The sequence below is a fragment of the Dipteris shenzhenensis genome, chromosome 19, assembly GCF_047967505.1.
Source record: "Dipteris shenzhenensis isolate YYH24624 ecotype China chromosome 19, Dip_SZ_1.0, whole genome shotgun sequence".
Lineage (NCBI taxonomy): Eukaryota > Viridiplantae > Streptophyta > Polypodiopsida > Gleicheniales > Dipteridaceae > Dipteris > Dipteris shenzhenensis.
The window spans coordinates 54,555,950-54,628,038 of record NC_141614.1 but is presented as its reverse complement, the minus strand read 5'-3'; the positions used below and the strand labels follow the sequence as shown (position 1 = coordinate 54,628,038).

Genomic DNA, 72,089 nt, shown 5'->3' with positions numbered 1-72,089 from the left:
GCCATTGCATAATCGAACTCAACAAGAAAATCTGCAAATATCTCTCTTCTACCAGAACTCCAAAATCCCAACCGATGAGTGAGAAATGGGAGTCAACACTTATCCACTGCCATGTGGCATAAATCTAACGTTTCAAAACCTTAGAATGAAAAATGCATAACAGAGAGACGAAATCGAATACACAGAGATCTATAACTCTGAAAATCCTCCACCGAATCACGTAAGAACTAACAGGTAGGGGTTTTTGGGCGTCCGGAATGCAATGGGACAGACGGTTTTGGAAACCATGGTCTCAATCACTGGGTCCAACACACGGACTGAAAAACGTTTTTGGAAATAGAGCTGTTTGTAAACTCTACCGAAGTGCAAATGATGAGCAAGATAGAAGTTTTAGGACCTCCTGAGTCCACCGGAACTAACAGATCTATAAATGGTTGCTCCAAACTTGAGTTCCAATACCTGAGCAAAAAAACGTAGAAACTAATACAGTGAGTCAGAAATCCAATGAAATGATCCCAGATTCAAGAATAAAGGTGTTTCCAAGCTCCTGAAGTGAAGTGCACACCAAAAGCAAGCAATAGTTGCCTCTACAAGTCAATACAGAGTCTCTGTCATCGAACGGAATAGGGAAAAGCTCAAAAAACGACTTTTTCTTTGAAAAACACTTAATAGGCTCTCAAAACCACTTCGCAAAACCAAAGTGACTTTTCCAAAGGTTCCTCCAAGGTCTCTACACACTCGGATGCAAGTAAAGTCACCCACAAAGCTTCCCACAGAGCTTCTCCTTCCTCCCACAGAGCTGTTGAGCTTCAAGCATTCACGCACACTCAGCTAGATCACCCGGGCTTTGATACCAGTTGAGAGTGCTCTCAACAGAAGCAAGAACGGAAGAGAAAGAGAGAGAAACAGAGAGCCACACAAGTTTTGGTGGGTGAAGAACACCCTAATCTTTTTTTTCATTCATTTATATATGTGTTTGAGTATTGTACATAACCGGGGTAAAGGCACAGTGACCTTTAACCCCCACATATCAGCACAAAGTATCTAGACCCAACTATAAGCTTATATTTTTCAAATTCTTGCTTATAAAAAACCTGTATATGGAATTTAAGTAGACTTAAACCCACTGAAATCTTGAAGAAAATAGCATGGACTAGTATATGTAACTCTATATTAGGGAAAGTTACGCTCAGTGATAGACACTTCCACAGGTGTGTTTCTAAAAGATTCTCTCAATGACCTATACTTCCATCACTACCCCTCTCATTTTTCATTGTGGCTCTAACTTTTTCTTGCTACTACATAAAAGTACTAGGGTAATAGTTTCTTTAGCTATTCATGTTATTTTACTAAAGAAACAAGGACTAAAGAAAATATAGCAGAGTTCCCATTGCCACCAATTTCATTTTCCATATTGAATATGCAAATTTTAAAAAGGAGAGGAGATCTTGCTAGGATCATTTTTTTTCAACTTTTGACATGAAATGGATTCCTTTGCTTGATGTTGTGTCCACATGGTGGCAAAGATCCCAAAACTGAGTTACACATTTTGCATGGCTAACATTCCATTTGGCTATAAACTAAAGGGATCCAAGCTTGTACAAAAATAAGCAATTAACACACATGCTCAAAAAATTTAAACAGGTGACGACAGCCCCAATTCAAAGGCTTCTAATATTCCTTTTGGAAAAACAATCATCTACAATCACAAAGGTCCTCATGCAAGAAACATATGCATTTAAAGTTATGTGTGTTGGTAAGCATCCCTACATTTTTTTATAATATTCTTTCATTTATGGATTGGCTATACATGTGTTGCAAGTATCCTTAATATTATGAATGGATTTTGTAGGCACAAAGCAAAAAAACAAAGCTCACACAAGTGCCAGGGGAAAGGATTGTTATCCTGGAGGTAGAGGAGGTGGCGAGGGTAACTGTCTCCTCATCTGAACCGTCTTGGATGAGCACTTGGTTCATTCCTTCACCCACCTTAGTGACCTTCTTGGATCTGGTTTGTGGGGGTTGGAGAGCCTTACGGTTTTGCGGCATAGATGTTTTGTCCTTCCTTGCCTGCTTCTTCGTTTCCTTGACTATGGCCCTGGCTTGCATCCTCGTGATGACCTTCAAGGGCACTGCCGCTACTTGTCCCTATTCAATACTCAACAAATTGATGTTGGACTCTTGGGCGGGGTGGCCAGAGTTGCTAGTCTCCTTAGGGGGAAATCCTTGAATAAATTCTCCACTCCACATCCAACACACAAGGCATGGGGCCTGTTGTGGGTGGAACCATCGGGGTAAGATCCCTATATGGGCAGTCCTTTAGAAAGTGTGGCCCTTGGCATTTAAAGCATGACACGAGGGGTCTGTTGAGCCCTTATACAGGCATTCACTTTCCTTGTGTGTACCTTGGCAAGTATAGCATTGGATCAAAGGCCTTCACACCACAGAGTTCATGTCTCTTGCCCTAACAGCCATGGGCACTGTTTGGATGGCGTGCCTCCAAGAAGATCACTCTTTGATAGAGTCGGCTGGTAATCTGAGCATCAATCCGTTCATTGGGATTAAAGCTGAGTGGAGGCAAATGGGAATCAAGGTAACATGGGACCTCCAGAATTAATGCTAATGTTTTACAGAATATGGCACTTTGGCGAAGGAAGCGATCAATGTTGCCGCGCATTGTTTGTTCATACTGCTGAAGTGCTCGGATCATGGTGCCTTGGATATTCCATTCTACACCAGAGTAGGGTTCGATCATTGGCCAATTAATGACTCGATCTTCAGCCAAAGTGTGTATGTTGGCTTCCCATTTTTTACGCCGTGGAACTGCATAGAACTTGGGATGGGTTCTGAGACATGGAGGTGCCCGTAAGTACTCCTTTAAGAAGATTACATCAAAGAGCTTGGGACGGCGCCAATCAGGTTGTGGATCCAATTTGCTAATCCAACCTTCACTTATTTGGTGCTGATGAAGATTGGTAGGAAAGTTACCCAGGGTCCATCCACCGCGAGTTTTCATATCAGGATATTTGCTCCAAAATTCCTTGATGGGGTTACGGGGTAGTGGTATCTCATCAAAATCATACCCATCATTGGAACTTGGCATGGGTGTACGAATTGGATTATCCGGTTCCTGATATTCAAAATCAAATACTGCATCATTTTCTGCTGATGGAAGCACCAGAAGTGTAAGAGGTGATGACGGGGTCGGGAGAGAATCAGGGGACATGGGGGAGAAATATGGCTGAGTGATGGTGGCGGAAGGGGGAGCAGAGGGGAGGGGGGAAGAAATGGGCAAATGGTTTGAGCATCTTGGTAATCCTCAAGGGTAGGATTAGCAAGGGAGGGGAAAAAGCTAGGTGTGAGCGGCTCGTAAGTTTGTGACTGTTGGGTAAGTTGAAAATGGTGAGAGGCATGAGCAAAGAGACGATGGAGGGAATAGATGTTAGGATGGAGCTCGGGGAAGGTTAAGAGGGTGGTAGCAGCAACGGGAAGTGAGGTTATGATGTTGGCAGAAAGAGTGGTTAGATATGGGAAGTTGGATGTGAGATAGGCCTTGTCATCTTCCGACACTTCTTTTTGCTGGTGCGATGGGATGATCAGCTGCATGGGTTGGATGTCGGTTATGTCGTGCCGTGCAAATAGTAGGGATGGCCTTTGTAGCAATGGCAACAAACCTGCAATAACCCTGAGGGGAGGACTACCCATGAGGCAGACATATGCAATGAAAGCATCCAGCCTAAGTGTTATAAACCCGGCATGTGTAGACAGGCAGAAGATATTCTTCTCATCTTCAGACAAGTCTTGGCAAATTATGCGCAGGGTTTTAATCCCGATGGATCGTTTCCAATTGATTGTTGGATGAGCAGATATGATCCTGAGTTGGAGTTGCTTCCATTGGATAAGCATGCATGCGTTGAGGTGATCTTCCACTTGTAGAGCAGCCACAAGCTCTTCGTACACAACGGTTGTGCATTGTAGTGGGGCGTCATTGGTGTTGTCTTCCAATGCCTCATTGTTGTGCACTAGCAATTGGAGTTCAAGCTTGGAGATGGCTATTTTTTGGGAGTGCATCTCATTCATCTTTTCTTTGTACTGATGGTAGATGGTTGTGTATGCCTCCTTAAGCTTTTTCATTTGCAAGGTGACCTTTGCCTATTGAGGAATGTCTTCAATGGTATTGGACCATTGGTCCAAGAACTGGGCTTGTGAAGTGCTGGCCTCTTGAACAGTAGCAAGTTGGTCTTTTAAGAGTCGGCATTCCCTTGTAAGCTCATCAATGCTAAAGGCACGTACTGCCAAAGATTGTTGCATGTCTTCAAGCTTGTCCTTGCAATCCTGGAGCTCTTCTTCTTTGTGAATGAGAGTGAGTCGAGCTTGTGCCACTACCTCTGTTTGTTGCGCATGTGCAGATGTCAGGGAGTTATAGGAGGTCTGTAGGATTGCCATTGCTTCTACTGCCGCAGTCAGCTGTGTTTGACTTTGGTGGAGGTTGGAGGTCACATCCCTTATGGCCTTCTCTTGAGCTTGGAGAGCCTGGTTCATGCGCACTTCTTCTACCTCCTTCTCATCTATCTGTGCTCGAAGTGCCTTGACCTCTATGGCGATTGCCTGGAATTGGTCTTCGATTTCTAATGCCGTCTGCCTTTCCAATTCTCTTGCATATGCTTCCTTAGCCAAGCTAGTGAAGAGTTCTGACATTTGGATCATTTGGCTAGCTTGATGTTGGAGAATGACAGACGGTGATGAGGTCTGGCGATATTGCTGATACAAGTGGTGCCCATGTAGCCATCCCGATGATTCTATAGTACTTGGGGGAGGTTGTTCCAATGGCATTTCAGTCCCTTGTGTACAATAGTCATACTGCTGATCTGGCACTAGCTCTCCTTGGGGCTCATCGACTGGCATGGCGTCGATGGGCGGTTCGAGTGCTGATGTGGTCTCAAGCTCTGGTGCTGTTCCTCAGGTTCGGGTGCCAACCTTGTCTCGAGCTCGGGTTGGTGCTGTTGGTGGAGACTTAGGGGTTGCAGTTGTGCACCGAGCTATAGCATTTCCTGGGGCAATTCCGCAATCCTGCTTTCCAGAATAGGTACTTCTGTTAAGGCATCTGTACTTATTAATGTGATAGCTAGAGCAGTTGATGACGGCTCCCATACTGGTGAGAAGGGTATGTCCAACTCCTCAATTGGCTTTGGAGACTGGGGCAGAGTCATTTCTCTTTCTTGTAGTTCTTTTTTGATGATTATAGCCAATAAGTGCGGAATTTTACATTTCTGACCTGAAGAACCATCGAGTTTTTTGGTAAAGAAAATGACGAAGTGTTGGACCCAGTCTTGTTTGAGCTTCCTACTCAGCAAAACAAATGTGCGGAGTGGAAGGGAGCATTCCTTGCCGTTCTTTATTCCCAGGATTGTGGATAGAAATTGTGCTGCTTCCTTGAGGCGAGGGTCAAGGATTGTGCGAAGCAATATGCCATCTCTATGGATCAGGGTACCCTTGGTGAGGAGAGACTGTACTTCGATAAACTTTGCATCAGCAGACCGTTTAGGGTATTGGCCACCTTGTTCTGGTAGTGAGAAAGCCCTTTGTGAATGACCGTACTGTCGAGGATAATGTTCAGTGGGCTCTGCTGTACAGTGATTGTACCGTACTTGCCATCCGTTGCATTGCTGGAGTAGTAAGAGTGGAGAAAGTCCTTGATGTAGGTGGTCATGATAGGACTGTCCTCCAAGGATTTGAGGCTCTCATGCAAATTTCCTAGACCCCGTTGCTCTAAGTAAGATGTTGCTTCCTGGGAAAGAGCATAAGTCGATGTGGGTGGCCAGACAAGTTCCAATGATTGGGCCTTGTTAACGGTTGTGTAGGCCGGCTGTGACTGGGGTGGCATTTGTTCTGCTTGGACATGCACTGAATCTTCTTCGGAGTTATCGCTTTGGACCACGAATGCCTGTGGTCTCCGTGGGTGAGAGGATGTAGATGGCTGCGAACTCTGGAGGGGGTCCCGTGGTTGAGGCGGTGGGCTCTTTCTGCGCATTTAGTGGCGGCATCTTTTCTGAACCTGCATCCATGTACATGTAGTGTACCATTGATCATTAAGTTGATTGGCATGCCTGTATGACCCTTCTGTGTGTGCGTGGGAGAGAGATCCTTTTTTTTTTTTTTAAATACATCCTTTAAGAGTGTGGGCTTCATTCCATTATGGGGTATTTATACAAGTTGGAGAGCTTCTCTCTCTGCATGTAACACAAAGTCGTATCACAAAGTTGTAACACAAAGTTGTATCACAAAGTTGTAACACAAAGTTGTAACACATTCTCTCTCTACATGTAGAAGTTGTAACACAAAGTTGTTACACAAAGTTGTAACATAAACTTGTAACACAAACTTGGAACACAAAGTTTTTACACAAAGTCGTAACACCTTCTCTTTCTTCATAAGTTCATGTTGGCACAGAGTCAACATATGTTGGCTCTTTCCTACTGCTTTCGTAGGAAGAGCTGGGTATTCTATGTTGCAGGGTTCCGAGGCTTTTTGTCACCTACAGATATGTTGGGATTGTCGTTGTAGTATATGTGTAGCTTAGGACCTCGAGTCGAGTTCCGGTGAGAGACGTAGGCTTAAGTGTGGTAAGCAAACAAAGTGCAAGCATGTGTAAAAGGCACGTAAACCATCGTTGTTGGGGTAATGAAGGCTTTCGCCTTCATTGGGGGTTATAGGGTTTAGGAAGAGATTTAGGGTTCAGAAGGAGGTTCCAGGGTTTAGAAAGAGTTCTAGGGTTTAGGAGGAGTTCCAGGGTTCAGAAGGAGGTTCCAAGGTTTAGAAGGGGTCCAGGGTTAGAAGGAGGATCCAAGGTTCAGAGTAGAGTACATGGTGGAGAACTCATCTCCCTCGTAGATCATGGAGTTTAAGGGTTTAGGAAAGCATAGGAGTGGGAGAGGAAGAAGGTGTAAGAGCATGGGTGAAAGAAGAGAGAGGAGGAAGGAGGAGGAGGGAAGAGGAGGAGGGAGGGGGAGGAGGGAGGAGGAGGAGGAGGAGGGAGGAGTAGGAGGAGGAGGAGGAGGGAGGAGGAGAAGGAGGAAGGAGAAGGAGGGAGGAGGAGAGGGAGAGGATGGGTTGCAGGGTTGGAGGAGAGGGGAGAAGGGTTGCAAGGTTAGGACATGCTTTTGGACGTGCAGTGCAAGGAAGCATGGACACTTGAGACAAATGCTTGGAATACCAATGTAGACTCAACACAATGCCCCAAGAGTGTGGGCTTCATTCCATTATGGGGTATTTATACAAGTTGGAGAGCTTCTCTCTCTGCATGTAACACAAAGTCGTATCACAAAGTTGTAACACAAAGTTGTATCACAAAGTTGTAACACAAAGTTGTAACACATTCTCTCTCTACATGTAGAAGTTGTAACACAAAGTTGTTACACAAAGTTGTAACATAAACTTGTGACACAAACTTGTAACACAAAGTTGTTACACAAAGTCATAACACCTTCTCTTTCTTCATAAGTTCATGTTGGCACAGAGTCAACATATGGGGGAGGTGGAGATGAAGGGGGAGGGGGAGGGGGAGAGGGGGAGGTGGAGATGAAGGGGGAGGGGGAGGGGGGGAGGTGGAGATGAAGGGGGAGGGGGAGGGGGAGATGAAGGGGGAGGGGGAGAGAGGGAGATGGTGGTGGAGGGGGAGGGGGAGGGGGGAGATGGTGGTGGAGGGGGAGGGGGAGGGGGGAGGGGGAGGGGGGAGGTGGTGGTGGAAGGGGAGGGGGAGAGGGGGAGGTGGTGGTGGGGGGGGAGGGGGAGAGGGGGAGGTGGAGATGAAGGGGGAGAGGGAGGGGGAGATGAAGGGGGAGGGGGAGAGGGGGAGATGGTGGTGGAGGGGGAGGGGGAGAGGGGGAGGTGGAGATGAAGGGGGAGGGGGAGGGGGAGATGAAGGGGGAGGGGGAGAGGGGGAGATGGTGGTGGAGGGGGAGGGGGAGAGGGGGAGGTGGAGATGAAGGGGGAGGGGGAAGGGGGAGGTGGTGGTGGAGGGGGAAGGGGAAGGGGGAGGTGGTGGTGGAGATGGAGGGGAGGGGGGAGGTGGTGGTGGAGATGGAGGGGGAGGGGGAAGGTGGTGGTGGAGATGGAGGGGGGGGGGAGGTGTAAAAAAGAGCAAAAAACCTAAAAGACGGAAATCGAAAAGCAGGGAGAAGTGGTCACCTGAACGCTCTCCAAGTCTTTCTCGATGTAACGGGATTGTTGCGGAACAATGGACGGTGGGTGGAAGGCTAGGTCATCGCTGCGAGAAGGGCTCGATGTCACTTACATGGCGAGGATAGGAGTAAGGGGGTGGTCGATGGAGAGGGAGGAATGTCTTGCGTGGGGCTCGAAATGAAGAAGAGAATGGAGGCAAAAAGTGAAAGATGAAGAATGAGGGGGGTGGAGTAGGTTTTTATAGGATTGGATTTTAGGTTTAGGGTTTAGGTTTAGGGTTTAACCCTAAACTCTTCCCGAGCCATAACTCTTTATGGAGAGCTCGGTCTGCTTTTCTGTAAAAAGGTAAAATGATCGAAATTGAAAGCTCTACGCATCCATGTCCACTACCTAGCCTGATTGTATATCATGTGGCTTCTATTTAAGAAATTAAGAAAATTTCTTAAGGTAGTAGCTTAAAGTGGATGTTTGGGGTTGATATGTTTGGCTAGAATTGGAAAAAAAATTTACTCTCCTTGCCCTTGAGTGTTATGTTAGTGAAAGTTTGAAGTAGTGACTTGTTTTACACATACCTACGTATGTTTACTCACTACTTGAGATGCTAGTCTCCCCGGCAACGGCGCCAAATGTTGACTCTTTCCTACTGCTTTCGTAGGAACAGCTGGGTATTCTATGTTGCAGGGTTCCGAGGCTTTTGTCACCTACAGATATGTTGGGATTGTCGTTGTAGTACATGTGTAGCTTAGGACCTCAAGTCGTGTTCTGGTGAGAGACGTAGGCTTAAGTGTGGTAAGCGAACAAAGTGCAAGCATGTGTAAAAGGCACGTAAACCATCGTTGTTGGGGTAATGAAGGCTTTCGCCTTCATTGGGGGTTGTAGGGTTTAGGAGGAGTTTAAGGGTTCAGAAGGAGGTTCTAGGGTTTAGAAAGAGTTCAAGGGTTCAGAAAGAGGATCCAGGGTTTAGAAAGAGTTCAGGGTTAGAAAGAGTTCCAGGGTTTAGAAGGAGGTTCCAAGGTTTAGAAGGAGTCCAGGGTTAGAAGGAGAATCCAAGGTTCAGAGTAGAGTACATGGTGGAGAACTCGTCTCCCTCGTAGATCATGGAGTTTAAGGGTTTAGGAAAGCATAGGAGTGGGAGAGGAAGAAGGTGTAAGAGCATGGGTGAAAGAAGAGAGAGGAGGAAGGAGGAGGAGGGAAGAGGAGGAGGGAGGGGGAGGAGAGAGGAGGAGGAGGAGGAGGGAGGAGGAGGAGGAGGAGGAGGAGGAGGAAGGAGAAGGAGGGAGGAGGAGAGGGAGAGGGTGGGTTGCAGGGTTGGAGAAGAGGGGAGAAGGGTTGCAAGGTTAGGACATGCTTTTGGACGTGCAGTGCAAGGAAGCATGGACACTTGAGACAAATGCTTGGAATACCAAAGTAGACTCAACACAATGCCCCAAAGAGTGTGGGCTTCATTCCATTATGGGGTATTTATACAAGTTGGAGAGCTTCTCTCTCTGCATGTAACACAAAGTCGTATCACAAAGTTGTAACACAAAGTTGTATCACAAAGTTGTAACACAAAGTTGTAACACATTCTCTCTCTACATGTAGAAGTTGTAACACAAAGTTGTTACACAAAGTTGTAACATAAACTTGTAACACAAACTTGTAACACAAAGTTGTTACACAAAGTCGTAACACCTTCTCTTTCTTCATAAGTTCATGTTGGCACAGAGTCAACAGTTGTAGAGGTGGCGTCAAGCCTACCCCTGGTGGCGAGATCCACTAGGTTGCTGCTTCCAATGTTTAAGCTATGAAGCATGGAGGTTTCTTGCATTGGTGGACGATAAGGTGGAGCTTATGGGACCACATAGCCGGCAAGAATGTCAGGGGCACCTAAAAGGTGAGAAGTTCATAAGACTTTCCCCCTTGGAAGTCTCATGTGTTTCCTCGTCCAGGGTTTCGCACTGAGAAGTCCCTCATCCATGGGCCTCTGTCATCCATGTGTTCCAACTCATGGTGCCCTGTGAAGATTGTGGGTCCTGAGTCCACAAAGGCGGCCTTAGTCCCTACCTGTGGCTTAGGGGCCAGTTGTTGCTAGCCTTCCCTTTCTATGGACATTTTGGCAAAAGGGTTCTCCATATCTACTGAATCCATTCGACCCAACCGTCCAAATATGTTGGATATTGAGTACCTCTTAACTTAGAGGCTATGAAAGGAGTAAGAGAATTAGGTGGAGCTAAGCTAGTGTAGGGGGCTTTAGAAGACCTCAAGACTGCGGGGTCTTGCATTTCCTTGTTCAAGCTCTCTATCTAGTCGAAACTAGATGGGTCCTCATGTCGAGGCCCTAACACTGAGTGAGAGCTAGGAATAGAGCTCCCAGTTGGATCCGATTCCAAACTAGGATTAAAAGTGGACCGAGCGTAGTTCAAAACATTATCCTCGAGCTCGGGTTTCTTGGAAAAAATTCTTCCTGATCTCAATTGCATGTATAATATCTCCGAGGAGGTACGTTCTGCCTCAAATTTAATTTTGGAATTTTTTTGACGGTGGGTATGGGAAGTAGCAAGCTAAGGGTGTCCACTTTTTGTTCACTCCCCAATCCTTAGGAGGTGGAAAAACAAGCTTTTTAGCACACAAAAATGCAAATCTCACCTACTTCCCTATGGATCTAGTCTTTGAAGTCTTCAAACACAACATCGCACATGCTATTATGCACACAATTGTATAGTCTGATCGAAAATTCGATGAACACACAAAAAATTTCTTTGTGTCACACGGCATGGTTCCAAGGTGGTCACACCTTTGTCACGAACAAAGAGTGTCATATTAAATTCTAAATTTCTCACTCCTTTTAGATTAAATGTTATTGAAACTTTGTAGGTGGTCTCTTTACATTATGTAGAGCTTAACTTGATTTATTGGTAATTTTTTGAATGATTTATCTAATTATAAATAATTATTTATAATAAATAAAGTCATAAAATACATGCATTTTAGTAGCACACCACATTTTTTTAGTATTTTGAATAATTAAGCAAATCCAATTCGGTGGAAGGTTAGTAGGCACATAAGGGTGTGTGGTTGAATCATCGAATCCCAAATCCAACAGTTAGATTTAGGAAGATTGAAGTTTAATTTTTACTTTTACTCCTTATAGGATCAACAAAGAATATTAAAAATAAATCTAGTAATTCTCAAACATGACCAAACATTTCAAAAATGTCAATATTTTTAGTCCTCCGCATGATGAATAAGAGGAAAAAAATTTGGTTAAATTTGAGTAAGGGAAACGTACGATATGGCCTCCAAGAGTGAAATCTCCCTTTTGTGGGGGAAAAAGGGCCACCCAAGCCTAATACCAAGACAGGGCAGGCTTGCTATTAGGCTTGGTGAGGTAGGCTAGGAGCATCACTGACCCTAGTGGCAAGCCTTTGGAGTGTGCATGCTGCCGATGCGGAAGGCTGAGTCATCTATTTTTGCCTTGCAACCATGCCACGTTGTTAGACCGCATGGTGCCATGTCATCAAGGAGATGTGACATCAATCCTTGCCATGTCACCTTACATTGCCACACGTGCTGTCACATCAGCCACATGTGCCACCTCATCATTCCACATCATAGGAACTCTTGGAGCCATGTCATCACACCTTGCCACCTTGACATACCTCATCAACCTTACCACGTCACCAATCCCTCCACCTCAACTTGCCATGTCAATCTACCACCTCATGAATGCCAACTCACTGTGCCACATCACATTTCCACGTCATGGAAGAGACTCATATATTCCACACCATATGGCCACATCATGACCATGCATGGTGCCACATCAGCCACATGTATACACATCACGATGTGCGTGAGGCATAGAATACATCGATCGAGGTTTATGACCGCGATGTGTGAGGCATAGAATACCTCGATCGAGGTTTATGACATGCGTGAGGCATAGAATACCTCGATCGAGGTATATGACCGTGGGGCATAGAGTACCTCAATCGAGGTTTATGACCTGTGTGAGGCATTGAATACCTCGATCGAGGTATATGTCCTAGGCATAGCATACCTCAATTGAGGTTTATGACCACGATCGAGGTATTTGGAGGTACAAAACTAGAATAAAATCAAACAATGCAAATATTCGAAATTAACGTTGGATTCCAGCCAATTAGTTTCAATCTTAGCACCTTCTCCACTAATAATAATCAAGAGCAATCTAAGAGCAATCTAGTGGATGAGTTGAGGCTCTCTATAAGACACCACATTTTGGTTCATTTCACCCATTCTTAGCCATTCTTGCCTCCCCATCACTTTGTCACACCTTCCATCCTACTTTCATTGAGAATGGGTTCTCAAAGCCGTAGAGCTAGTAGACGTGAAAGATGTAGGAAACCCCCCCAAATCTCATTGATGAGGAGCGCAAGCGGAAGGCTCATGAGTGCAAGAGAGCCTCTAGAGCTAGAGCTCGCACTGCCACCACCGATCCACCTCCACCTCTACATCCCACCTCCACCTCCACCCACACCCCCAACCCCACCTCCATTGTCCCCCCCTCCACATCCTCATCCGCTCCCCTACCTCCAGCCTCCGCCCTTCCCCTAGCCACCTACATTTTGGCCTCCACCTCTATCTCTTCCCCCTCCACCCTCCCCCCTCCCCCTCCCCCCCTTCCCCTTGGCACCTCCCTTCCCCCCTCCACCCTACCATCTCCCATTGATCCCCTTGCCCCACCTTGCAGCAGTAGTGTTGCTTCATGACGTGACTTGCCAAAGTCCACTATCCGTCGTCGTACTAGCAAGATTGTGCAGTCTTTTTTTAGTGACCTCATGCCAGCTTCGCAGTCTGCTCTTCTCATGTCCCTGATTGATCACCCTGACTTGGTAGAGTGTAGGAGGCTTGCTGGTCTTGGTGCATGTAGAGATAGGGTTGTATGTAGCGAGGTCCTTAGCGGTGTTCGACGTTCCTATGCTTCTATTAAGCATAGGAACTCCAGTGATGCCTTGGCATCATGTCGTGCTATTGTGGCTGCCATTAGTAGACCTCATATGATAGGCCATGTGCGTACCGCTTCACGTCTTCTTCAGATTGCACGGCGCACATTGCGAGAAGGCATGATTAGGAGGCAGAGTCTAGAGGATAGTGAGATTGATGCTCTTTGGGCTTTGAGTGGTCGTGCACCTCGCAGTGATCGATTGTTGGATGATTCCACTAGATCCTTCATACAATAGTTTTGGGAGGAGCATTGCAGAGCATCCTCAGTGTTCAAGACGGCATTGCAGAGAAGAGGGTGTCACGCAGTGTGTACATTGAGCATGGTGCATGTTTTTTGGAGTGTACCTTGACTGAGTTGTACACTCAGTTTGTAAAGGCGCATCTGGAGTTCAAGATTGGGCAGAGGTCATTTGAGCGATGCAGGCCATGGTTTGTGCGATGCTCTCAGGAGCGTGACACATGCTGTTGTCGCTACCATGTGGATTTTGGATTGATGTATGACATATTCTATTCCCTTGATGGTCATAGGGGAGTGGTTCCTACTAGCCCTCGCGACTTCATTCATTCCATATTGTGTACACAAGATGGCGATGCTTTATTCCACTCCCTTGATTGTGTGGAAGGCAAGTGTACTTTATGTGGTGACTGTGCTAGAGTGCCACGAGTTGCACTAGATACTTGTGATGTGCAGATGGTTCGTTGGCAGCAGTATGAGTACAGTACCTTGACATTAGATGGTGGTGCATAGTCGAGGAGGTTGCAACTTGTGGGGAAGGAGACACCACGTGTTGTATTCATTGACAGTTTTCGAGGGAAGTTGTACTGCTACATACGCCACTCGCACACTGCGAAGTGGGAGGATCGTCAGTTCCGTGCATGTTTGAGGACATTTCCTATAGGAGTGGTTGTCTCAGTGGTGGACTTTGTGGAGAATTATACCTTTGCACCACAGCATGAGATCCAATCGGAGTATTATTTCTCCGAACAGGTGACGTGTGATTGAGTTATTGGTTTTTTTATGGCCTCATTATATTGAATTATTTCAATAGTCATATTTTTTTTCAATGCCATATTGCAGGTTGCTATATTTGTGCACATTAGCTATCATCATGCACAGGCTCATGTGGATGGCATTGATAGCACCATGGACTCACGCGTCATTGTGTGGGAGTATCACTTCTACATTAGAGATGATCGATTGCATGATGCCCATTTTGTGCAGCATTGCTTCACTTTGCATGATAGTTTCTTGAGGGATCATGGTGTCACATGGCAACGGCACTGGATCTGGTCAAGCGGTTGTGATGGTCAGTTCAAATCTGCTAGACAGTTTTATTGGTTCTGTAGATGGCACCGTGAGACAGGCATTCCGATCAAATGGAGCTACTTTGAGACAGGGCACGGTAAGGGAGAGCACGATGGTGCAGGTGCTTGCGTGAAGCGTGCTTTGCATCGATAATAGTTGCATCACAGTGCCGATCGCTTCAAGGATGCACATGATGTGGTGCGGTGGTGCAGCCAGCCACTAGTGCTATCTCCTCATTTTAGGCGCATGACGATAGGGTGGTGAGCCGGTATTTTTGGTGCATGGACATTGGGAGTCTTGATCAGTCTAGGCCTTTTGATTGTCGTTCAGTGTCTAGCACTCTTGATTTCCATTCCATCAGGAGCATAGGTGAGTCTCACCCCATGATCTTTTCTCGACGGTTTGCATGTTTTTGCTCTGCATGCATTGATGATGATTGGGGAGGGTGCTCCATGACACCATGGGCCGATCCATGGGCACAGCAAGTGCTTTCTCCCTTCCAGCCTTGGGAGGAGGTACATGATGATCAGGATGTGGGATTGAGTTCCTCTAGAGATTATGACCAGCTTACAGATATGTTGGTATTGGTGATATCTTCGCGGTTATTGCTTCGGAGGGCAATGAGGAGGGTGTGGATTATTACTTGTTGCGATGCTCTATGGTGAAGAGTGTGCTGAATGAGGACACAGTGGATGGGCATGGGATGCACTTCAATGATCATAGCATGATCGTAGGTGGCCACTAATTTCAGCAGATACAAAGGCGTGGTCGCTATATTGAGTTCCAGGAGTACATGGCGGATCAGGAGGCATACATGTATTCTCATCTTGTTGTTACGATCAAGATTACTTTGGGTCATGTTTGCACTCGCAAGGCGACGTCCACTCCACGATGGCGCCTTGCAGTGGCAGATCACGAGAGCATACTTGCAACTATTGGCATGAGAGCCGATCCTGAGGAGTAGCACATTACATATCATATTTTTTGGGATCATCAGTTGATCAGATTGATTTTTATTGGGTATCACTAGTTGATTACATATTTTTGTATTCGATATGTATAGGCTCACTGTGTGACCGTACCTTTGTAATTTTCATGGACTCATATTTTGTATTTCACTATGATGGTTGTATACACGTTCATACACATCATTGTATTAGATTCTATTTTATACATGATGTCCGTTGTCTTCTCAATGGGAGTTGTTGTTTTTGTAAAACAAAAAAATTGTTTATTAGTAGTAATGTTGTAATTGTGTTTTGTGCTTTAGGACATTTTTAAAACGTGACTAAGAAAATTCGCGCACGTACTAATGAAATACGGATGTGGACTTATCTATTGGTCCCTACTAGCATGACTACGTATGAAAATGACACATGTACTAACCAAATATGCATGTGGACTTATCTGTTGGGGATGAAACTTCGCACGGCTCTTAGGCTACCCTAGAAATACATCCATGCAAGATTTGGTCTCCAACTGATTTGGTATGTGCCACATGGAAGGTATAATGCGTACATTTTTGCCAGCACTCCCTACTAGTGACTACGTATGAAAAATGGCACACGTACTAACCAAATACGCATATGGACTTATCTGTTGGGGATTCAACTTTGCACGGCTCTTAGGCTACCCTAGACGTACATCCACGCAAGATTTGGTCTCCAACTGATTTGGTATGCGCCATGTGGAAGGTATAATGCATACATTTTTACAATCCCTACTAGCATGACTACGTATGAAAAATAGCGCATGTAAGATTTGGTCTCCAATATGCGCCAAGTGGAAGGTATGATGCGTACATTTTTACAATCCCTACTAGCACGACTACGTATGAAAAATGGTGCACGTACTAACCAAATACGCATGTGGACTTATCTGTTGGGGATGAAACTTTGCACGGCTCTTAGGCTACCCTAGACATACATCCATGCAAGATTTGCTCTCCAACTGATTTGGTATGCGCCACATGGAAGGTATAATGCATACATTTTTACAATCCCTACTAGCATGACTACGTATGAAAAATGGCGCACGTACTAACCAAATAGGCATGTCGACTTATCTGTTGGGGATTAAACTTTGCACGGCTCTTAGGCTACCCTAGACATACATCCATGCAAGATTTGGTCTCCAACTGATTTGGTATGTGCCATGTGGAAGGTATAATGCGTACATTTTTACAATCCCTACTAGCATGACTATGCATGAAAAATGGCGCACGTACTAACCAAATATGCATGTGGACTTATCTGTTGGGGATGAAACTTTGCACGGCTCTTAGGCTACCTAGACATACATCCACGCAAGATTTGATCTCCAACTGATTTGGTGTGTGCCACGTGGAAGGTATAATGCGTACATTTTTACAATCCCTACTAGCATGACTACGTATGAAAAATGGTGCATGTACTAACCAAATAGGCATGTCGACTTATCTGTTGGGGATTAAACTTTGCATGGCTCTTAGGCTCCCTAGACGTATATCCATGCAAGATTTGGTCTCCAACTGATTTGGTATGCGCCACGTGGAAGGTATAATGCGTACATTTTTACAATCCCTACTAGCACGACTACGTATGAAAAATGGCGCATGTACTAACGAAATATGCATGTGGACTCATCTGTTGGGGATTAAACTTTGCACAGCTCTTAGGCTACCCTAGAAGTATATCCACACAAGTTTTGGTCTCCAATTGATTTGGTATGCGCCACGTGGAAAGTATAATGTGTACATTTTTACAATCCCTACTAGCACGACTACGTATGAAAAATGGCGCACGTACTAACCAAATAGGCATGTGGACTTATCTGTTGGGGATGAAACTTCACACGGCTCTTAGGCTACCCTAGAAATACATCCATGCAAGATTTGGTCTCCAACTGATTTGGTATGCGCCACATGGAAGGTATAATGCGTACATTTTTACAATCCCTACTAGCACGACTACGTATGAAAAATGGCGCACGTACTAACCAAATATGTATGTGGACTTATCTGTTGGGGATTAAAATTTGCACGGCTCTTAGGCTACCCTAGACGTACATCCATGCAAGATTTGGTCTCCAACTGATTTGGTATGCGCCACGTGGAAGGTATAATGCGTACATTTTTACAATCCCTACTAGCATGACTATGTATGAAAAATGGTGCACGTACTAACAAAATACGCATGTGGACTTATCTGTTGGGGATTAAACTTTGCATGGCTCTTAGGCTACCCTAAACGTACATCCACGCAAGATTTGGTCTCCAACTGATTTGATATACGCCATGTGGAAGGTATAATGCGTACATTTTTAGCACGACTAAACCCTAAACCCTAAACCCTAAAAAACCCTAAGCCGTAAACCCTAAACTCTGTTGGGGATGAAACTTCGCATGGATCTTAGGCTACCCTAGACGTACATCCATGCAAGATTTGGTCTCCAATTGATTTGGTATGTGCCACATGGAAGGTATAATGCGTACATTTTTGCCAGCACTCCCTACTAGTGACTACGTATGAAAAATGGCGCACGTACTAACCAAATACGCATGTGTACTTATCTATTGGGGATTAAACTTTGCATGGCTCTTAGGCTACCTTAGACGTACATCCATGCAAGATTTGGTCTCCAACTGATTTGGTATGCACCACGTGGAAGGTATAATGCATACATCCATGCAAGATCTGGTCTCCAACTGATTTCGTATGTGCCACGTGGAAGGTATAATCCCTACTAGTGACTACGTATGAAAAATGGCAAGCATTGATATATATGAAATTCAATATGATATTCAAAATGATAAAGTTCATAGCACGAGAGAGCTCTAGAAAGAGAGAGATAGAGAGAGAGAGAGAGAGAAAGAGAGAGAGAGAGAGAGAGAGAGAGAGAGACCTTATACTTGAACACCTTTTCAATGCTTAATGTTTACAATTACGACACACAGCATTATTTTTAAAATACCTTATGTATTAGATGTGTGAATTGAGATATCTGAAATTCAAAATCATACTCCTAATTTTAAATATGCACGTGGGGATGAAACTTCGTACAGCTCTTAGGTTTAGTGTAATAATTGCAAGCATTAATATATACGAAATTCAATATGATATTCAAAATGATAAAGTTCATAGCACGAGAGAGAGAGAGGGAGAGAGAGAGAGAGACCTTATACTTGAACAATTTTTCAATGCTTAATGTTTACAATTACTTCACATGGCATTATTTTTAAAATACCTTATGTATTAGATGTGTGAATTGAGATATTTGAAATTCAAAATCATACTCCTAATTTTAAATGTTTATGTTAGATTTGAACAAACTATAAACTGAGATAAACAAAGTAAGAACATCATGAAAGTACAAAAATGCTCATACATCATAAAAGTAAGAACAATATCATGAAAGTACCAAAATGAATGTGTACATCATCATCATCATCGTGCAGAAGTGCATCCCTAAACAAGATATGTGTGAAGCCTAAACAATCATCCTGAATCAGAATCTGATAACTCCACATATGATCCTCTAGTCATCCTCTGACGTGGCTCTTGTATGACCCGCTGCCCAACCATCCGCTATGTACCCTCAGCCAAAGTTGGATCAGATGGGCTAGCCTCATCTCCTGCATGAGATGGGCCAGCCTCATCCTGATGAAGAGGAGGCCATGCTACACGAGCCACCGCTGCCATCTCTCCCTCCCTCACCTCCTTTATGTATGTGCATCTCAGCTCCCAAAGTCATGCATCTGCGAATACTCGTGCCTCAAATCCAGCGTGAGTAATCGTCTCTACATGTAGAAGACGCTGGTCTCGGCCCCGCCCAAGCTACTGCTCCACCCACTGCTGCAATGATATATGAAGCTCTGCCTCTCACTCAATACGGCGTGCCTCCTCTGCTCGTGCCTCGTCACCTGGCATGAAATCACCATATGAGAAGTGTCGTGGAACACACGCTGCAACCATTGACGTATTAACACCTCCTGCTACAGCAAAGCTCTCTGTGCCTCCTACCTGTAGTGCTCTGTCAAGATCACACGGGCAAATGGATCAATGGCCTGATGATGACCAGGATACAGATCATCCATGCCTAATTCTCTGTATGTGGCCACATCAATGTCAACAAAGCATACAGGGCACACTGATCGTGCCACCATGTGGCAGGTCATGCAATGGAGATGTGCGATGTGGCCGCACCCTAGTCCAAACCACCCTACGGTGTCAAACTCCTCGTGGCAAAGGACGCACGTGGCGGAAGCCTGGCTATGACTGGTGCATCTATGGGTGTCCTAGTCAGCACATCTATAGGAGGAGCGGGGTACAGGGCCACGTTGGGGTCAATCCTATGGCCAGATGGATCACGACTAATATGTCTCAACTGCAAAATATAGTGCTCCACTCGATGGTATGCTATGCATGTCCGAATCCTTTGCTCCTCCAAATCTGCCTCCAATAGTCATACACGAGACTCCATTTCCTGTCGCAATAGATGTGCCTGCAATGCAAACATGTCGCGTACATGGTGAGAATTAACCAAAAAACTTCAGTTCAAAACACGCAACAAAAAAATAAACTAAAATAATCAGAATAACTAACCTCGTCCCTAGACTCATGGCCAACAATGCCTCCAACTCTGCAATCCATGCGTCTCGAGTCTCCAACTCGTGTTGAGGCTATGTAGATGTGGGAGGTGGTGTAGATGTGGGAGGCTCCATAGATATGGGAGGTGGAATCGAAGGTGATCTCGATAGGGCAGAGACCATGTCGTGCAAGGATGATGCCACTGAATGAACATCCCTCCTAATCTGTCCTCCAACAGGTCATAATGCCGGTGCAGGGATAGTGTGCAGCTCTGGTGCCTCGCGTTGACGCCGAACACCTACAGTCTGACGCTCCCGATGCCCCATCCTACCATGTTCCGCTCCTGATCTTGAACGGGTACTAAGGTAGTCTACCCGATGACCAAGCACAAACTCGGCGTATAGCTGCATGGCAAATGACCTGGCTATCTGACGGTTGTGAGGCAATCAACCACCATTTGCAGCGAGATACCTCGAATAAATGTGTGCTGCTATGATGGGGTACCTACAACGTAAAATATGAAAGGGCAGCCCTGATCGTGGTCGCATGGCCTCAGTGTGACCATCCCAAAACATATCCTCTAAGGCCTGCCTGTGAGGTGACTCACGCTCAAACAACTCTCGATGAACGGCTCTCCAATCCAAGCCATGACCAGTGATCTCTGCCTCAGCCTGTGCCTGAAAGGTATCCACAATGTCCTCAACTGTGTCCAATCGACCCAAAGCATCAATGACTGAATCTAGACTCGCAACCAAGTGAGGGGGTGCCCTAGCATCTTGCAGTGCCCTCATCTCAGCTCTCAAAATCGCTATCTGCATACGAACAGTGGTGCCAGAACCTGTGCGCTAGCTAGCGCATGCACAAAAAAAACACATAGAAATTAATATTCTATTTGGATAAGGAGAATAATATTCTATTCAATATGACTTATAATCTATTTACGTAATGAAAACTATTTGTACGTACTCCTTGATGAGGTAGGATGTCGTTGGGATCATCCTATGTACCTACTGGTAGATGGGCCAAATGTGTGGCTATGCCTACAACAGATGTATGTTGCAAATTCAATTCGTATTTACAATTATTTACAAGTTGTTTACTTTAGAAAGTCGGTTTCTTCAAGCTCATTCTCCTTGTCTATACTACCCACCCTTGCTATAATTAATAGCAAATAGCTTTTGTTCTAGATGCTCCCTCCATTTTTCAAGGCTCTAGACTACCATGGGCTCTACTAGCATGTCAAAGTATGTAGTAGAGTTGTATTTTTGGAAGAGAGATGTAAAGATACTGAGTGATAGAAAGAAAATGTTATGTACAATACACTAAAATGGACTACAAGGAATAGATGCTAACTTGAAAGATATAACCCAAGGCAAGACCTGCATCCTAGAATATTCCACATGAAGGTGGACAAATGCACCTCTCAATAATTGCAAGTGGAAGTCAAATTGCACCTCTAAACATATGCCAAACTAAAGTAGAATAGCATCTTGAAATGTATAGAATATATAGGAAATGACAATATTTATAGGATAGAGATAGGTTATGGTCATTGAGATAACCCTGGTTATACTACTTGACTTGGAGCATCTGTTGAATGATCGGTTGGCATGACTGGCTCCTAGCTAGTTGGGAATAGCTAGCCCTAAACAACTTTTTGACTAGGCCTTAACTAGATCATCTTGCTCTAGCTTGTTAACTCAGCCTACTTACTCTACCTAAATTATGAAACAACTCTTAACCAACTATATAATCTATAGTATTCCACATAAAGATAGATAAACGCACACCGCAATAATTTCTTTTTTTTAATAGATGATTTCTAAAAACAAAATTCAAACGTTATATTTAATTCAAAACTTCACTAATTTAAAAAATAACATGCAAACTACTTTAATATCTTTTTTTTTTAATAGATGATTTTAAAAAACAAAATATATATATTTTGACATTTAAATAAAAACTTCACTAACTTAAATAACATAAAAGCTACCTTAAACTCTTATTTTCTTTTTTTTTTAAAGATGATTTTTAAAACTAAAATTTAAACGTTTTTTTATTTAAATAAAAATAGCACTAATTTAAAAAATAACATAAAAACTACTTTACTCTTGCTTTTTTTAAATAGATGATTTTAAAGAGCAAAATATATACATTTTCACATTTTAAATAAAAAATTATGTAATTAAAAAAAATAATTTAAAAAAACTTTAAAATGCATTTGAAATTTTGAAATATTTTATAATTAAATTAGATATTCCTATAAACTAAAATCATATAAAAGCTACTTTAAACTCTTATTTTCTTTTTTTTTATAGATGATTTCTAAAAACAAAATTTAAACGTTATATTTAATTCAAAACTTCACTAATTTAAAAAATAACATGCAAACTACTTTAATCTCTTTTTTTTTTAATAGATGATTTTAAAAAACAAAATATATACTTTTTGACATTTAAATAAAAACTTCACTAACTTAAATAACATAAAAGCTACCTTAAACTCTTATTTTCTTTTTTTTTTAAAGATGATTTTTAGAACTAAAATTTAAACGTTTTTTTATTTAAATAAAAATAGCACTAATTTGAAAAATAACATAAAAACTACTTTAATCTCTCTTTTTTTAAATAGATGATTTTAAAAAACAAAATATATACATTTTCACATTTTAAATAAAAAATAACGTAATTAAAAAAACTTTAAAAAAACTTTAAAATCCATTTGAAATTTTGAAATATTTTATAATTAAATTACATATTCCTATAAACTAAAATAATATAAAAGCTACTTTAAACTCTTATTTTCTTTTTTTTAATAGATGATTTCTAAAAACAAAATTTAAACGTTATATTTAATTCAAAACTTCAGTAATTTAAAAATTAACATAAAAACTACTTTAATCTCTCTTTTTTTAATAGATGATTTTAAAAAACAAAATATATACTTTTTGACATTTAAATAAAAACTTCACTAACTTAAATAACATAAAAGCTACCTTAAACTCTTATTTTCTTTTTTTTAAAGATGATTTTTAAAAATAAAATTTAAACGTTTTTTATTTAAATAAAAATAGCACTAATTTAAAAAATAACTTTAATCTCTTTTTTTTTAATAGATGATTTTAAAAAACAAAATATATACATTTTCACATTTTAAATAAAAAATTACGTAATTAAAAAAAAATAAAAAACTTTAAAATGCATTTGAAATTTTGAAATATGTTATAATTAAATTAGATATTCCTATAAACTAAAATAATATAAAAGCTACTTTAAACTCTTATTTTCTTTTTTTTAATAGATGATTTCTAAAAACAAAATTTAAACGTGATATTTAATTCAAAACCTCAGTAATTTAAAAATTAACATAAAAACTACTTTAATCTCTCTTTTTTTAAATAGATTATTTTAAAAAATAAAATATATACTTTTTGACATTTAAATAAAAACTTTACTAACTTAAATAACATAAAAGCTACCTAAACTCTTATTTTCTTTTTTTTTTAAAAGATGATTTTTAAAAATAAAATTGAAACGTTTTTTAATTTAAATAAAAATAGCACTAATTTTAAAAAAAACTTTAATCTCTTTTTTTTTTAATAGATGATTTTTAAAAACAAAATATATACATTTTCACATTTTAAATAAAAAATTACGTAATTCAAAAAATAATTTTAAAAAACTTTAAAATGCATTATGCATTTGAAATTTAGAAATATTTTATAATTAAATTAGATATTCCTATAAACTAAAATTTAAATAAATTTTTGCAAAAAAAAAAAGCTACATTAAAAAACCCTACCTGGAATCTCCCGCTCCGTCCATCTCTGTTGTTGTCCGTCGGTCGTTCTCCGTCGCTGCCGCAATTCCGTCGAGCTCCCGCAAATCCGTCAATTTCGATGAGGAGGAGCTCGATCGAGGTATGAAGAATGAGGGGGGTCCCTCTCTTTATATACAAAAATTTGGGGTTTCACTACCTCGATCGAGGTATTTCACATGCCACATACATATCGATCCATCATACCTCGATCGAGGTATAGACATGCCACGATACCTCGATCGAGGTATTTTACATGCCACATATACATCACTCCATCATACCTCGATACCTCAATTGAGGTATTCGACATGCCCCATACACATCGGTCCATCTACCTCGATCGAGGTATGGACCTGCCACCTCGATTGACATATGTCAGCTGCCAGCCGGATGCCACATACCTTGATCGTGGTATCGGACATGCGGCCAAGTCATCGGTCCAACAAACCAGGATCGAGGTTCCTGGACTTGCCACGGTACCTCGATCAAGGTATGTCATCTGCCCTGTCGGATGGCACATACCTCGATCGAGGTATTTGACACGATCGAAGTCATCTATCCACAATACCTCCATCGAGGTATGTGAACTTGCTACAATACCTCGATCGAGGTATAGATGGCTTGCCACAATACCTCGATCGAGGTATAGGTGGCATGCCACGAGACCTCGATCGAGGTATAGGCTCGGTTCGGTGAAAAAAGTCTAGGACCTCGATCGAGGTATTGGCTTGGCTCGGTTGTCCTTGTGTGTGAGTTTCATTGGAGACAATACCTCGATCGAGGTATTGCACACCGAAGCAAAACCTTTGTATTTTCACTCGAACGGGTGTCACACTCACCCGAAAGTGGTCCAGAAGTGGACACCCTTAGCTTGCTACCTCCCGTATGTTCCCAGAGCTATCCCCACAGTCCTAGGGTTAGTTGTGAGGCGATGAGCATAGGGATAGAAGTATGACAAAATGGGTGTAGGGATAGACTGTCAACACATGTCGAAGGGTTGGGGTGAGGATGGAATGCCCACGGTCATGGGGTTAGTGTTAAAGCAACAGGTGGCAAGATGATCAAGTCGGCGTGATGTGAGTATGGTAATGGCCCTAGGGTTGATAGTAAATCGACCGACATAGGGATAGAATTAAAGCGACGATCGGCAGGTTAGCTATATCAAAGGGATGTGGAGTATGGCAATGGTTGTAGGGTTGACAATAAGCTGACGAGTCATGGGTAACGCCTGTCAAACTACTGGGATAGCAGATTCTGACACATATTAATTAAGGCGGCGGGTTAAATGGAGGACAGTTGTCAAGTCGTGGAGATAGGAGCTAAGCCGATGGGTCAACACATGTTTGACCGTAGGGATAGCACTAAGGCAACGAGTCATGGGGATAACACTAAGGCGACGACCCATGGGGATAGGAGATGTCTGAGAACACAAACTTTGCCAACCTTTGTTTGGTGATTTGTGGTGATTTTGAGTTTTTATTCTAGGTTTGCGTATTTGCAGGTGCTATACACTACCTAAACTAAGCAAAAAAAAGTCAAAAACAATAACTTGGTGCACAAATGACAGATTTCTACATGTGGGACCATCAACACTGAAAAACCACTTTGAATTTGAGCTTGCATCTTAATTTTTGGGTGTTCTTGTTGGAGTTTGCTATCACACACCCCTTAGCAATCCTGTAAACTATCTTCATATTAATACAAAACACTTAAAAACATTAAAAACAAGATTTACATGATCAAGAAAGCTTTCCAATAGAAAATGATAGTTTTCATCTCTTTTTCGTCCAAACACACACTTCTTCACTCATTCCACTCCTACAACTCCACTATCAAAGCTCCAAGCTAAGCTTGAAACAATGAGCAATGGGTAAATGACAAGAGAAGGCACTTGCAATGCAAAAGCATACCTTGAACTCCCCAGCAATGGCGCCAAAGATGTGTAGTCTCTACGGTGACTCACGTGTCGTGGGGATCTTGAAGTAATGTCGATGGAGCCTCCACTCCAAGCTACTCCAGCAATGCAAGGCAGGAGCCGTCCGCAAGTGTCACTCAGCTCCCAGATCGTTGCGATGTGTTCCCATAAGAGAAAAGGAAGGGGGGAAAGGGGAGAAGAGAGGGAGAAGGGGAGATGGGAGAAAGAGGGAGAGGGAGAGGGAGAGGGAAGAATGAAGGGGGATGGAGTGGCAAACACAGACACTACAAAGGAAACAAGAGAACACTCAAAAACACTCTTCGAAGAGAAGAGGAGCTTGTATTCCAAACTTGTGCATACAACAATGAAGACCAAAGTCAACCATTTGGCCTTTTATACAAGTCACCTTTTGAAGGGAGGGCCAACACTTTTCCTTATAGTGACTCTCTCTCATATCTCTTTTGTTACAACCAGTTGGGCCCATATGGTGCCAAGGCATTCTCTCAACCTCTTCTTGTCTTCAAATGGCTCTTATGTTATCCATCTACAGGATCCAAATGGCTCTTGTGTTATCCTTGCCAATTTGGATGATCCCAATGCCTAGCTCTGTCTTAAGCCATTTGAGGCTCAAAACCCGTAGAACTAGGTCGATGTTGAGCCATTTGCGGCTCAAACCCCATCGGCCCGACTTGGTGCCATGGAGCACGGTGACGGATCTGGCCATATGGGTTTTGAGCCGCAAATAGCTCAACGTGGCTGTTAACAATGTAAAATATTTATTGCGATCCAAAAACAAATAATCATAATCTAGCATGTGTTTTGAGATGATAATTATGTGTCATTAAGTATGAAAGCCCCACTATATGTATGTAGTCCACTTTGAAAAGTTGCATTACATAAATTTGTGCCCTTTTGTACTAATTAATTGGTTTTGAAAATAGACCTATGAGAAAATAAACTACTTTAAAAATTTGCCAATAATCCTTAGATTTTTAATGGAATATTTTTTTGAGAAGCCACACAATATTCTCACATCATTTGCAATAGTGTTCAAACTAAATTCTGGCTGTGGAACTTTATGAAATAGTAGTCTCTGCATGTGGAAATGGGTGTGAAGTAAATGGCAAGTCGAACTTGTGCTGGGTAGAGTTTGGGTTGTGGTAGGTACTATTTTATGGGTAGCAATGATTAAATAGGAAATGAGCTCTTGTTGGCTAATTGATTTTGTATGGGGCTGGGGGAGGGTAAGTACTATGGGTGACACCATAGAATAGCAAATGGCCTCTTGTGGCTTGATTGAATGTGTATGGGGTGTAGGTTGTGGCATTGACCCGTGAGCGATAGTGCTAAGGCATCATGGAGCAAACATATGGCTACTCGACCGTGTATTAAAAGCATAATATACTAAAGTGGCAAATAAGTTGAAGCAAACCCAGATCAGGAGGCTTGTTTAGTGACACAAAGAAGCAATAAAACTTTGGCTTCCAAGGTTCTTATGTTAGTCTAAGAATTGGACATTGGAGGGAGGTAATTTTAAATAAAAAATAAATTTTTAGATACTATATTTGTAGCTTGTGTGGGGTTTGAACCCATGTCGTCTCCAGAGGTAGAACTTCATGATTAACCACTAGTCCAAACTTTGCTTTATGAAATTATTAAGTGATATGTTCGAACTTTATGGAAAGAATTCTCATAACTTTTATAGAAATGATGCTCAAAAAGGAGAAAGTATGTGTTTTTTCACCTTGTGTCCACTTGTGCAAAAGTTAACATGTTTTTTGAGATCCATATCCAAAAGAGTGGATATTTTTTCAAAAAATCACAAATTTTAATACATAAATAAATCTATGTGCTATCCAACATCATTCATTATCTTACGATAATCTTATTCTTTTATAGTGCTCTAGTATTAGTGCTCCTCATCATTGAAAAAGCGTTAGTGTCCTCTCATTTCCTCCATCTTTCTAAGTGTGTGGAGTCCCACACGGTAGGCTATAAGAATGGACTCCAAAGAAAAGATTGCTAATCCCGAACTGTTAATTCAATTTAAAATACAACAAGCCGGCTGACTCCGGCTCCAGCATCCGACCATCTTCATGTCTAAAAAGCTAAAATGAATTTGCCTTTGCAGGCTTCTCCTATGAACATATGTACAGATTTACTTTCTACACCTGCCTGCAGCTGTCTCAGCGCTCAACAGAAGTGGCAGCTCTTAAAGAAGTTGCATCGTCGTGACACGCAGACTCCGATTGTTTCCTCACATGGCCGTCCACACTTTCGGCGTTCTGTGAGAAGATAAACGGCTCAACTGCAAATCCAGCGTCGTGGGCGGCGTCAGGTTTACCCTGAGCTCTTCTTCTGCTGGAGGAATGAAGCCTCCGATATCCGTGCGGCCTGCGAGATTGGCAGATGGTCTTGTAAATGCAGGGAATGAGGCCCGAGTAGCGATCCATACGCGCGGTAAGACGGCTCTGAGTTCAGCGCAAGAGAGGCGAGAGAGAGAGGTAGATGTTCTGCAGGCTGTATTGGGCAATCACAAGCAGCAAACGAGAAGCTCCCTGGATGACTTCGAGAGTGTATTGTGTTCGGGACAGCGATGAGAAGAGTAGGATATAGAGAGCGAGAGAGGATTTGGTGGGTGACTGAAAACTCCTCGCTACCTTCTATAGGAGACGCGACGTAATAAAGTAGGAAACCAAGAAACCTTACAAAGCTGGTATAATCATACGACGGACGGCCTAGCCTACCCACAAGCGGTTGGCTTGCCCTCTAAGGCCAAGCGCAAGGCATGATCAAGAGTAGTGACCTATGACTAAGAAAAAGTGACACCACGGCTATACGGATGGGGTCGCGCAATAAGGAAAGACAATTTTGGACATCATGGTTAGTGCCCCATGTCATAGTGAGTCCTCACTTGTGATTAACAAAAAGTGTAACCCAAGGCTTTCTATATAGATGGGGTCAAAAAGGGCCCCATAACAAGGAAAAACAATTCCGCACATTATGGCTCGTTCCCACTTCATTACCCTACATCACACATTAGGGGCTCCACGTTATGGCTCAAGCACATCATAGAATCATCCTCTCACCTATTACCTTAAACCTTAATAATATATATATATATATATATATATTTAATGGGAAAATCCCAATTCCCATAAGAAACATGGGATTCCAATAATGCTTTATAATATTTTGACAAAACCCCCTCATGTGACATATCATTGGAAAGATCTCAAATAGTAGAATCTAAATCTGCAATCTCTGACAAATTTAGAGTTTGTATGTTTGATATCTGGCAAGAATAAGATTAACATTTCATTCCCAAAATGCATTCTTCCCACTTTATCTAATAATATACAATTATGTCTCCATGTCTGTGTGTTGTTTATAATTGATTATCCTAATAGTGGCATCCTCCTAGCTGCATGCCCCCTTCACAACTCCTTCATCAGAGTCTTAACATCATTTTCTCCATGCCTAGATCATTGCATTCAAATACCATCGAGCAATTAATCTTTATTGTATATAAATATCGCCTGTATAATACATTATCATCATCACGATATGGTCAATGCTCAATTAAGTAGTTATCAATGCCATTTGTGGGCTTGCTAAAGCCCATTTTTAATTTGCAAACAATAAGTTGGAACAAGAGTGTTGAATGTCCTAAAAGCTCCATTAACTATTGGTTCACATCATTTTTTATATTTGTGGGCTCAATTAAGTTATAATGAATTGTCATTTGTGAGGTTGCTAAAGCCCGTGTTAATTTTCAAAGAATAAGTTGGAACAAGACTGTTACGTTGTTCTAAAAGCTCCATTAGAAATTGGTTCACATCATTCTCTATGTTTCTTATGACAAATTTATGTGCATACATGTAGTACAACTCTTATTAAAGAGAAGCAACATCCTTAAGGATGTCTATTGCCAATCTCATAATTCTCTATAATGGCCCACTTTCTTTTCATTTACATTTCTATTCACCTACATGGCTCTTGTGTGGAGTCATCCATACATGCAACGGCCCATGATATGATCGTAAGGATGCATAGGCATGGACAATAGTATTTCTAACAATAAAAATAATTATGGCACCCTATGAAATTGCATATGTACTATCTCATTAGAACAAGCACCGTGTTTTCATAGATTCAAGCCTTCTAATCACATGTTTCACTAGATTCAAGGTATCACAATCACATGTAAATTTTTTCATAGAGCTAAAATTCCTTTCAATAACTTGCGAGGGATAGTGAGTGGGCACACTCTGAGAACAAAATAATTTGGGGGCCAGTGGACTTCACATTCTTAAATTTTTATTTCAATGAATTCCTATAAATATTTAAGTAGCTACTCTTTCCAACTTGAATTAATTGTATCATCATTTTCCACCTATTATTTTCTAATAACACTTGCACGATGTTACATTCTTTTGTATGTCCTCTTTATATGAACCCTTTTTATAAGTAAGAGGCTTGTGGGACAAGTATGAAAGGGAAGACCTATGAGCCATGGCCTCTTTATCCTCTTGAAAGCATTTTTAAGATGGAGAGCATTAAGATGAGCAAGTTCATAATGACTTTGGAGACCCATCTTTATGTAGAGGCACATTGGAACAAACAAGGTGCATTTATAACTTGAATCTTCATTTATGACATACTTCAACACTAGCAAATTCAACTAATAGATTAAAGTGATGAAAATGCCTTAGGTATCAAGGTCCTCTAGTTTGGATCGTAATATTGTGTAATTGATGGCTAAGATTGTAGATTTGAAATTGCATTTCGTACAAGCAAGGCGACACTGGAACAACTTAGAGTTAGGATAGACCTTGAGATAAGAGTGGGCTGATGGGTCACTTACTATGGGTGCCATGAAAAGGATCGCTATTATACAAAATGTCCTAGGTTAAATAAGAAATAAGAAATAAGAAAAAAAATCATTAATAGAACAACACTATTTAGGAAAAGAGGAGTGAAGGGATGTAATGATGGCTAAAAGAGGTTATAGGATAGTAAAGGGAGGAGAAGGTGATGAGGAAGGAGAAATTAGGGATACCAGAGATGAATTCTATAGAAATAAGAAAGGAATCTAAGAGGATGTAGTCAGTTAGACTTCCTTTTAGGACAAGGTGACAAGTCATGATGTGTTGTCAAATCTTAAAGAAAAGTATATCCCAAATCACCTTTGCCTAGCTACTAGCATAATTGTCGCGGGGGATTCAGAAGGGGAACCTTACGATATCACATGAGTGTACACTAGGGGGGTTTTTTGCAGATGATGCATAAGCTTATACATTAGGGGTGGGGGCCCTTTTATGTTTTGGCTAATCTTAAATTTAAGTTAGGGGGGGTGGGAAGGGGGGGGGAGCTAATCTTTACCCTAGATGTAGACCCGATGTAGAAATGACACACAAATACTCATTTGATAAGTCAGTCACTGGGTGTTCATGAACTAAGCCCAAAACTAACACTAGGTCTCCTTCATTGATGGTGATTCTTATTGTTAATTATGGTAATCAAAGAACTAATTGTGGCTAATTAAAGGGGCTAATGTTTAGAGAAAATAAGAGAAAAGGCTATGGAAAAAGGTGTAAGAAATGTTCCATAGTAATGCATTCCTACAAGCAAATTAAGCATAACATGGCCACATGAACACAAGATGAACACCACCACACCCACACCTATACCCTCTCACTCTTTCACTCTTTGATTTTGACCACAAGCTGGTTCTCCTAAGTTGTCCTTATTCTCTTTTGGCATTTGTAAATATTCACTCTATCTTTCTAGTACACTTTGCAAAATTGCCCAATCACCCAAAGACAAAGAGACTATCTATCAGAGGATTAAATAAAACATGGAGTAATGGAAGGCTACATGGAGTCCCAATGTTGTAGATCCAAGAATATGGGTTTTAAGGGTGGTTCAAATCAAGGAACTTGAGATCCAACCTTGTAAGTCATGATATAAACAGTCTTTCATAATATAAAACAAATATATCATTAAGTCATTCTCTCTTTAATATAGGTTTACTGTTTTATTCTAGTGTCTATAGTAGTGTAATATACATGTGTCTTTTCAATATTGCGACTGTGTGACCGCTATTTGAATAGTAAATTTCTTAATAGAACCCTTCATTCAAAATTTGTGATAGGAAGGAAGTCATGTGACCGCTATGTGTAAGTCTTGGGACAATCTATGAGAGACGATGACCCTAGAACTATCAAAGCAAAGATGTGCATTGAAGGACACCATTACAAATGCCTTAATACACTATGGATCAGTGGCGGTGAACGTAATAACTAAGGAAACCATGATAGATTTGGGCTTGGAAAAGATGTTATAAAGTAATTAGGTTAGTTGGCTTTCCAACAAAAGTAGAAATTACTTGCCCTCCCAAGTATGTGTACACATGTGGCCTATCCCATGAGTGAGGGCTTTTCACACAGTCGACCATACTCACCCATGAATGTAACTTTAACCATATGTTTTCTTAACCATGGTGAAATGGAGCCAATTTTATCCCCAAAAATGGAGGGGGGAAATGGGGAAGCGTGGGAAAATGGGTTTCCTATCCTACACATGACTTTTGCCCTATCTTATGCCCTGTACTTTTACCTCTTCAACCTCCATTGCCCTGGCAAGTAGCCCAGCTCAGACATAACTCCGTCGTCGATCGTCGCATATATCAACTCGGAGAATTGCTTCCAAGCTCCATAGATAGACGGCGAGATCACGTGAGAGATGCCATCGATGAGAGCACAAGCAGTGTAGCCTGTAGCTTGTAAGATATCCTGATCCGTCGTCTTCTTTTGCCCTCCAGGCCTCGCCTCCCTACACCCTTGCTCGTCGTTTCTCCTCTGTTTGCTTGCTTTGATCGTCTTCCTCGTTCATCCGTTTGCATGCTTTGATCTTCATGCTCGTCTTCCTCATCTGTGAGGAGGGTCTGTCCCCGTAGATGTATCCGACTGATGTCTGTCTCTCTCTACTTTACTCCCCTCCAAGAGAGCCATGCCATGTTTTCGAGTCCAATACAATCCAGGAATGCATGGCGGGCAAAGATGGCGAGGATCCAGATGAGGAAAACAGGGAGAGAGGGTGAGAGAGGAAGAGAGAGAGGCTCACCATCGCCCTATAGCATCCCTCTGTTGTGACAATTGTGCTCGCTTGAGAGAGAGAGAGAGAGAGTTGGGCATGTTCGCAGGGGATAAACAAGAGAGTTTCCAAAGAGAGAAAGAGAGAGAGACACAGAGAGAGAGAGGCGGGGCGTTGGCACCGGTTCACGAGTTGCATGTGATTAATGAATGAGAAGGAAAGTTGAAGAGAGACAAAGAAAGAAAGAGAATGAACAAGTGGGAGACAGACAGAGAAAGAAGCGTGGGGAAGGGAAGGGAAGTCATGTGATTGTTGATGATTTGATCGATGAGAAGGAAAGGTAACAAGACCGGATTTCTATGGCACAAGACAAAGAGATAATACATCTATTCTATTAGATTGGCCTATGCTGTGTGCAGACTTTGCCTTAATGAATCGCACTGCATGAAATCCAAAGGAAGCCCAGCACCAGCTATTAGGTTAGATAATAGCAAAAGGCATTGCACTGAAGGAAGAGCTAATTCAAGACTTTGTTACAAGGGATTGTCTAGATTGAAAGATGCTTAAACCTAGAAAATAGACAGACAATAATTAAAACTTCAAACTACAGCACTGAAATCAAAAAATGAATTTACATGAGCGGGGAAAAATGGGTCGATTGAGCAGACAAGAGCGAAACAAGAACTTATATTTTTCTGCAAAGTGCCCATTATCATGCATACATGTCAGGAAAACACTTGGGGACTAACCAAATCTGGAGGTCTTGCGGAAGATGAGTTTTTAAGGATAGTTCTAGTAGAGCACAACTAAACAAGGTTGTGGTTTGACAAAGGTTGTGCTAGAAGAGGCTGGATTGAACTCTTCAGACCTAAAGAGACCCATGACTGAACCCTTTGAACTAATTTTTCCTATTTAGGACTAGCTTCAATACCTTTGATGTTTCACTCTCGTTTTTACCTTTAAAAAATTTATTCTCTATCTCATAAACCTGCTAAATCTTAGGCACGTTTCACAGTGTATATCATCGTACCTTCCAGTTCGAATATCTCCCACCTCCCGTTACCTCGAATATCCCTACTGGTATTTCAACGTTGGAGTTTGCAGAATACTCTACTATTTGGGCTTGGAAGTTCAAATCTTTGCACTAAGGATTTTCGTCTACTAGTAGCAACTTCTGGAAGCTTGGCTGTAGCCTGATCGGTGGGCTCCTGTAAGGTCCATTTCGAACCTACTTGCAGTCTTATATTGCAATATGTGTATTATTTTTTGGTATTTTCTGTAAGCAGCATCCTCCGAGAAGCCTCTGTTCTTGTTTTGGCTTTGGCGTTCACACAGTCGGCCACATTACAAATTTAATAGAGAAATCTTTCTCCCCGCACCACAACTCTAGTCAACTTTTTTGTTTTGCAACCTTACATGGGTGTTTTTTTTGAATCACAAACCTCTTTTTCGATCCTTAACAAGTATTTGAGCTTTCACAATGCGACTCATCTGTTCCTGGCCTTTGATGGGAAGCCTTAAATTGGCTGGCGTAAATCGATTCTAAGGCTCTCGTGCGTATGCACTACATGTGATGAATTTCTAATCGAATGCGACTATTTTCAGCTGGATAGTTAATTTGTAGAATAGACTGCCGAGCTTCCTACATATGAGAATGCGAATGGTCCGAAATTGGAAGGAATAGACGTGATGCTTTTCAATGGATAGGTTTGCAGGTTGCCTTATATACGAGTCCCTTAAATAGTCTAACCCTCATGGGTCTTAGAACTCACGTTGTCGGTTTTTGCATAAATGCAATGATACTAAAGTATACATGTCATTATACATGTTACGTGCACCTGCTCAACACAGAGACCCAAAGTAGAGCTTATATGTACAAGTGTATCCACAAACAACGTGAAGAAGTGAAGCTGTATAGCCTTCCAACCCCTTCCGTAGTGTTGCACGAGAGTGGCTCCAGCTTGTGACTATTCACAAAATGTCCCCCTTCAACACTCCAACAAAGTCAGAGTGTCCGGTCCTTCTTCTGGACAAGGAAACCTCTCGCTATGTATTAATGCACTTGGATGCTGGCCATTAATTAGGAACAAAGAGGGCAAATGATTATGGAATTTCTGCAGTCCATGATCCTTTATTTGTTTGATGTTGATCATTATAACCCAATGCTTGCATTTCATCAATCTTTGGGAGTCTCTGATCATCGAATCCTACCATTGATTGTTGCCCATGAGTCTGATAGAGTAGGGGACTTGCCAGAGAGCCGGAAAATCCTTTCCAAAGCATGTTAGAAGACCTTCAAATGGCCACAGCTAGCTGTATATACCACCTTGGGCATTCCCATTCTTTACACAATTAACTGGCAATGACTCCATACTCTTTTGCAATCTTTTTAGTTCAAACCAGCCAACTTTCAGCTAGGACTTGGCGCTATTAGTGTGCTCTCAGCTTGCTTGGCCTTATGTGTGGTTGACAAGGTGGGCTTGAGAATTGTACTCCTTGTCTGCACGCTTCCATAATCACATTTGTAGCTGTATATCACCATACATGTCAACAGTTTTATGTCCATTTCATGCTTCATTTTGAACATGTTAATGATGATTTTGCTGTAATTTGTTCCTCATTTCCTTTACTTTACAACAGGTTTTGCTGCTACTGCAAATAATGCATTGAGAAGGCCTATGTTTCTACTTCAACTCACATGTTTTTGGTTGGAATTTGTTTACGGGTGCTGTAATTTGTTACTAGTTACTAGAGTAGCTGTAAGCTTCAAAAGGAGATTGTTGGCTTAAAGCAGCTCTGATTCTTCCATACTTTGCTTTAGGTTTTATGTCCATTTCATCCTTCATTTTGAACATGTTAATGATGGTTTTGCTGTAATTTTTTCCTCATTTTCTTTACTTTACAACAGGTTTTGCTGTCCATTTGAGATTATCTTGTTGGGCACCTTTTTTGTTATCTAGCCCTTTTATAGGAGCATGGAGAGGCATGATATTGTGATTGTGTTAGATGAGGGTGTGGCTGAAAATCATGTGTTGGGATATGTTCATCTTAAAACCGGTGGTACCTACAAGGACTTGAGAGAAGAGACCATCCTTGATAATCTCATCATAGATGAGTTTATATTTTTGGGAGGATCTAGGAAAATTCTAATAGGGGCCAAGCAAGAGGAGAGATGGATAGTTGATGCTGCAGAAGTAACCATCCAATTGAAAATGGAATATGATACACAAGGCAAACGCCAAAAAGTGGACTCAGTTGGAGATAGCAATAAAATGCAGCCAAAGTGTACAGTGTCTCCAGATTTATGTATACATGATCTTGCTCAAGGGTGTGAAAGCTACAATATGGTGGATGATTCGACTACGTGTGGTAGTGTTTCTAAGAATCGATTGAAGAGTCACCTTGCAACACCATCTGAGGTCAAAAAATGGCAGAGGGAGATTAATATAGCCAAAGAAAAGTTAAGAGCAAAAGGCTGACATGATAGATTTGAGCTCATGTCAAATGACAAGGATGGTAAAGAATTGTTTCAGATTTGGTGTGAGGAGTGTGATTGCTCTTATGGTCAAGGGGGTCCTGACACTTTGTATAATTACACACACTCACACATCAACTCAGCATCCCATATGAGGATTATTGGGTTATGTGAGCAAGAGAGCCATAGAAAAGACAGCCTTGGTTCATTGGATGACATTATGGAATTAGGAAAAGAAAAAGTAAATGAAGCAATGTTGGAGGTTTCAACCTTTGCAAGTGAGAGTAATGTGGTGTTTCTAGTAACAGAGACTATTGGAGATTATAGCACTCTATCAAAAGTCTATATAAGCTGCATGCTAGATAACAAGTGGATACCACTATTTCCAAAGACAGGATCTCTACGACAATGCATGATTGAGCATATGAAATCCAAGCTACATATCACAAAGGCTAGTGGCATTGATTCTAGTAATCAAGTGAAGAGGGCTGGTGGTCGCCCATCCAAGGTGACAATTATAGATAAGAAGCAAAGAGATCTAAGTGGTTTTTTCAAGAAATGTTCCGCTAAAGGTAAAACTCACATGTTCTAGCTGTGTTTTCCATCAGTTTTGTATTTTCCAAGTGAACATTTTTTCTTATGCTCTATTGTAATGTTTTCTTATAGATAATGACACCTTGCAAACTGCCAATGCATCACGAAAGCCATCAGGTATTTCTCATATGCTTCTGTTTTCAATCATTATTTTTGATTTTTTATAGAGATGTTAGGTGTAGCTAGTCATATGGCTTTTGGCTCTCTCTCCATTAGGCAAATTTTCAAGCTATTTTCAATCACTATTTCTGTTTTTTTATAGAGATGTTAGGTGTAACTAGTCATATGGCTTTTGGCTCTCTCTCCATCAAGTCAAGATGGATATCTTAGAGTTGTGGATGCTTTTCAACATAATGTGATTGCTCATTATGCAAGGGTATTGATAGTGAATCCTCTTCTTGAATGCTTGCCAAAGCTAGTTCTAATGGTGCAATTGACATGTAATAGGTTTGATTCCATGTTTGTCAGAGAACAATGAGAGAGCATTCAGCTTTCTTGGAACATTTTTCTAAGGGACGTGGTAGGTCCATTGATAGGACATGCTTCAGATGGGGATAGTAGGCACAGAAAGTTGATGTTGCAAGATTACTCTTCTTGTCAAGGTCCCAGGTTGTGCATTCCTAGGAAGGGTTGGACCTTTACAGCACACATCACATTTGATGGGAGTATCAGTGGTTTGCATGATCAAGACTATATCCATAATGGAAAGAAACTTATTAATCCTTTGGATAGTGCATCTAGGAGGTTGGTACTTGGTAGAGAGCTTGTGACTTTGAATCATGTAGCAATTGTACATCAATTATTCAAGGTTGATGAACATGGCTTACAAGAAGGGGATATTGAGAGGAAGGATAGACAAAATTGGAGAGCTACACAAAGGATTGCTGCACAGAAAGTACAAAAGTGTTTGAAGTTATTACAAGAAGGCTATGGTGCTCACCAAGAGCGGACATTGGGCACACGTATGTACTTATCAATAGTAGCATCTTACATTGATATTTTCTGATCACCTACCTTAGACTTGTATGGTCGTGTGAAAGCTGCAAGAAAGGTGTCTTTCTTTTTCAGGTATGTAGAAGTTGCTACCATTGCTATTAGTGATATATGAATAAAGGATTTTGAACGTATTTCCAAGGTTTATGTGGCTAATACACATGGTTCTTTCTATATGTAGGATTTGGCACATGTGGATCACTAAGCATGATGCATACTCCCTAAAGCAAAACTTTATCAGTAGAGAAACATTCATTGACATTTAATTGTCATGTCACTTTGTGGTTCTCTTGATAAAGACCTTTAGGGAAAAGCATCCTCACTTGCACGTACCCCTTTCTTGCATGGGATCGGATGCATGTGAGAATTTTTTCAGTAAGGTGGGTGGAATGGTTCAGAATGAAAGATGCTACGATGGCTTTGATTTGCTGAGTAGTACAGAAGCACTTAATAGAATAGCAGAGTTTCAAGTAGGTTCAATTCTTAAATTTCCAGCAGCTCATTCTAAACAAGAAAATATATGGGCTACTTTGGAAAAGGAGAATGGCACTCCTTTGGCCAACCTGGGAGACTATGCTTGTGTGAGCACTTAATAGAATAGCAGAGTTTCAAGTAGGTTCAATTCTTAAATTTCTAGCAGCTCATTCTAAACAAGAAAATATATGGGCTACTTTGGAAAAGGAGAATGGCACTCCTTTGGCCAACCTGGGAGACTATGCTTGTGTGAGTAGTGACAACCATATGGTATATGCATTGAAAGAGGGATTATTAGAAGCAAAGGCCATAAGTGAGACACTTGGTATGCGTAATGAAACTTTTTGGAATGACTCATGGGAGGAGGGAGATCTCTTAGAACTCTTCAACCCTAATCTTGAATATGTGGATGAAGATGAATCATTGGATGATGTTCTACTTATAGATGAAGATAATCACTTTGATAGTGGTGTTCGAGGTGATCTGGATGAGGAAATTACTAGTGAAAGTGAGCTTCATCATGTGATTGATTGTCTAATTGATGAGGAGGAGAAGGTGGCTAGTGAAATATCGCCATTTGTTGAAGTGGATGGGAAAGCCATTTCTAAAAGCACACTTGTCAGCCAATTGAATGGAAATCCCACACTATCTAAAGATAGGTTAACAAGGGTGAAAAGTGGAGTGTATTTTTCTTTGGAGAAGAAGGCAATGATTCATACAGGAACATGTCTTGGTATAGGATCTGATTGTGCAGTATTGTTTGAAAGCACATCAATCAATGCAAACAAAAAGACAAGAGGAAAAGGAAAAGCTGGGAATACTAGTAAGGGTGCTATAAATGGCATGTGGTACCTTGGAAGGGTGGTAAGCATGAGGAGAAAGGTTGGAAATTGTCTAAAAGAGACAAGAGGCCCCTTTGATCTATTGGATAGGCCTTTGAATGTTCAAATTCATTTGTCATGGTATCAACAAGCAAAGGGAACTAAACCTACACATATGACCTTGTTGACAACCAATGTGTGGATTTGGAATCTATAATAGCCTTGGCCAATCTCAACTATGATCGACAAACAAAGAAATACCATCTTGATGAGAATGACTACAAACTTTTCAATGAATATGTGTAGGGTAGAAAAGGTAGATTTTCTATTTTTTAAAATTTTGTAAAGTTTATCCATTTTGAAGTCATCCCTTACCTTCCCTCCTTCCTAGTCCATTTGCAGCCCTAGTGCTCCAATCTCTGATGTAGATGAAGGGAACATATGTTTTTGTTAATGTGCTTTCAATCCTTCTTATCACATAGGGATCCTAGGTTTGCAGCATGTAACTTGACAGGGAGCTTATGTTTGTTTTGTAGGATAAATTTGTTGGCAAGCGATGTGGCATGATGCAGCATTTATGAGAAGATGCCCATAGATGTGTCAATGCTAAACTTATGGATTATAGACATGGATTGTTTGGGTGTTACTCTTGTTTAATTTTTAGTTTTTCTAGTAAACATTCAAGATGCATTTTATGTTTTCTACTCTATCAAATTTTGGTTTAGATTCATGGATTGTTCAGGTGTTACTCTTGTGTAACTTCATATTTGCTGCTATTAAACATCCAAGATGCTTTTCAGCTTTTTCATTCTAGTGTTTGTTTTTTAAGGGAGAAGAAACTTGTTTATGTTAGTGTGTAATCATTCTTATACGCTATATATTGGGTCTACTACAGCTTTCTAGCTTGTCCACCCCAATAACAGTGAATGTAGTTGCTGTCTACACTATTCTGAGCAGTTTAGAGACTATTGCCAATTATGGGAAAGGATTTGGAGCTGTTTACCTCTGTATTTGGCAATACAACATTCAAATTAGTTCATTTTTTGCAAGTACAGGTCTGCATTGGAAGTTCAGTAAGGTTTGTGCATTGTTTAGCCAAGCATTGGCTAGTGGGTGAATGTGATTTTGTTGGTGCAATACCATTCACAGCATGTGAATCAGTGGGCAGTTTATGCATACATCTAAGATGGTTCAGAATCAAAATCCGAATCTGAATTTGGGAGACGTGTTTGAAGTTTTGGCCTGGGAGGATAAATTGGATGGAACCAAGTATTCCATGTCTAGTTTTATGGTGAATAATGTGTTAGTTGGTAAGAGTATATGGGGCTATGTTAGAGGTGATGAGGCTTGTCTTGTAGATCTAGTTATTGCTTCTACTACACCTTTGTAGGGAGGTAATGCATATGATATGCAGCTAGCTTCGATAAGGCCAGCTACACCTGTTGCTCCCATTGAGGATTAGAGGAGATGGGATTAAGGGATGCCCAGGCTATGCCACTTATAGCCTTGTCCATTAAAAGGATCATCATACCTCGTATCTGTTCGTCCAACATACTTGGAGAATATGTATTGGGCAAGGAAGGAGGCTAGGCTTACTTGAAAAGACATCTTGATAGTATTTCAAGAGCTTTACGTATGGAAATACATTGGTGGATATGTATACTCTTTGTAGATGTACAGTCAATACGTGTGCAAAATGGTATAATGTTGCCTTGGTTAGCATGTCGATGTAGGTGATTAGCATGTAATGGATGTAATGCCAACAAATGAGTGCTCTTATCATCACTATTAGGTATGAATCAAGAACATCTATTTTGATAGATGTAACTTTAACAAATGCTGTTATCATCATTATTAGGCTTGAATCAAGAACCACCATGCTAACCATGTATGGTAACAAGTGTGCGGAGGGTGTGTGGATGACAGATGGATGTTTGACAAAATACGATAGCCATCTTATAGTCTTGTTGTTTGACAATATAGGATAGTTGTCTTGACGTAGGTTTAAGGAAAGGGGGGGGCACACTAGACTTTTTCTTGTACCTTATAAGCTTAAATAGGAGTGTTTTATAATCCTACATGGATCTTAAATAGGGGGTTTTCTTGAAGTTCATGCAAGCAGGTGACGTCCCCCTTTAATGAAGAGTGAATCCCCCGGGTAATTGTAGAGGAAATGGGAGAATTAGGAGAGAATTAGCAAAGCACAAATGTGCTAAATCTGAAAGAGAATAAAAATACCATTCCAAAACTCAAAAGTAAGATATAGATGTAGGAGATTACGTGTCTCTTGTTGAGGCAATCATCTATGGTCAACTTCTAATGATTTTATTGGTGAAGGTGCATCAATAAGTGTTATGAAAAGACTTTGAAGAATGACCTTTCGGTTGATGGGATCATACAGCTTGCATGCTTTTCTCTTTTCAACTATAGCCAACCATGATGCATTTGCGTGACTTTGCATTCAATTTTTCACGATAATCATCATGTATGTGGGCATATGCTATGCAACCAAATATGCGGAGATGCCCAATGCATGGCTTGTGTCCAATGAATGCTTCATAAGGTATCATACCTTGAATCGGTTCGATCGGAAGCCAATCAAGCAAGTGGTTTGCATTGGCAATTGCTTTTGCCCAATACTCATTCGAAAGATGCTTCTCACTGAGCATTGCTCTAGCACTATTTGCTAAAGTACCGTTCTTCCTTTTAGCTCTTGCATTCTGCTGAGGAGTATCTGCACAAGTGAATCAATTGTCTTTGAATGCCATTACTTCTACAAAAATTCATGAATACTAACCTTCTCTGTCTAATATCATGACTTTGATCTTTCTCTCTGCCTGGTTTTCTACCATGGCTTCGAATTCTTGAAATCTGGAAAAGACAAATGAATGTGGCATGTTGGTCGCATCTCTCCACAATAAACATCCCTATAAGAGATGACCTACACAAAACTCATGTTTCACTAGATCCGCGCACTCTCCCACCATCCTTGCTCTTGGCAGACTCCCATGTGTACCCACAGACTTCCGATAGTGGGCGCTTTAGGCTCTCACGAGTCTCTATATAGAAAACATTATCTTGTCCTATGTATGATTTCGAGAAATTCCCTGGCTTTGATCATAAGGTAACATTACAGTTCCAAATGGTACAAGCCAAGGTCTTGGTCCTGTGGGTCTCATAGACCTCACATCCCTATGCAAGTGTGGCAACGGGCCCCCACCTAGGTCCGATCAAGAGCTGACCCTCGCCTACTACAGCCCACTTCCCCTCCTTACGTGTGGCATCCCGCTATAGTAAGAGCGTCTCACCTTTCCACTACATGTAGAGGAGTGAGGTCCTCGTCCATGGAGATAGAGAAAGAAAGAAAGAAATATATATTAACGTCCACTGGAGGCCTCGCGGCCCTATGGGACAAAGCACAAAATCAAGTAACTCATACAGACCACTGTGGGCCGGGGCAAAGGGCTCGCTAAGGCCCTTACTGAGTACTAAAATGCTAGACTAGTAAAAAATAGCAAAATAGCATGAGGGTGGCATGAAAATATCAAGTGCTCAGAGCTAGAGTCCCAAGTGCATGAACCGGCTCCACGTATCTAGGCTCCATGGTGGCCCTCTGATGAGATGCAAAGAGCTCACGTATCTACATCTGTTGGGTTGTCTCCCGTGGTGGTGGAGGGTGTGGTCTCCTCGATCTCTGGATCCAATGGGCTATGTCAAGGGTGATGCCTCGCCTCAATCAATCTCCCCTGAGAAGAGCTGAAATAGGTCAAACCGCGATCGTGTGCTCTGGTTGCATGTCGCATCGTGTACGATCTTTGTGTCCCTCGTCCAGCAGTGCTGTGTCGCTCTCTCCACCGATCCATACATCTCTCATGTCGACTAGCTCCTCCTCCTCTACCCCAGAGTGCCCTTGAGCTGAGTCAAATGCATAGAAATCCGTGACCTGTCTTTGCTCTCGCTCTACCTCAGTGCCCTGTGGTGCAGTGATCCCATTAGGAAAAAAGAGAGCTCATTTTGGGACCCGAGAGAAATTCACAATTTCTTCATTTTTCTTTCCTCTAAAACAATAAAATATGACATACCCCACTGACGTACGGTGCAAAATTTGGTATTTTTGACATCACCGACGCGTCCGAAGTGGGCCAAAACCCTCGAAAAGGCTTTTGAAACACCGAAAACGGATCCTCGGAGGCCCGAAAAAGGCTCGAAAAGCAACTTGTACAAATGAAAGCAATTTGACAGGTTGGACCGAGATGTCAGAAATATCAAACTGTACGTTAAATATAATAAAATAGCTCGAGTGTCCTCATTGAATGCAAACTCAACCGCATTTATTTTGTTTTCCTTTTAAAAAAAATTTCAACGTTACGTTGGCCCTCCTCTAATTGGTGGAGGGCTATTTTCTTTCTTGGCTAAAAGGCCCCAAAATGAACTTCCTTTTTTCCTAATGCATCCTTCTACTCTCCGATATGTCGTAGTAGCATCTCCGTGTCGTCGCATCTCCATCAAGTAAAGCCCAATACAATCCTGGTCCTGGAAGTAGATCAGTCGTGAGAGTGGACCAAAGCCGTGCCCTTCCTGAGAAAGACAGTGGCAATGCCCTCGGATCTCATAGTAGGCTGGACAAACACATAGAAAATGCCCTCTGTCTCGACCGCCCCCATCGTGCACAACCTACAAGTCTGTTGCTCTCTAGGTATGCCTACAACTCTCCTTGCCTCGATCCTCAATTGATGGGACGAGACCCGCATCTGTTCGATGGCAATCCTCAACGTATGTGAGACTCCTCTGTCCTCGAGATACTGAGGTCTGATGATGAGCCCATCCTTCGATACTCTCAAAAAATTCAACTATATGATGTGGTTAATCTCATCCTGTGGGATCAACTCCGACGGAGCATCCATGCTATACTGAAACGGGGGAAGCCGATCCATCTGAATGCCGTGACTGGCAAACCATGCGGTGATGCGTGCATACCATGCTGTACCGGCCCCCCTCTCTGCTAGTCATATGGAAGACTCTAGTGCTAGTCTCAGAAGTCTCTCGCGGGATAGGTCCCAAACTCTAATGTCACTGTCTGAAAGATGGCATCAACCTAGAGAGGGGTCATGGCAAACTTTGCCTTGATAGGGGACCGAGGGCTTACCCCGAATCATCCTAGAGCCCATAACCACCTATAGCCGCTGAAATCTCCTCCATTCTGGTGCTGAAAGATCACACCCCCAAAAAGGTGCCGCACATGGCAGTCGACCTCACCAAAGTGTTAAAAAGACAACACTTCGTCAATGGATCTTGGAAGCATTGTCGCTCTAGTCGGGCCAAAGCACCATGCTCTCGTGAGTCATGCTCAGAGAGAGAGAGAGAGAGAGAGAGAAGGTATATTAACGTCCACAGGAGACCTCGCAGGTCTATGGGACAAAAAAACACACCCCAAAATCAATATCAGTTAGAGACTGAGTCTTTGGGAGAGTATACCAGCTCAGCCCTAGTTTATTTAGATGCATAACTAGCTACTAATTTTATCTCAAGAAAAGAAAACGGCTTAAGCAACATCAACTTAAGACTGGGAATCTTTCGGTTTAGATTTGAAATCACAGATCAAGGCTTGTCCATCCCTATATACTACCCATTTTCCATCTTTGTGTGCATCCTTCACTTTAGTAAGTTCAACATTCCTTTGTTTAAGCTAATTCGAGATAAGCTCCTCGGATATCCATACCCATGTACCTTTCAATTTGTTTGTTTGTTGAAGAATCTTAACTCTACATGTCCTCTCTGTAAACAACTTGTACTTGTGTTCCCTTCTGAGAGATTCAACTGATGTCAGCTTCATCCCATTCTATCTGTGGTATCTCCTTCTTGAGACTTGTGATCTTCTCTTCTACTGCTCATCCCTCCGTAAAATCATCTGCACGACAGCCCATACAATCCTCTAGCAACCCCCCTATGCACAATCTCTTCTTGTTTTTTGCTATGGCTTCCTACTCTTTTACCTCCGTATATAGATCTGCTTTGTTGATTTTGTTGTTGGCTAGAATAGCCATCTCTTTCTTGGCTGAGCTTACCTGAGTGGTGATCATCTCTTCAACCGTGGAGACAAGTGTTGGCGCTACTAGAGATGTGTTGTATTTTTACATAACCTCTGCAATAATTTCTTGATTGCCTTTGCTCTCCATCTCCTTCACCTTTCTTCCAAGAGCTGCAACCATAAGCTTGAGCTCTCTCACTTCTTGCTGTAAAAAGTATATTTGCTCATGGATCAGATCCAATCCTCCGCTTGTAGTGCAATGCATAGGGGCTGCGATATGGAGGCTGCAACATCAGAGTAGGAGGGCTTTCTGATTAGTGTAGAGGCGAAAGTCTTCATCTTCGGGAGTTCCATAATGGCCTGTGCAAAACTTTGTTTTGTTGATGCTAACCCCCAAGCTAAGCCAAAGGGCTCAGCTCAGCATGGGGTGAGGGAAAGGACTGTACGGAGAGAGAAAGAGAGAGATTAACGTCCTTGGAAGGCCTCGCGGGCTTATGGGACGAAGTACATCAAGAGGAGAAACTCATACAAGCCTCTCTGGGCTGAAGCAAAGGGCGCTAGGGCCCTCCCTGAGTGCTATGCTAAGCTAAATTCACAAAGCTCAAAAACTGAAACAGAAACAGAGAAAGGAGTATATTCTAGCAACCCTCCAATGGATTGAACCATGCACAAGCTAAAAGTTGCCACAGCTAACGTTTGGGTTGCTTCTTTTCACTCCTCTCCCATCATTCAATCTCCTAATGTAATTTCATGTGCCTAAGAGAAATTTCTTTGCTAAGCAACATGGTTTAGAAACTCGATAGTCACCAAATTATAAGTTGTAACCGGACAAGATAAGAAATGATTGGGCAACTCCCAATCACTCCTTATCTTGTCGTGGTTTCAAAAACTGCCAACATAAAGTCAAATGACAAAAAGTTTGGATAAACACATTCCTATACAAATGGACTAGAATAACTAGCAAAGCATAGCCTTATAGAATAGAGTTGGATTATTTTACTCTGACCAATCAATGTATTCAATAACGGGATCTGATAAGTTGCATTTCTGTAGTGTTAATGGGTTTTGCATGAAATACTATTAATGCACCTGTTTGTAGAGTCGGAATGCTCAGCACACCACAAGCCAACTCCTTTTCAAAAGAGGGCATTAGATATCAATTCAAGCATAAAACATGATTTGAAGTGTGCACATCAGGGACAGCTAATACAAACAGGGTTTAACTGAATAGGAAGAAAACGGTTCAACCCTTACAGGAGGGAGAGCAGAAAAAGGCTGAGATATCTTAAGTGCCATAAATGCATGCAGCATTGACTGATTGATCGTTTAACTTATTCTCTCCCATTAATAATGATTATTTAATTGGCATGTCTCTCTTTCAGACAGTTAAGTTGTCTCCACATTTGCTTTGAAGCCACAAAAATTCAAACAATGAGCAAGCAATGGTAACCAATAAGCCACACCCATGTACTTGAGAAATTGATACCAGGTGCAGAAGAGGGATGAATGCACACACGTTCAGAATAACTCTGGAGATTTCAGCTTCAAGCATATGAAGTTACAAACTTGGCAATTAGCAACACTTGCAAATAAACCTGCAGATCCATACGTTGCAGCTGGGGGTGAAGGTACGTAACTTCTTCTAGCCCAGCTAGAGAATAAGCAGAAGAGACAGAACAAAAGGGCATCCCTTCTTTCTCAAAAATGTTCAATTTCCACTATTTGTGTCCTCATCACTTGACGATTCACAGAACCCAGCATTAGCTGCATACCTGTTTTGATTAGCTTCCAAAGGAGGTAGAGCTTCATCTTCAGTTGAAAGATGTGGCATTTGCTGCGAATTCACGCATCCCAAGTCAACCATTTCTTTGCTTCCATCACCATTAATATACTCTTGTATCTCAGATGAGGTCTGCATTACTTCATCATTGAAAGTGGCAGGCCTGCATACAGCATACAAGCGATGGTTTAAAGATATTGCAAACACACTTCTTTGCATCTTTTTCAATGAGAAAACTTCGGAGCAGAACTGAAACACATCCTGCACTTCAAGGATCCTACAACTAGGCCTCATGTTTTCCTAATCCTTGTGGAATCTCAGGCGGCTCTGTACTGACAGGGTGAGAGACACACAGACAGAGGGAGGGGGGGCGAGGGGCGGGCGGGGAGAGAGAGAGAGAGAGAGAGAGAGAGAGAGAGAGAGAGAGAGAGAGAGAGAGAGAGACCAGGTAGAACTACTTTTCAGTGCCCGTATTTGGCCCTCAAAAAGCACTTGGCAGATGATTCCAGTCACCTTACTCCCAGATTCCAATGCTCTCTCTCGCTCCCCTTCACTTACAACAACAAAGCTACCTGAAATTCAAAAATTAATTCATCTGTTTAAAGGAAATCTGAAAAATGGCCATCTATACTCTCAATATATATGCAAGACATGCCCATCATTAAAAGAGAGTGACTGTCTATATCTGCTATTCAAAGTGAAGCAATAACCACAATTCTTTCTTTCTTTAGGTAAGGCCTCTTCCTATTGGAATTACAGTGACAATCCTGTTGGAATTACAGTGACAATCCTGCTGTAGCATTTGTTGGGTTACACACGGCAGAAAAAGGATCTGTTTGTTGCAGTCTAAGAGAGCGATCACCCCAAATGCCACCTCTGGACCAGAAAGACAAAATGTACAAGGAACACAAGCCTACAAATTTATGAACCATGCAATTCCTGGAACAGTATTTAATAAACCCTGCTTTACGTAAAAACCCACAAAATCATAGAGTTTCTAATGCTGAACACAGTCAATAACCCACCATCAATCAGGGCATCACGCCATAAAAATGGGCAAGCAATTGTGGAGATAGATTACAATCACAATGGTGAGACATTATTACCTTCGCCATCCACACCAGCCAAAGAGCCTGCCCTTACATGAGTATAAATTGGCTCCCGGGTCAATCGTCCTCCCAGCTTTGTCCTCACCACGCAGTCCATTTTGCCCAACCAGATTAACCCCCTTTCTTTCTTTGTTTTCCTCTCCTTGCTGCTCCTCTCTTTCACCATTCTTAGCCCCTCCTCCTTTCACCTGTGTGAAACCCACTGCAGGCTTGTCAGGTGGCTGCCCACCTCCTAAGCATTCACACCCCTCCATTGCCCATCCTCCCCGTTCTTTCCCCTTTCCAGCCTTTCGCCCATCCTCCCCATTCTTGCCCCCTTCCGAGCCTTTTGCCCCTTCACTTCCCTTCTTCCTTTCTCTCTTTCCTCAACCCTTTCTCACTCTTCAAGGGACTAAAGCGACTTTCGAGCCGTTCCTCTTTACTTCTTCAGGTCCCCTTGTCACCGGCCCTATCCCTTCCCTTTAATTCCTTTTCCCTACCCCCCTCTCTTTTTCCTTTCTCTCTTACACTTTCAATAAGGGTTCTCAAATATGGGCCATCGCCACACACTAAGTACAAACAGAAGGTAGCATGCCCCCTACATCCCCACAGAATGATGCGCACAGTGACATTCTAGCGTGTTAGCTAACTTTTTGGACTTTCCCTAAAACGAAGGTCAACATGGTAGATATATTGACTTGTGCACCATCCGCACTTCACATACTTGGGAGAAAATGAAAATAATCCGAGAGATATGTCTTCTATGCCACATGGAAATACACCTGTATTGTCTTGGTAGATACTCTCAAATCCATGGTGATCATGAAGAGCAAGAATCCACTAAACCATCAACACAAATGCGGAGAGCTCTCAAATGAGCATTCCTGCTTTTTATTCCAATGTAATCCAAGTCATGGCTGGAGAGTTATGGCATTTCTAAGATTAATGGTTTAGAAGGCAAAAAACCTACTCATACGTGGAGACTTGCAACCATGCCACATGGAAAGGATCCAATGGCTGTAGTTTACCCTCTTCAAACGTTGTGAACCTTCATAGAAGATGCGCCGGTCTAGCCGCATGCATCTATCGATACGTCCATGCTTCATTTTGCAGAGACATCTCCACAAAGGAGGATTAGGCAATGCCCACATAAGAGGACCACCTGATAGTCTCTAGGGCATACAATCTTGGGAGATTCTTCGTCCTATGAATTTGCATCAGCTTGAGCGACAACGTTGCCATAACAAGCCTCCAACACCCAGAATCACACTCTGCCTTCTAGAGCAGAGATCGTCAAGCCCTTCAACTTCAAAACAATGCAATCTCCAGCACTCATGAATACCGGTAATGGTTTTCCTCAATAGAATACGCAAGAGTCTATGACAACCGAAACCTCCAAAACACCACCCATACAAAGCCCTGCAAATCACATTAAAACAAGTGGGAACACAGTACTACAATACCAATCACCTTGATAGAGGTGCAACAAAGTAGCTGTGCCAAACCTACAGCTGCATACAAAAAAGTAACTACGAAAAAGTCACATTTGGAATATAGCATCACCTCTCAAATTGAATCTGCAAGAAAAACAGAATAGGGGCCCTTCACAAATTCTGCGATTGGCAATGTAGCAACGATATCTTGGGTTAGACCTGTAAAAGAAAATCAAGACAACAAACCACATTGAGAAAAAGACGGCCGCTTTTCATTTCGACAACCAGTACTACAAACAAACCAAACAAGTAAAAAACATAGGAGATTCTTGTTTGCATTTCCCACCATTGAAATTAGTAACAATTCATTCAAACACATAGGATTACACACTTCAGTTCAAGAATTAACAAATCAAAAGAGCAGAACCAATGTGATCACTCATTTGGAACACACAACGACACCACCCTCAACTCTGGCTGAGTTGTATGTTTCAATAATGCACATTTTGTTGGAATGCATCTCTTCCTTTGATTACATGATCATTATCCACACATGCTAACAAAACATGCACATTCACATATTGATCAAAACTACTCATTGGATAACAACTTCTAGCAACAACAATTAACATTAAAGAACTTGCACTTGACTCAAAATACTACTCCCTTTGATTAGTATGTTCTCTCAATCTGGGTTTGCTCCTTTACCTCGAATTAGAAAATACCTAACATAGGGTATATGACTAATATGCCATCACTCAGTGGTAGCAAGTACTTTGTCACATTTATTGATGACTATACCAAAAAAGTATTTGTCTACTTCACGAAGCAAAGGCTTGAACTTCTTGAAAGGTCTAGAGAGTTCAAGAAAGGTATAGCAAGTCCTTTGTCACATATAGCAAGTTCTAGAGAGCTTCTTGAAAGGTCTAGAGAGTTCAAGAAAGGTATAGCAAGTTCTTTGTCACACATATTGTTGAGTACACAAGAAAAGTATTTATCTACTTCATCACCACTACATGAAGCAAAGATTTGAACTTCTTGAAAGGTTTAGAGAGTTCAAGACTATGGCATAATCTTGGGTATGCAGAGGAACATAAAGCTCAATTTAATAAGCTAAACAGTCTCGTAGGACAGAATTGTTTGCTTCATGTGATGTGGTGTTTGATGAGAAAGTAAAGCAACCTACTTTCCATCATGGTCATGAAGAATTAGATAGAAAAGTATGGTTGACAATGTCGTCGAATTGTAGGCATCCATAATTATTTGATGGCATGCTACCTAGTGTGAGTAGGAGTGATCCATGAAATGCAAGAGCATCCCCTAAATAGTTTACAAATTCTTAGCTAGAGAATGCATCCCATGGTCAACATGACCAACAAACCACATCACTAGGCCAATTGCAAGATGGACAAAGAAATTGATCGATGAGCTAGATGACAATATCAAGAACATCAATCCTAGAAGACTACAAGCAGTACTTAGAGATGTTGTGTGGAACAAGTCAAATAATTTAATAACTTTTGAAAGGCAACGAAATCCAAGGAATGGGTTTAATGACATAGAAGAAGAACTAGATCCGGGCAGGTAGCTGTCTTGACAGAGAATAAGTTTTATTTGAATTTTGTAATTAGATTTTCAGAATAGTTTGGTTAATAGCACTTTGCATTTGCACATAGCACTTCACATTTCGCACATAGTACTTTGCATTTAGCATATAACGAAACATTTAGAGTTGGCACGGTTTCTCTCAAGTGTGGCCTTCCTTGGTATCATGTCAATTTGCATTCATCACAAAGCAATATGAGTTTGGAACTGCCATAACACTTTGTATTCAGCACATAGTACTTTGCATTTAGCGCATGGCCACACATTTGTGTGGGAGGAGAGTCACAAAATAAATTTGAAGGCAGTTTACAAAGATTATATTATTATATAATTAGATTGCAATTTGAATTTAGGATATGAACACACATTTTGTTTTAGATAATTGAATATAGCACGTAGCAATTTGAATTTGATTAATAGAACTTTGCATTATGTACATAGTACTTTGCATTCCACACATACTTTACATTTAGAACATAACTACACATTTGCGTGGGGGGAGAGTTGACACACTTCCTCTCAAAAAATTATAAGACCAAGGAACGTGTCCTTCCTTGGATTCATTCAATTTGTATTCAGTACAGAGCAATTTGAATTTAGGACATAGCAATTTGAATTTGGCACATAGCACTTCGCATTTGGCACATAGTATTTTGCATTGAGCACATAATCACACATATGTGTGTGGGGAGAGTTGGCACACTTTCTCTCCAAAAATTATAAGAAGATCAAGGAATGTGCCCTTCCTTGGGTGCATATCAATTTACATTTAGCATATCGCATGTAGCAACTTGAATTTGGCATATAGCACTTTGCATTTAGTACATAGCCCTTTTTATTTAGGTCATAATGTTAAAATGTAGTTTATTATTAAATACATAAAATAGCATCTTCATAATGAATTAAGAAACATTCTATTGTTCAAGAACTTTATTGATTTATTACCATGAGGAATTTTTATTATTTGAATGCTAATATAAGAAGTTGCTTTTCCTTTTCTACTAATTGATGTTTTCATGTTTGTGAATTTAGTTGAATGCTCGTATAGAAGTACCTATTGTATTTCTATTGTCTTAGATCATAGTCCAATGAACAACTTGCAAATTACCAATTGAATAGAGTTGTAAAATAAATTTGAAAACAATTTACAAAGATAAGAAATAAAAAATGTGATCTTCAGTTTAAATTTTATAAATAAGATAACCCAAAAATATTTTAAAAAGATTGGAATTCAAAAAATGTAATACTGGCTTAAATTCTAGAAATGAGATAACCAATTATTATATTATATAATTAAAGATTGCATTTTGTAAATAGCAATTTGCAACCACATGTTTGTTTTTAAATATATCATCATTAAGTTGTACTTGAATTTTTCTTTTGCAGCATAGATTAATGTTATGAAGAAGTAGATTAGGTGTTGGACATAGATGGAAGTAATTTTACTCTTACAAAGAGTTTTAAGTCACAAGGCCTCCTTGCCATGTCCATTTTGAGCACACATAGAGACAATGGAATTCCTAGAGAGCACATGTCATTCTAAAAAATGAGGCTTGGGAGTTGGTGGATCATGGAACCATTCAAGGGTAAGAATATGATTGGTTGCAAATTGGTATTATACAAAAAAGCATATGGGAGTGTAGAAAAATTTAAGGCAACATTTGTGGCAAAGAAATATCTTCTAGAAGAGAGCATTGATATTGAGGAGACATTTATAATAGGTACAAAGATGAAGGCAATCCACCTTAATCCTCTCTTTTTCATGCAACATGGGATTACACTTGCATCAGATGGGTGTTAAGTCTACATTTGTCAATGGAGGATTACAAGAGAAGGTATATATGTGATACACTAGAAGGATTTGTGGACAAAGGATCTAAGCACTTAGTGTGTAGATTGAAGAAAGCACTCTATTGTCCCAAATGTTTGTTGTAACACATATTTTAGATAGCAAGGGTTCACAAGAAGTGAACTTGATCATGGAGTCATGTGCAAAAAAAAGCAGATGCTCTCACAATTATTAAACTGGCAGGTAGCAACAACAAGCTGAACAAGTAGGTCAAGGTCAATCTTTGCAAGTAGTTTGAAATGCATGATTTGGAATTCTTGCATTACGTTTTAGATGTTTAGATTAAGTAGGTGGAGAAAGGCATATTTTTTAGCCAAACAAGGTACATTGACTCTATGCTGGAGCAATTCATCATGCTTGACGGCATACATATGAGTATAGATATTGACCATGGATAACATGAAGGAGTTGGAAAGTGCTCCATTTTCAAATTTTGCATTATACCGACAAGTAGCTGGAAAGCTCAGCTAGTTGATGACATAGTCATGGCCTAATATTTTCTTCGTGGTATGACTTGTGAGCCAAGTTACGGTAAAGACATGTGTCCACCATTGGAATGGAGTGAATCAAATTTTAGATATCTTGGTGGGAAATACAAAAGTAGGCTAGCAAATCTAAAAGAGAGTGCCCATATATAGAATCACAAATTTTAGGATTTTGTGATGCAAATTAGGGAGATGGCTCCAACCTTAAGTCTATTTTAGGATAGATAATCATGCTAAATTCTCACTATTTATCTTAGTCTAGCAAGAATTAAGCCACCATGGCATTATCTATATTAAAGGATGAGTACATTCCTCTTGCTTGATATGCATATAAAGCAGTTTGGATTTGGAGGCTCTTGGCACAATCCAAGGTAGTGCTTTTTAGTGACCTTTTGTGATAGCTGGAGTGCCATTTCCTCATTCAAGAATCCAAAAGATCATGGATGTCAAAGCACATTGATATCTACCACCATTTCATAGACCATTAGGTGCAAGGAGGAATTATCTAGCCAAGTCATTATTGCTTTAAGGACCAAGCAACAAATTTGTTCTCAAAGGCCTTGCCTCATGAGAAGTTTAATCATAACTTGTCTATCTTCTCTATGTGATATATAGAACATTCAATGATGGTGCCATAATGGATGTACAACATGGTGAGACACATGTGTATAAGTTGTATGTGGACATCATACATGTACCATACGGTGGGACACATGTGGTAGATGGTCAGGAATATGGAGAACTTCAGAAGGGACCCAAGCCATACATGTACAATATGGTGGGACACGTGGTAGATGGTCAAGAATATGGAGAACTCTAGAAGGGACCTAAGTCGTAGTGTGACTAATCCTTTTGACCTTAGGGCAACCCATACTAGGTTTTAGTATTTATTGTATCATGTTCTTTTTGTTAGAAGGAGATAGTGTACATTTTGTATAGCCAAGATTGTTGGTTTCTCTCCCTCTTCACTAAGAGTAAGAGCGTGTTGGTAAGAGGGAGGATAGAGCGCAAAACATAAGCATTTCAAACATCCATTATTTTGAGATGAGCATCCACACACATATCATTCAAATTTTACACAAAGGATCGAGAAGGGAAGGCAAAAGAGTCCGACACCCAATGGGATGTCACCAGTACTTGTGACGGTGTGTCCCAAAAATCTTATCTTTAGAAGAAAAAACTCACGTTTCTTAGCATTTACATAAAGCTGGTGTTTTTAGCAGTCTTTGAGTCTGTGAGCTCCACTCGTGATATGCCAGGGTGACCGTTGTGCATTTATGTCACCAACTTGTTAGCTACAGATGCGGTTGGTACACCGCCCATGACTAATAGCTGGATGACAGCTATCCTTATGTACTCTAGTTCGTGGCTCAGTTAGTATGCCACCTTAGTTAGCTGAGTTTGGTTTGAGACTCACATATAGGGTTCTTCTATTTCTTTGTACTAGTGTTCTTTTGGCTTACACAACTAAGAAGAGGAAAACTGTTTTGAGCCCGGGGGATTCACAAGAGGAAACTTATGATATCACGTGAGTGTACAATAGGGGGGAAAGCTTCTCTATGCCCAATGCCTTCGTAAATATGTCATTTACCTGATCCTCTATGTTGACATAAACTAGATCAATAAGACCTAGTAAAAGCTTCTCCTGCACATAGTGATAATGCACCTCAATGTGCTTTGTTCTAGCATGATAGACTGGGTTATTTGCCAAGTGCATACTGCTCATGTTGTCACAATAAATGACAACTGGCCCATTTGTAGACTGATGCATATCATAAAGTAGCTTCTGCAGCCAAGCTACCTCACATGCAGCCATTGCTGCACCCCTGTACTCAGCCTTTGTGCTCGACAAGGCAACTGTACGCTATTTCTTGTTGGTCCAAGTGACTGCAGCACTCCCAAAAGAGAACACATATCCACTGGTAGATCGTCTATCAGAGATACTACCAGCCCAATCAGCATCAGTGTATCCATGCAACTGTATCTGAACCCCAGCCTCATAAAATAGTCCATACTGCAATGCGGACTTCACATACCTGAGTATGCGTCTAGTTGCATCCAAATGCGGTTTCCTTGGAGCCTGCATAAACTGACTTACCAATCCAACAGCATAGCTCAGATCTGGCCTAGTAATAGTCATATAAATCAAACTTCCTACTATGCATCTATACATAATAGGGTCTTCCAGAAGCTCACCTGCATCTGCGCTCAGCTTCACATTCTGCTCCAAAGGAACTGAATTAGGCTTACAGCCTGTCATCCCATATTTGGACAGCATGTCCAATCCATACTGCCTCTGCAAGAGCCGTATCCCACTTGGTGATCTAATCACCTCAATGTCCAAGAAATAACGCAGCTCTCCCAAATCCTTCATCTCAAACTTTTGCTTCAATAGCATTTTCACACGAAGGATATCTTCGTCACTATCACCTGTGATGATCAAATCATCAACATAAATGACAAGCAGCATAATACCTTTCTCTATTTTTCTCACATAAAGTGAGAAATCTGCCTTGGAAATCTGAAAGCCAATGGTGACAAGATACTGTCCTATCTTGTCAGACCATGCTCTAGGTGCTTGCTTCAAGCCATACAAGGCTTTCTACAATCTACAAACAAACTCAGGATGAACAGCATGAACATAACCTAGTGGCTGCTCCATAAAGACCTCTTCTTGCAAATCACCATGCAAGAAGGCATTCTTTACATCCATCTGATGTAAAGACCATCCCTTTGATGTAGCCATAGCAATGACTGCTCTTAAGGTTACCATCCTTGCAACCGGACTGAATGTTTCTTCATAATCAATGCCATATATCTGTGCATACCCCTTGACAACTAATCTTGCCTTGTATCTGTTCACAAAACCATCTGCATTGTGCTTCACCTTATAAGCCCACTTACAGCCAATTGCTATCTTTTCTTTAGGCAAAGGCGCCAATTCCCATGTAGCATTTGCTTCCAAGGCATCCATTTCTTCATCCATGGCTTTCTCCTATTTTTCTTTCCCCATGGCTTGCTCAAAAGAAGTGGATTGTGGTTCCTGTATCACTTTGACCATATGGGCATAGTGAATGGCTGTAAATCCATCATATTTTAGCCTATCCACAAGATACCTAGCTCTGGTAGACCTGCACAGAATAGGCTCACTTCCAGGTGCTCTCAAAACATCCCTGGTCTTCCTTACTCCAGGTGTAACAATAGAAGGAATACCCAACTCATCATCAATGCTCTGTTCTGAGCCATTGGATTCACCATCCACATAAGAGTGACCTGCATTCACATCAAACATGGGTTGATCTACCTTTTCTTTTCCTTTTCATGATACCTGCATACCACTATCTACATTGCTTTGAGGAGATTCTCCTGATCTCAATCTGCCTGTCCATGGCAAAGTATGTGAACCACTGCTAGAGGACACTGCAGGTCCACTAATATTTTGTGATTGCTGCTGTGAATTCTATGCAGCATTACCATTTTGTGCATCTACATCATCAATCACATTTACTGGTTTATACCAGCTACTTATCTCATTAAAAACATCTCTACTCGCTGTAAACTTACGAGTAGAAGGGTTATAGCATCTATACCCTTTCTGCTACAAAGAATAACCAATAAAGATGCACTTCTCAGCTTTTGGATCCAACTTGGACCTCAACTCATCTGGCACATGAACATAGGCAATGCAACCAAAAATTTTCAAATGAGAAATATCTGGTTTCCTACCAGTATACATCTCCTCTGGCGTCATGCCATGTATTGCTGTAGTGGGAGTCCTGATTATGTAAACTACTGTAGCAACTGCTTCAACCCAATAATAATCTGGTAGGTCTTTCTCATTTAGCATGGCCCGAGATACCTCTCCAATATGCCTGTTTTTCCTTTCTTCAAGTCCATTTTGCTGTGGGGTATGACTGCATGAATATTGCTACTTTATGCCATGCTCCTGTAGGAACCTTGCAAACTCAGAGGTACTCTCCCCCTCCATCTAACCTTAGGCATTTTATTTGCAAGCTTGTTTCTTTTTCAATCATAGCTTTAAAAGCTTTGAAATGCCCAAACACTTCACTTTTCTTTTTATAAAATACACCCAAAATTTTCTGCTGTAGTCATCAATAAAAGTGATAAAATGAGGATAAAATAATGACAGCCTCCAATAGATGCAGCTTTAGTAGTCCACACATCAGAGTGGATTAATTCCAATGGCTTCTTACTCTCTTGAACATGTCTAGGAAATGGTTTCCTTGCCTGTTTTCCAAATTGACAGGCTTCACATACCTTATGCATTTCTGCAACCTTAAATTTAGGCAATCCTGCAACAATATTTTGGGTCTGCATTGATTTAAGTCACTGTACATTAACATGACCAATGCGTTTATGCCAGATATCAATATCTGCAACTACACGGTCCCATGTGCAAACATTGCTACACTCAATTCAGGCATGTCCACATCCAACGTAAACATCCTGCCCTTCTTCTTTCCTTTTGCTATCAAGCGACCGTTATTTTTCATATCCTCAACAAAGCATCCATGAGAATTAAATCTGACCTGCAAGCCTTGCTCAACCATTTGACCAACAGAAACTAGGTTCTTAGTGATATTCGGGACATGAAATACATCAGACAGTAATTTCTTTTTCCCATCCTACATAGACAAAGGAATTTTACCAATCTGCACAATAGGATGTGTAGTATCATCACCAGTCTCCACAAATCCTGGTTTTTCCATTTTCCTTGCATCCTGCATCCATTCTGCATGACCTGTCATGTGGTTTGATGCACCTGAGTCAACATACCATACATCATTTCTTTCTTCTGCACTTGTCATAGAATTGGTCATGTGTTGCACCATAAACAAATGCTCATTTCTGTAATCACCCTGTCAACTAGAGGATGCATAATTGCCTTGCTGCAATTTTCCATTCATAATGTCATTCTGCTTTTTGTAGTAGTCTTTAGCCATATGACCCATTTTACCACAATAGTAGCATTCAATACTGCTGTTTGCATTATTTTGGCCTCTCTGCCATCCACCACGACCTCTTTGGCTCCCCCTACCTCTAGAGTTACCACGTCCTCCTCCATAGGACTGGTTTTCTTGAGTTTGCTGCATATTCTGATTCCTACCACGGCATCCAGCAGATCAGCCTCCTCTACCTCTGCCTCTACCTTTTCCAGCATTTGAGTAGAAGATAGTTTCTTTTTAAGTTCCTCCTGAAGAAGATGCACCACCATTTCTCTGCTCTTCAGAAATTAGAAGAGCAAATAAGTCCTCAAAATCAGGAAATTTTTCACGAACGGCAATGGATGTCCGAAACTGTGCATAATCTTTTCCTAGACCATTCAAGGTCACAGAAACTAAATCATCATCTTCCACTGGTGACTCAATGGAAGCAAGTGCATCTGCAATTTTCTTCACTTTCATGTGGTAGTCATTGATGCTCATATTTTCTCTCTGCACATTGTGCAACCTGCATTTTCTTGGCTTGCGTATTTGTGCTGTACATTTTTGCCAAAGTATCCCATGCCTCCTTTGGCGTACTTGCATCCTGAATATGCACAATCATAGAATCTGAAATACTGATAGACAGCCAGTACATAACTTTTCTGGCTCTCTCATGCCATCCTGTAAATGCCTGCATTTCCTGTTGATTGGGAACATTAGGAAGAACTGGTTCTTCTTGATTTCCTGTAATGAACGCCCAATAGCATTTTCCCATAAGGAAATTCGTCATTCTAAACTTCCATGCTTGGAAGTTTTTCTTGTCAAGCTTTTCAGTGACAATCTATGAAAGAGAATCAGACACCATTACAAAACACTACAAAAAAACACAGCTTCTGCCTCACAAGGGCAAATCTGCAAAAATGACAAAAGTGGTATTTGACCACACAGTCACTTCCTAGTGATGATTTTGCATGAACATGCAATAAGGATGATTCTGTAACTCCCAATATCTCTGCGCATAGGCATACGATGCAATTTCTATGGTAATTTTTCACCGACCTACAGAGCAGTGGTCGCACAGCAGAAATAAGGCCTTTTTCTCAGTGCTTGCAGAGAACTTCCGCCTCCAGAACGGGCCCCAAAATGGCCTCGAAATAGAAAAATAAAGTCACCAAGGGCTTTGCCCCCACCCGCAGCATATACTGCCCTCTCGCCACACCGCGAAGGGCATCTTAATGTGAGACAATGCACTCTTGCACTTTTCGGCTGTGCTACCTATAAAGATTTGCTCCCAAACTCGAAAAAGGGCAACACTGGTCCTCTTACCAGGACACCGTGAACTTGGTTTGCTTTCTTGAGCTCCTTACCACGAACCAGGCTCTGATACCACGTGAAGATAGTGGGAGAGAAGAAAGGAGTCTCACTTGCGGCTTTCTTACTTACACAATGGGGGAATACACACAAAAATGGAGGCTGAAAACAGTTTTCCTCTTCTTAGTTGTGTAAGCCAAAAGAACACTAGTACAAAGAAATAGAAGAACCCTATATGTGGGTCTCAAACCAAAATGAGCTAACTAAGGTGGCATACTAACTGAGCCACGAACTAGAGTACATAAGGATAGTTGTCATCTAGCTATTATTCATAGGCGATGTACCAACCGCATCTACAGCTAACAAGTCGGTGACATAAATGCACAACGGTCACCCTGGCATATCACGAGTGGAGCTCGATATCTCAACAACTCAGGGTCAGTAAGCTCAAAAGTTGGTTCTCTTCATTGCAAGAACCACCACCAGCTGAATTATCTAGCTCGGAAGAGTCCATGAGTCAAGATAGAGACATGGGTGAACCCTCCAATGTTAGAGCCTCAATAGCTTTGGACTCCATCCCCATTGATCTCCACTCTCCTACCCCATCTACAACATTAGCTACATTACTGGAAACCTTTTCCAATATCATGGGATGGTTTGGATTGACAGACCCAGTAGAGTGGCTAAACCCATTTGCTGGATAGACTAGGGCAATGTCAGAGGCTCAAATGCCAGCCCAACCACTGATGTCAGAAGCAATACTCAGGAAACCAAGTCCCACCATACCTAATGGCAATCAACTCCTGTCATACCAATTATTTGATGGTAGACAATCCTATGGGGAGGGATTTGGACCCACATTCTCACAAGGGTCCCAAAATCTAGAGCAAAGGGGTCAAAGGAGTAACCCAAAAGGTCAACAGTTAAGACCCTCCACATCAAAATCCTGTAAGAAAACAATACAACGTCTATGCTCAACAGATAACAGGATCTCGTATGCAAGAGAGAAAACAGATAGTATGGAGAATCAAAAATTTGATTATTGTAAAACTGATATAATAGTTGGCGCTGCCTCCCAACCGTGCGCTCCTATGAGAGAAGCTTCAATGGCGTGCTGGAAACAGTAGAGGACGGAGGTTGGATGCTAAGGAATTAGGGTTGCTGTAGCCAGTGATAAAATGGGCTTCACGGGCTTGCTCTTATATAGCCACCAGTCGTAGTCGGTTAGACCCAATTGGGTGACAGACCCAGTCCGCCCAAAACGGTCGACTAGAGGTCCGGTCCTGAAATAGGCCACCGACCACACGATAGAACTGGTGCGCAAAATAGAGCAACTGACCTATTGTCGCCGTTCGGCCCAAAGCCATCTGGGATCATATGAGGCTCCAAACGGGCCTCGCAACCCGAGAGTGGACTGCCCTGGGAAATGCTCCATCTACCCTCAGTGCGGTCAGTCATGGGATGCCTTCCCACACTTGCATGTAGCCTAGTTGGCAGTGTGCCAACTCTATCTGAAGCCGTCCAGCCATCAGGCCACACATGGCCCCCATCTGGTGTCCAAACCAGGACCTACCGGATAACCGAGCCACTCAAATGCCTTCTCCTCATATGGGGGCTTACAAGTAGAGTTAGCTAGTTATCGTGTAGTTACACGAGAGTGGAGCATTGATATCTAACAAATCCCCTATGATGTCTCCTTATAAGCCCTATAGGCCTATGCCTGTAGGGAACATACCACTCCCTAGAGGAACTCCAGTCCAATCTGTTAGGCCCAACTTGACCCAAGTCACAATGCCAATGCCTAATGGGCCTAGATCCTCCCGTCCCAACCTTGTGCCATCAAATCCGTGGAACCCTTCATCAGGACCACCAATGTATGGGACATCGCCCACCATCCTCAACCTCCCACTTTATCACAAACGGTCCTTATAGATGAAGCTATGAGAATCCTAGTGCAAGCACTAGGAAGGGGGGTCGCTACTCCACCACTAATGTTTCCAAGATGGGATACCAACCCCTCAAGGAGATGTAGTTAAAGAAGATGGTTTCAATGTACATTGGCTAAACCTCAACTTCAAGGACATTATGCCATTTTGCTTATTATTTTTGTGTACATAGTGTAGTTAAAGAATATGGATGGTTTAAGTGTGCATTTTAATGCTACTATTTTGGCCTCAAACCATGCGTGTTGGGTCCTGAAATGGTAACCAAATGTTCAGTATTTGCTTCCTATTTTAAATAAAAAATATCACCTAATGTAAAATCAATTTGATGAGAATTTGAAAAAGATCGCCTAAACTTAAAAGTTTCAAAAAGCTCGCCGAAAAAGTTTCCCCCTTCTTTGTGATTGCTACCAACTTGGTTCGCTCCTATTGACTTTTACTTTTGGCTTGAATTAATTTCTTCCCCTTAACAATTGTGAAGGGTGTATCTCCTTTTCCAACTAGTGCGTGTTTTGCTTGGACTAGCTGCTCCTCAAAATCCTAAGTGTTGGCTATGAATTCCTCGTCCTCTTCTGATGTGATGTTCATTTTGTCCTCATTTATAGCAACCACTCCACTCTTTTTCTGAGGAGGAAGAGAAGATTTCCCTTTCTCTATCTGAGGAAGACGGAGCGTCTTCTCTTGTTGTGGCTCAGTTTTGTCACCTTTGGGTTCAATCTCTTGAGGAGGGCTCTCGGTGTTTTCTTTCTGCTTTCTCCTAATGGCTATGGGAGGCCAGTCTTTGATAAAATGACCTCCCATACCACACAAGAAACAAGAGTTTGGGATGTTTTTGTAGAAGACTTTTTGGAAAAACTCACTTCCGTCCCCATCTAGGATTTGAATAGCATTGGGAGGGTTGATGCCAAGATCCATTAAGACAAAAGCTTAGGGATTTTTCCTTGGGCTGATAAATCTTTCAGTTTAAAGTCCAAGAAACTAGCCTAGAGGCACACACAATGCATCAATTTATGGAAATAGAAAGAGAGAGATATAGATCTATGAATGCCACCCAGATCGGAGCTTTGGAAGGGGGGGTCGTCGGGACTAAAGGAGGGCTCCCACATTTGCACAGACAATGGTTGGTTTTTGATGGTCTAAGTACCATTTTGGACGACCTCTAAAGCCATATTAGGCTTTTTGAAAAGGAAAACCATGTAACCATTTTGTAGGGAGGGTATACTACCTATATACTAGTGACATTCAGCCCTTTATGTGTCCAAAAATTAGGAACCCACCCTTCCAAGAAAATAAATGGTGGCCTCAGCCCATATGTAAACCTGACATAGCACAAGCACACAACCATTTCGTTGTTTTGTTTAGAATACCATCATGCACTTTTACCATAGGGATCTTACCTTTTCCAAGCTTTCCATCTGCTTGAGTACCTGTCTCATTCTTTTTGAGTGCTCTTGATCCCTCTAGGTCTTCTTATTCCGGTCATTTGAAGATCTTCTTAGCTCTGGGGGTGAGCATCTCCGTCTAATTAGGAACCGGGGGGGCCTTAAAAAGGCTTCGTCTTCCTCCCTGGAGAGCTCCAGCATAGGTCCTTTTTGCTGGCATCTCAGGAAGGGCTTTCACCTTTGCTCATTCGGAAGCATGTCGGGAGGCTTGGGGGCTCCATTGGTTTGTCGTTTTGGCTCATGAAAGAAAAATATTGCACTTTAGGAGCATTTTGTATCTTGCTCTCCTTCTATCTGTATCTAGGAAAGCCTTTTGACTGCGTCAGCTTCTCTAGTACTTTTCTTCAGTTCAAGGATGTCATTCTCCTCCAAGTGTAGCATGAAATCAAGGACAACGGTGGCATTGGGATTTATTCTATGTGGTATTCTTTCTTCAATCATTTGCATGTCAATATCGATGTGACTTCTTGTGTCCATGCACATAGATGCTTTCTTTTCGAAATATTTACTTTTTTTACTATTTTTAAAAACTATATAGTTTATGACTACTAAAAATATACAATTTTAACTATAAGTTAACGGCTACTAAAAAGTATATAGTTTATGACTACTAAAAATATTTAATTGTTTTACTGTTTTAAAAAACTAGATAGTTTATGCCTACTAACAACATGATTTTTTTCATATATTCATGAAAGTTCAAATTTCGTACCACTATATTAAAAGAAATTACTTATCTTTATAAGAATAACCTTTTCAAATCTCAAATGATAAATTGTAAACTAAGAGCTTTGCATTTATGTAATTTGCATCCTAGTGTGGGTAGATATTAGCTAGCCTAAGCGAGTCCACCACTGACAATGGACACTTTTTAAAAGGAGTAAAAAAAAACTTGCAAATTTGTATGGAGGCATTGTTTATCCTTGTTGTTATTCCTTTATGTTTTTATGTAGACTCCAAGTAGTCCTAGAATCTTGAGAATGAAACAGTATGTTGTGGGTGCACAATTATATATAGTTAACTATACTGCACGATAAATTAACAATATCACGACTAGGTATTTAGCATAATCTTACATGCTAATTAAAAAGACGGAGCGGTATTTACTATACCACGAGGTAAATAGAAATATCATGCGATATTTTTTCCATATTACCATGTAGCCGGTCCCGATTAAAAATCAATGATGGACCAATTTAAATCGTCTATTTAAAACACTTGTTTTAAATAGCTCCTAAATCCCTGCTCCCCCCCACCCCCCCCTCTTCTCACTCTCCCCGTTCTCTACCCCCCTCCCCTCCCTTCTTCTCCCTCTCCCCTCTCCCCCCTCCCCTCCCCCACCGTCTTGTTATGAATGTAATATAGGGAGTCCCCCCCCCTTTGGTGAATCACAAAAAGAAGGTGGGGCAAAGGGGACCTCCCTCCTCTCCCACCTCCTTCCCCTCACCCCTTCTCCTCCCATTCCTCCTCTACCATCTAGGCCCTCCCCCTTTCCACTTCTTGTCCCCCTTGCCCCTGCTTCCTCTCTCTCCCCCCTCTCCCCTCTCCCCCCTCTCCTTCCTAGTACCCACTTGTTATGAATGCAACATAGGGGTCCCCCCCCCCATTTCTTCTTGTTATGTTCACAACAAGAGGTGGGGGAGATGGGACCTCCCCCCTCTCCCACCTCCCTTCCCTTATCACCTCTCCCCCATTCCTCCTCTCTCACCTAGCCTTGCTCCTTGTCCCCCCTACCCCAACTCTTTCTTTCTTTCTTTCTTTCTTTCTTTCTTTCCCTGTCCTTCCCCCCTCTCTGCTCTCCTACCTACCTTTCTGTTGCATTCCCCTCCTATTGTGAACACAACAGCAGATTGGGGGACCTCCCCGGTCCCCCTCCCTCCTCTTTGTCTTGGCTCCCCCTCCCTGTCTCCTTTCCCTTTGGCCCCCTCTCCCACCCACCTTGCTATTGTGTTTGCAATGGGAGAGGGGGGGACATTCCCTTCTTGTGAACACAACATGAGGGTGGGGAGGGGGGACCTCCCCCCTCTCCAACTCCCTCATGCACCCCTCTCTACCTTGGCTCCTCCTCCTTTCCTCCTATCCCTCGATCCATCTATCCCCTCTCTCTTGCATCATCCCTCCTTCTCCTCTCCTTCTTTCATGCCTCCCCCTCTCTCCCTCCACCTCCTTACACCCTCCCCCTCCCCCTCCCTCGCTCTGCCTCTCCTCCCCCTCCCTCCCTCACTCCACCCCTCCTCCCCAAGTATCCTATGCCCCTTGTCTCTTCTCCCTCTCTAAAGCCCACCTCCTCCCACCCCTCTGCCCACCCCCACCTTCCTATTGTGAACACAATAGGGAGGGAAACCTACATGAGACCATATGGATTTGTTGAGAGTTCACGCTCAACATCATGTGATCACATGTACCATCATGTGATCATATGTGCATAGCACTAACCCAATAGAGTTCTATAAATGAAAGGGTTGGATGCCCTAACCCTAACCCTAAATGGGTTTGTATATATTCTACATTTTTATATAAATCTAGTGTACAATTAGTCATTTGTGGTGTGCTCTCTAGCTATGCTCTCTCTCCTCATCTCTAGCTATGCCCTCTCTCCTCATCTCCGCTCTTCTCCTCTCCCCTCTTCATATTTTGTTATGGTATCAGAGCATGGTTCTGCCTTCCATTGAGGCGCCATCCTTCTTGTGAGAGTGATGGAGAGATTGAGAGATTGAGAGAGATTGAGTTTTCCATTCACTTCCAATGAGTGATAGAATTTCCGTCCATTTGAAAAGTTTCCATCCATATTTTTTGTTCATTGCTTGAGTGCTTATGATAGTTTCTTGTGTGGGAGAGAGAGATTTATGTTCATTACAATTCATTTCCACTGATATTCGTGAATCTCATCCAGTTTTCGTCCATGCATGCTTATTGTTTTGAGAGATTTTTGTGAGAGAGAGACAAAGAGAGAGAGAGTGCTTAATGCTCTTACATTGACAAAGAGAGAGGTGTGAGAGTCTAGTCCTAAGAAGAGAACTTCATCTTGATTGCTTCTCCAAAAATAACAGGCTGACAGTAGCTCCAACTAAAGCTTCAAGCAATGACCAATGGGCTCCGAGAGCTCCCTAGCCTTTAGCACAGATGTTGGCTGCTCCAGCACAGCCGTGACTCACCTCTAGTTTGAGGTCTCCTTAGCCTCTCCAACGAAGCACAACTACTAAGGTACAACCTTTTTTATTCTACAACGATGGGCAACCATGAACAGCTGCCATAAGCCCAAGCTTCAATAGTGCGTTGCCCGTGACTAGACTATTTGCTCCAGCAACCAAAGCATACTACAACAAAAAGCTCTTGTCCATCGATAGCGAAGAGTTGCAGCCAACTTCAACGCTTCCTCCAAGCACTTGCATTGAATTCCTACTAGGCCAAGTGACTCCATGTAGCAAGATCCATAGCTCCAGTGTGAAGAGTGTGGGAGAGAGGTAAGGAGCCTCACTTGTAGCTTTCTCACATACATAATGGGGAATACACACAAAGGTGGAGGCTGAAAACAGTTTTTCTCTTCTTAGTTGTGAAAGCCAAAAGAAGTCTCTCTCTTAGTACAAAAGGAATAGGTGAACCCTATATGTGGGTCTCAAACCAAACTCAGCCAACTAAGGTGGCATACTAACTGAGCCACTAACTAAAGTACATAAGGATAGTTGTCATCGAGCTATTATTCATGGGCGGTGTACCAACCGCATCTACAGCTAACAAGTCGGTGACATAAATGCACAATGGTCACCCTGGCATATCACAAGTGGAGCTCGATATCTCAACACTCCCCCTCGAGCTCAATCCCAAATCCTACACACCAAGCAAGTATATGAACTTGCGTAGCTTCTGTGTGCCCAATGCCTTCATGAATATGTCAGCTACCTGATCCTCTGTGCTGACATAAACTAGATCAGTAAAACCTACTAGAACCTTCTCCCGCACATAGTGATAATGCACCTCAATGTGCTTTGTTCTAGCATGATAGACTGGGTTATTTGCCAAGTGTATACTGCTCATGTTGTCACAATAAATGACAACTGGCCCATCTATAGACTGATGCATATCATAAAGTAGCTTATGCAACCAAGCTGCCTCACATGTAGCCATTGCTGCACCCTTGTACTCAACCTCTGTGCTCGACAAGGCAGCCGTAGGCTGTTTCTTGCTACTCTAAGTGAGTGCAGCACTCTCAAAAGAGAACACATATCCACTGGTAGATCGTCTATTAGAAATACTACTAGCCCAACCAGCATCAGTGTATCCATGCAACTGTATCTGAAACCCCAATCTCATAAAATAGTCCATACTACAATGTGGACTTCACATACCTCAGTATGCGTCTTATGCGGTTTCCTTGGAGCCTACATAAACTGACTTACCAACCCAACAGCATAGCTCAAGTCTGGCCTAGCAATAGTCATATAAATCAAACTTCCTATTGGCTTTTTCCTGCTGCTTTCATAGGAAGAGCTGGGTATTCTATGTTTGTAGGGTTCCGAGGCTTTTTGTCACCTATAGATATATTGGGGTTCTCGGTTGTAGTATATGTGTAGCTTAGGACCTCGAGTCGTGTTCCAGTGAGAGATGTAGGCTTAAGTGTGGTAAGCAAACAAAGTGCATGCATGTGTAAAAGGAACGTAAATCATCTTTGTTGAGGTAATGAAGACTTTCGCCTTCATTGGGGGTTGTAGGGTTTAGGAGGAGTTTAAGGGTTAGAAGGTGGTTCCAAGGTTCAAAAGGAGGTTCCAGGGTTCAGAAGGAGGTTCCAGGGTCCAGAAGGAGGTTCCAAGGTTCAAAAAGAGTTCCAAGATTTAGAAGGAAGTTCTAGGGTTTAGAAGGAGTCCAGGGTTAGAAGGAGGATCCAGGGTTAGAAGGAGGATCCAAGGTTCAGAAGGAGGTTCCAAGGTTTAGAAGGAGGTTCCAGGGTTTAGAAGGAGGTTCCAGGGTCAGGGTAGAGTACATGGTGGAGAACTCGTCTCCCTCGTAGATCATGGAGTTTTAAGGGTTGAGGAACAAAGGGTTCAGGGGAGCATAGGAGTGGGAGAGGAAGAAGGTGTAAGAGCATGGGGGAAAGAAGAGAGAGGAGGGAGGAGGAGGAGGGAGGAGGAGGAGGGAGGAGGAGGAGAGAGGAGGAGGAGGAGGAGGAAGAAAGAGGAGGAGGAGGAGGAGGAGGGAGGAGGAGGAGGGAGGAGGAGAGGGAGAGGGTGGGTTGCAAGGTTGGAGGAGAAGGGAGGAGGAGTTGCAAGGTTAGGACATGCTTTTGGACGTGCAGTGCAAGGAAGCATGGACACTTGAGACAAATGCTTGGAATACCAAAGTAGACTCAACACAATGCCCCAAAGAGTGTGGGCTTCATTCCATTATGGGGTATTTATACAAGTTGGAGAGCTCCTCTCTCTGCATGTAACACAAAGTTGTAACACAAAGTCATATCACAAAGTTGTAACACAAAGTTGTATCACAAAGTTGTAACACAAAGTTGTATCACAAAGTTGTAACACAAACTTGTAACACAAAGTTGTCACATTCTCTTTCTACATAAGTTCATGTTGGCACAGAGTCAACATACTCCTGGATCCATTTTATTACCTATCCTTGGGTTATGGCTTATTGTGATCACGTACCTGGGTTGCCATGTTTTTAGTCTAATGGTTGTAGAACTTGTGTCGTGCCAGTCAATCCTGCTGTAAAGCCTTAGCACCATACAATTTTTGCACAGTTTCTAGGTAGCCCGTATCCACCATTTGCTCGAACAGAGATATGTGGTGTGCCTCTAAGAAGATCACTCTTTGATAGAGCCGCCTTGTAATCTGAGCATCAATCCTTTCATTGGGATTAAAGCTGAGTGGAGGCAAATGGGAATCAAGGTAACATGGGACCTCCAGAATGAATTCCAATGTTTTACAAAATATGGCACTTTGGCTAAGGAAACGATCAATGTTGCCGCGCATTATTTGTTCATGCTGTTGAAGTGCTCGGACCATGGTGCCTTGGATATTCCATTCTACACTAGAGTAGGGTTCGTTCATTGGCCAATTAATGACATGATCTTCAGCCAAAGTGTGTATGTTGGCTTCCCATTTTTTATGCCGTGGAACTGCATAAAACTTAGGATGGGTTCTGAGACATGGAGGTGCCCGTAAGTACTCTTTTAAGAAGATTACATCAAAGAGCTTGGGATGGCGCCAATCAAGTTGTGGATCCAACTTGCTAATCCAACCTTCACTAATTTGACGCTGACGAATGTTGGTAGGAAAGTTGTCCAAGGTCCATCCACCTCGAGTTTTCATATCAGGATATTTGCTCCAAAAGTCCTTGATGGGGTTATTGGGAAGTGGTATCTCATCAAAATCATACCCATCATTGGAACTTGGCATGGGCGTACGAATTGGATTATCCGGATCTTGATATTCAAAATCAAATACTATGTCATTTTCTGCTGATGGATGCACTAGAAGTGTTGGAGGTGATGACAGCATAGGGAGAGAGTCGGGGGACATTGGGGAGAAATATGGCAGAGTGATAGTGGCGGAAGGGGGTGCAGAGGGAAGGGGGGGAAGAACTGGGCAAATGGTTTGAGCAGCTTGGTAATCCTCAAGGGTAGGATTAGCAAGGGAGGATAAAAATCTAGGTGTGAGGGGCTCATAAGTTTGTGACTATTGGGTAAGTTGAAAATGGTGAGAGGCATGAGCAAAGAGATGATGGAGGGAATAGATGTTAGGATGGAGCTCGAGGAAGGTCAAGAGGGTAATAGCAGCAAGGGGAAGTGAGGTTATGATGTTGGCAGAAAGAGTGGTTAGATATGGGAAGTTGGATGTGAGATCGGCCTTGTCATCTTCCGACATTTCTTTTTGCTGGTGTGATGGGATGATTAGCTGCATGGGTGGGATGTCGGTTATGTCGTGCCATGCAAATAATAGGGATGGCCATTGTAGCAATGACAACAAACCTTCAATAACCCTGACGGGAGGACTGCCCATGAGGCAGACATATGCAATGAAAGCATCCGTCCTGAGTGTTATAAACCCGGCATGTGTAGACAGGTAGAAGATATTTTTCTCATCTTCAGACAAGTCTTGGCAAATTATGCACAGGGTTTTAGCTCCAATGGAACGTTCCCAGTTGATTGTTGGATGAGCAGATATGATCCTGATTTGGAGTTGCTTCCATTGGATAAGCACGCATGCATTGAGGTGATCTTCCACTTGTAGAGCAGCCACAAGATCTTGGTACACCACGGTTGTGCATTGTAGTGGGGCATCATTGATGTTGTCTTCCAATGCCTCATTGTTGTGCACTAGCAATTGGAGTTCAAGCTTGGAGATGATTATTTTTTGGGAGTGCATCTCATTCATTTTTTCTTTGTATTGATGGTAGATGGTTGTGTATGCCTCCTTAAGCTTTCTCATTTGCAAGGTGACCTTTGCCTATTGAGGAATGTCTTCGGTGGTATTGGACCATTGGTCCAAGACTTTAGCTTGTGAACTGCTGGCCTCTTGAATGGTAGCAAGTTGGTCTTTTAAGATTCGGCATTCCCTTGTAAGCTCATCAATGCTGAAGGCACGTACTGCCAAAGATTGTTTCATGTCTTCAAGCTTGTCTTTGCAATCCTAGAGCTCTTCTTCTTTGTGAATTAGAGTGAGTCGAGCTTGTGCCACTACCTCCGTCTGTCCTGCATGTGCAGATGTCAAGCAGTTATAGTAGGTCTATAGGATTGTCGTTGCTTCTACTGCCGCAGTCGGCTGTGTTTGACTTTGGTGGAGGTTGGAGGTCACATCCCTTACTGCCTTCTCTTGAGCTTGGAGAGCTTGGTTCATGCAGACTTCTTCTACCTCCTTCTCATCTATCTATGCCCGAAGTGCCTTGACCTCTATGGCGATTGCTTGGAATTGGTCTTTGATTTCTAATGCAGTCTGCCTTTCCAATTCTCTTGCATATTCTTCCTTGGCCAAGCTAGTGAATAGTTCTGACATTTGGATCATTTGGCTAGCTTGATGTTGGAGAATGACAGACGGTGATGAGGTTTGGTGATATTGCTGATACAAGTGGTGCCCATGGAGCCATCCCGATGATTCTGTAGTACTTAGGGGAGGTTGTTCCAATGGCATTTTAGTCCCTTGTGTACAATAGTCATATTGTTGATCTGGCACTAGCTCCCCTTGTGGCACATCGACTGGCATGGCGTCGATGGGTGGCTCGAGTGCTAATGTAGTCTCAGGCTCTAGTGCCGATCTTTCCTCCAGTTCAGGTGTCGACCTTGTCGCAAGCTCGGGTTGGTGTTGCTGGGGGAGACTTATTGGTTGCAGTTGTGCACCGAGCTATAGCATCTCGTGGGGAAATTCTGCAATCCTGACCTCCAAAATAGGTACCTCCACTAAGGCATCTGCACTTATCAATGTGATAGTTGGAGAAGTTGGTGACGGCTCCCATACTGGTGAGAAGGGTATGTCCAACTCCTCAATTGGTTTTGGTGACTAGGGCAAAGTCATTTCTCTTTCTTGTAGTTCTTTTTTGATGATTATAGCCAATAAGTGTGGAATTTTACATTTTTGGCCTAAAGAACCATCGAGTTTCTTGGTAAAGAAAATGACGAAGTGCTAGACCCAGTATAGTTTTAGCTTCCTACTCAGCATAACAAATGTGCAGAGTGGGAGAGAGCGATCTTTGCCGTACTTAATTCCCAAGATTGTGGATAGGAATTGGGCTACTTCCTTGAGGCGATGGTCAAGGATGGTACGAAGAAATATGCCATCTCTATGGATCAGTGTGCCCTTGGTGAGGAGAGATTGTACTTCGATAAACTTTGCATCAGCAGACCATTTAGGGTATTTGCCACCTTGTTTTGGTAGTGAGAAAGCCCTTTGAATGACTGTACTGTCGAGGATAATGTCGAGTGTGCTTTGCTGTACAGTGATTGTATCGTACTTGCCATCCTTTGCATTGCTAGAGT

The 72,089-nt window shown here is 41.9% G+C and overlaps 1 protein-coding gene across 1 annotated transcript; it reads left to right on the top strand.

Annotated features, from left to right (window-relative positions):
* Positions 1 to 36,386: 36,386 nt before the first annotated feature.
* On the top strand, positions 36,387 to 37,090 carry LOC147890653 (uncharacterized). Its single transcript, XM_087390336.1, has 2 exons — positions 36,387 to 36,901; positions 36,996 to 37,090. The coding sequence occupies exons 1-2, from the start codon at positions 36,481 to 36,483 to the stop codon at positions 37,088 to 37,090; spliced, it is 516 nt and encodes a 171-aa protein (XP_087246462.1). The 5' UTR covers positions 36,387 to 36,480.
* The last annotated feature ends 34,999 nt before the right edge of the window (positions 37,091 to 72,089 follow it).

What these genes read in the sequence shown, in the direction of transcription:
- LOC147890653 (XM_087390336.1), top strand. Translation starts at nt 36,481, where the DNA reads ATGAGGATTATTGGGTTATGTGAGCAAGAGAGCCATAGAAAAGACAGC. An exon ending in CAAGAAATGTTCCGCTAAAG is followed by an intron (nt 36,902 to 36,995) that starts GTAAAACTCACA and finishes GTTTTCTTATAG; the next exon opens with ATAATGACACCTTGCAAACT.